Source organism: Macaca mulatta, chromosome 15 (genome assembly GCF_049350105.2).
Source record: "Macaca mulatta isolate MMU2019108-1 chromosome 15, T2T-MMU8v2.0, whole genome shotgun sequence".
Classification (NCBI taxonomy): Eukaryota; Metazoa; Chordata; class Mammalia; order Primates; family Cercopithecidae; genus Macaca; species Macaca mulatta.
This window is the reverse complement of record NC_133420.1, coordinates 74980358-75052446: the sequence shown is the minus strand read 5'-3', so window position 1 is coordinate 75052446 and position 72089 is coordinate 74980358.

Below are 72089 nucleotides of genomic sequence, written 5' to 3'. Positions count from 1 at the left end.
GTGGGTTTCTGCTCTGGTAAGTTGTGATTCTCTGTATTCATCAATTTGTTTCTCCAGTTTTGGGGGAAATGGTGTGACCTGTGACTTCACTTTTCTAATACACCTAAGAAGAATTTTTGATTTTTCAATTTGTTCTGAATTTATTTTCTTGTTAGGATAGAATGCTGACTTCTACATTCCTGACATGCCAGATAAGAAACTGGAGGCCTTACTAGTATTTTTTAATCTATTCATATTTTCCAGAGAAGACTCTTCCAATGTCCAGCATGGAGACTAAAAGCCTGGATCCCAATATTTTGAGATCTGAGTGATGAAAAAGGACTGAAGGATCCTGGAATACAGTATACATTTTTCACTTAACTGCCCTGCTTTCTTATCAAGTGGAATTGCATCTTCCTGTACAGAGAGCCCTTTGAGTTGCCATTTCCAGATCAGATATCAGTGTTTGCCATGATATGTGGGTAGAGGTAGTTAACTTTCTGAATACAGCAAGACTGTTCTGTCTTTTAAACAGATATTAAACCAGGTTTTCTTACTTTAGTCACTATTTCTTTACTTCAGTGTCTATATGTTCTTGATGCCCCCAATACTTGATTGGTGATTTTCCAGTGTGAATCAGGTTGATTATTGATTTTGCCCTCCAACACTTGCTTAGCACTCTGTTTCCTTAGTTCTTTCTCAACCATCTGCTTTTTAGCTTCTAACACTTTGTTTCTATTGTCTCCTTTCCTATTCTCCCCAAGTCCTCTGGGTTTATATCTTAAAAGTCCCTTTATTGTCATTTTAATGGGGTTCAGGAAAGTAGTGAAAGTTGATGTTCATTTTTAATCATTTGTCTTTACTTGGAAGGTAATTTCAAATTATGTCTTAATAATTTAACCATTATAATCAATATTTTAAATGTCATGTAGGAATATTCCAGGAATAATTATATACTAAGAACTGGTAGAAGCTAAGATGATTAAGAAGAGTAATGAGTATAATTTTATGTGGACATGATATACCTTGTTTTAAAGATTATCTACATTTGGATTGCCCAGCAGAAATGTTTTTGTTAATTTAATGTTGCCATTATCAGGACAAATGTATCATCATTCAGATATCTCCTTAAACATTGTCTATTGAAATAAATCTTTCGTTTGTTCATCAAACATGTATTGATTTCCTACTATAAGCCACATATTGTTTAAGGATTAGGGGCTAGAAATAGAGTATATCACATCTAAAATATATTAAAGACTTCTAAATGTACAATTATAATATAATGAACTAAGCAAAAATAAGATTTTTCTTCATTCCCCCAGGTGGTAGATTCTTGCTGTTACTAAATTCTTAATCTTCATTATACATTTCACATCCTGTGCATACTGCTCCTTTATTTCCTTATGTTGCCTGTTAGATACCACCCTGATTAGATTCCTTCACTCCCAAGATAATATTTTTAAAAGTCTTTCCATTGGATATACTTTACTGAAGATTTGATATCCAAGAGAGGGATTAACATGCAATGCAACACAGCAGAGCATACGACTCAAATTTATGTTAGATATACTTTTTGTTAAATGCCCCTTTGCCATTTCAATGTTAACTTCTCACTGATTGGTTCACCTCATCAGTCCCTGGACTTCAATTTTACTGCAAGACTCTTCCTTCAGTTTCTCTTTAGTTCTTCAATAATTATCTGGGTTTCTTATGTAGAACAATTCAATTTTGTTCAATAAATTCTGGGCCCATGTTTGTGTATTAGCCAGGGTAGACTGATATCATTGGTATAATAAAATAAACATTTAATATTTATAGTTTGCTGTGGGTTCAGAGAGGCTTTGCTTCATGCGGTCATTCAGGGTGCAAGAACAAAGGCACAAAAGTACTCGAAGGGTAGCCCAGGAAATTATTGGACCAAGCCTGAAAGTATCATTTATCACATCCTCTTACATTTCGCTCTACAGAACTCATTCATATATCCCCACTTAACTGCAAGAGAGGTGAAATGAAATACTCTTTGATGAACATATAGAATTCTTTCTGCCACACTTAAAAAAATACTAGGTTTATGTGTAAAATAAAAGTCTGATCTGAATTATACTTTATTTTGCAGGAATTTTAGTAAACTTCTTTTTCTTGTACATGAGTTTTTCATCTTATCCAGGCCTTCCTGTCTGAGATGATAATCCCAACCCTTAAAGGAGAAGAGGCTCCTATTAATTGCGTTTTTTGGTTTCATTTTCTGTTTATTTTAGTGACATGTACAAACCTGTTTACTGCATCTATACTTAGCCAAGTTCATACAATATGCATATATAATTTAGTATTTAAACAATTTTTACTATAATATTTGAGGAATTTTCTTCTTATGGGTTGATCTTATCTACTGTACTCTAACATGATACTAGATACTTTTAATTCTGATTTTAACCGTTAGGCTCAATGTTAGGTCAACGTCTCTAGAGCCTGTTGACTGTAGCAGAAAATCTGTCCCTACATTTTGTGAAACCCCACTTTCCTTCATTGTTCCCTTAGGATTCCCTACTCATCTTTTCCAGCTTGTCAACTACTTTCTTTATTTTTATTTCATTTCAGTTTCCAAGTTATTCCCTTTAGCTACCTTGACTTCTCACTGTTTTTTTTTTTTTTTTTTAACTTTGATTGCTCTCCATGTTTCTATAATCAACTGGGTGGTTGTTTATTACTGCTTATACATTTAGTCCCTTAAAGTGAAAAAAGTTAATGAGTACTTCAGTTCCTTCTGTTTGCTCCCCATTCCCTGACCTTCCCGTTAATTTTAGTCTCCCAGTGTGTTGTACACATTATAGTTGTATTTTGTACAACCTTACTTTTCAGCATTTTAATATGTGAAACAGTCTGACTTTGAATTCACCTTTTGTCTTTTGTAATGTGACAGTCTTTATCAAGAATTTTTGGAATCAGCCAATGCTATTCCTTAATTTATATAATAAATTAAGGATGTGTAAACTAAGTTCAGGAAGGGTTTTCTATAACTGTAGTATGGTTTGGGGAGATTATAATTCAAATAATCTAGAAAAAATAATAAAATACTTTGTTCAAATTTGGATTATTTTATATAAAATATTTTTCAAATGCAACAATTTTAATAAATAGATTAGTTTAGAGGCTAGCTACTAGTCCGTTGCTATTTCTGATGAGATAGTCTCTTTTTTGGCTAATGGGTTAATATAATGGGTGACCTTTTTAGAGTTACCAATGCAATAAAATGATCCAAACTTTTGCTTTTGAGGTAGGAGGGAATATGTTTAAAAAACAAATATTTTTGGTGGCAATTATAATTGTATAATGAATACTCTCTTTGAAGGATATGGATGGAGAACTGTTTCTTGCTTAGTAAATTTGTAGAGTAGTTAACACTTTTGTGTTCTTGAAAGGAATAAGTATTTAAGCTTTCCTGTGTCCAGTGTTCTAGGAACTGCCCCTCCCACCCAATTCAGGGATGGGTGATGAGCACATTACCAAGATATGGCTAGTTAGTTTGGCCATTTTGGTTGGTTTAGAGATAAATGTATGATCCAGGCGTGGCCTGTTAGAGCTACTATGATGCCTGAAATTTTCAGAGAAAATTACTTTCCCTCTCATGCCCCCAACCCCCTCTAGAGTTGTGGCAGGGACCATATAAGTTGGGGCGCTTATATGGGACCATATAAGACACAGGATGTTCTTGCTACCATCCCCCAGTGATCCTCTTTCTAAGGACAAAACAGGGGAAAGTGTGGGAGGGGTGTGAGGGATAAAAGGCCACCTATTGGGTACAGTGTACACTGCTCAGGTGATGGGTATACTAAAATCTCAGAAATCACCGCTAAAGGATGTATGCATGTAATGAAAAACTACCTGTTCCACAAAAACTATTGAAACAAAACAAAACAAATAAACAAAGAGAATGAGGAAAGCAGCTCCAAAAGAGAGAAATAGAAAGAAAATTTCTTGATGGCATTTTTGAAGCCCTGTATCTAGTTGTGTCTGAAGTTAGTCACCTACTGTATTTCTCAGAAAAGTAATTTATTAAGTTACATTGTAATTTCAGCAAGTTTTGCTTGAGTTTCTCTCACATACTAATAAAAGTGCCCCAACTAAACCAGGAGACTACCTAGATTATATATATTAATATGTATCTACAGATATAGTTATCTATCTATATCTATGTCTATATAGATATCTATGTATGTCTATGTCTAGATCTATATATAATGTCATAAAATAAAAATATTCATTTAGGAGGGTAAGAAAGGGCCATTCCTATATTGCTCACCATTCTATCTCTATCATATATCATGGTGACTTCACGTAGACATATATCATATTACTCCCCAATTTGATCTTGAGGTCTCTGTCTACAGAGTTGCTATAACCTCTAGCCCTGCCCTGACAAGGCTCTAGGGGATGTGGTTGTGGGTTTTTACAATGTGTCTTTCATGGGATTCTCCTTTATCTTAGCCAACAGCCTAATGCCTAAGTGTCTAACCCATGACCCCATGCCCCTCTCATAGTAAACTGTTTATGAGGGCAAATATGGCAATTTGTGGGGGTAAACTGGCAAATGGCCTTTTGGCTCTTGTCTGAGCTGTGTCCAGTTTATTCCTGACAAAACAGCTACTATCTAGGAGAGCCTTGATTAGGAGGCAAGCTAGGTCTGGGTGTGCCAGTCTGAGGAGACATGGAGGAGGTAACACAATAAAAACACATGAAATATTAATAACACAAGTGATTTATTACTCGCAGATCCACGAGAGAAGAGGGGTACTGATGAAGGTAATGGGAATGTTCCTGAAGAAATAAGCTCAGCCAGCAGGTTGGGAGTCACAGAGAGATGAATCTACGGGCTGAGGCATTTATTGGGGTCTAGGACATTACCTAACTAGGTTTCCTGTGGGGAGTGCTAATTAGTTGGTGAGGTTAGAGTAAGCAGGTACAAGTTTCATGGAACTATGCTGTGACTGATAGTGGTCACTGAAGCATATCTGCACAGTTTATGCACGTTGTGGGGCTCAGTAGGGGGAAGTTATGTTCTATAGGATGATGGTCACTAGGAGATGGTTGGATAAGGTAGATATCCAGATAAAACATATTGAGAAGATGGGAGGAGATGGAGAACTAGAAACTGTGTCAAGGGTGAATAAACCCTGTTTCTGGTATAAGCAAGTTAAACCAAGATCCAGAATTAATGCCAAGACAGGATATAATTTTAAGAATTTACTATAACATGTTTAATAAATATTCGTGAATGAACGAATAATCTAACTAGTTCAATTTATTGGGTACCTGTTTTGTGCAAAGTCCTACACACAGCTTCGCACTCTCTCCTAAGCCTATCTTAGGAGAGAGTAACATAATAAAAAGAATAAGAGACTTTGTCCTCTAGTTGATGATGTTGTGCAAACTTTGAGGTGTAACAAAAATGTAAGGTAGATTAAGAGAAGGGGCTACATGAAGTGAAAATTGTACATTAAAGAAAAACTAAGCCATGAAAGGGCACTAGAGTTAGACTACCTGAGTTTGAATCAGTGCTCTACTCTTGTGAACTGTTTAATCTTGGATACATTACTTAAACCCAGTTTCCTTATCTGTAACAAAGGAATAATATTGTTATGTTCTTGATAACTTTTCTGTGAGGATAAGTCAAGATATTCTATTTAAAATGAGTTAAATCCCTGGGAATCTGAATATTTATTGTATTGCAAATCAATACCAACTATCAAAAAAAAATCCCCACAAACATGGTTTTACATACCATATAATCCAGCAAAATTTTAATGTTGCACAGCTTAGATTTATACAATGATAGGTTTATTTTAGAGATTAGTTAAGACTTGCATCTTTGGTAAATAGGAGAGAAAAAAAAGACCTCTACGTTATACTTAAAAAACTTTTAACAAGAAAGGACTTAGCATTTAAAAACGTTGAGTGATAATTATAGTGTTGGATTTTATTAGATATTCTGCATGAGGAAAAAAGTGGATTAAAAAAGTACATTTAATTGTCTGCTAGAAGGTAGATATACAGAAGATTATTATATAGCTAGATGGAAAAGGACGTCTTGAGTCTTTACAATACTGAGAGATCATAAAATTTGATAGAATTTTATAAAGATTCATTCAGGAATAAATGCCTTTCTACGTCATAAAATGTTTTCCGTAATTACTTTTTTTCCTAATTTTAATCCTTACCTCATGGTAGAATGGCAGTTTCCTTTAGGTCTCTGGATACAAAGGAAAATGAAATCCCATTAATGGACATAAAGTAGCTTCATATATGTTTAATACTGCTGGTCCACACATTTCAGAAGCATGGGGGCACTTCCACTTGATTCAGGGGTCTTATGGAGAAAATAAAACAGCATAGTATAGTAGAGGAAAGAACATACAAACAGATTAAAGCTATGTGACCTTGGACAAATTATCTTTTTTGAGCCCAAGGTTACCTGTGAGTAGAAAGAAGATAACAATTACAGTGTCTTGTGAGGATTAAAGATAATATTTACGGAGTGATACATTTTTTGGCACATGGTAGGTGATCTAAGGTAGATAAATATGAATAAATAAAACTGTTGATACAAAATGTTAAGTAGTAACTTGCAAGATTTTGGTAAATACTGATCGAGTCTTAGCTGATGTCATCACTGATGAATAGTCGCGTTCAGCACTGTGGCTTAATATTTTCATTGCCCCCACCCGGTCCAATGATACATGAATGGAGGTTGGCCAGACAGGGATTATGGCAATGAAGCCAGTGTTCTAGGCTTTCTCTTCTTCTCAGGCTATATGCCCTTGTTATTTAGCATGTAAAGGAAGCATTAGTCTAACTTCTACCGGGAACCAGCATTCTCAGTCTTAGCATTCTCTCTTCAATTTTCTTGTCCTTGTTTCTACAATATTTTCTGGCTTCCTCTCCTGACTCTGCCCAGTTTTCCTTTCTTGTTAGTTTACTGAAAAGCTCCTTTACCTTTGCACAACTAGGTTCCTCAGGGGCATCCTCAATCTACTTCACACTATGGAAGGTCACAGCCTTCCTTGAGAGCTGCAAAATACATATTGGGACGTTAAAAGTAGTTACTTACTGGTTTTAAGGACTTTTTATTCTTTTAGATTTAAACTGATCAAATCCCCAGATTTACATTTTAGCATATATGAGTTTATCCATTGGTCCAAGATTATCCTTAGAAGGCCACAACGTTTTTTTCTTTGTCTCTTTCCGTTCTTTTTGAGAAAAAGATTACTGTATAAGTGGTTTATTTACAAGAGTTTGAAACTTTTTTTTTAAACGTTAGTCAGATACTTCTTTTCTGTTTTTTTCTTTCTTTTTTTTTTCTTTCTTTTCCCATAAGAAACTTTTCAAAGCAGTCTGGCATTTAAAAAATATAAATCATTGCTGCTATTTTTGAGGAAGAAGTAGGTCCAGAGCTCTATCTGATTTTTCATCCCTGTCATTTCCATGGCTTCTGCAATACCTCCAAGGAACTACAGGTTTCAGGAAATACATTTTAAAACCTCCATGTTAGTGAAAAAATAACTGAAATTCTTGAGACTTGATTTTTAGCATTAATTCTACCATCAAATTTGTATGCGTCACTGATAGGGTTGTTTCATCTATAAAACAAGTGGTTTAGAACAGTGGTTCTCAATTTGGGCTGCGTATTAGAATCACCTGGGGAGTGTTTTAAAAATCCTGATGCTTAGGCCTCACTCTATACCAATTAAATTAGAATCTCTGGGGCATGACCCAGGCAGCAGTATTTTTAAAAACCCTTCTAGGTGATTCTAATGTGCAACCAGGTTTTAAAACCACTAAAGAATTTGTGAGCAATAATGTTCCCCAAGTCCATGAGTCTGTGCAGCATGTTTTGCTAGATGTCGTTAACATGTACACAGAGTCTAGTATAAAGTGAGGATGAGGGATGAAGGTGGACATAAAGATGGAATCTGGAAAATAGTTTTTTGTTTTTGTTTTTTTTTTAAATCCTAGTCGCTCTGTGTTTTGAGCAAACACTTTGTTATATCCCTGATGGGAATGATTTTAACTTCCTATAAAATGAAGTTCTCAAATGGGAAATCATATTTAAATGCAATGTTATTTTTACACCAATAATATCAGTTGTTAATATAATTAGCCAAGAATTATGCCTAAATATTTTATTCATAAAACAAATAGGAAAGACAGGTTGACTACAGAAATATAAGATATGGTTAATATTCCTCAGTTGATGATACAGATTTAAGGCATATTGAAGTAACATGTTGATAACAATGAAAATCTTTGATACTTACACAGTGTAGGTTACAATTCCCTGCATCAAAAAGGTTAAAAACAAAACCCAGAATTACTGCTGTGTGCATATTGTCCATTATTAAAAACTATTGTTTCACAGGTTTCAAATTAGGAAATAAGAATTTACAGCATTGGTAAGCAATTGATCTTGGAAGATATAAAAATTGGATGACAATATTCATGCAACAATCTGCAAATGTCAAATGAATTTATTATGATTGGATGAATTATAGTGAATACTAAATAGTTTTAAAATGATAACAGAATAAAATGATTGATATTAGGTATTTTAGATGCATAACTAAACAGAAATGTCTTTTCATTTTATTACCAAGGCCACTTACATATTTTTTCTCATATTTGTGCAGCTAATAAGTATTCAAGATTCATGTGCTTTAGTCTCCAATTTTTAACAGGGTAGTTCTTTTCTGAAAGTTGGTAACCTTTACATAAAAGAAAAAGTGCAGTTATCACTTGGGGCAGGACAATATATTAACAATTTTACTACCTATTCTTTAGGCTTTTTTTTTCTGGAATAGATTTACCAACAATGGAACAAAAAAAAAAAAATTACACATTTTCTGGAGAGAAAGGTCAGTCAGTCTTTTGTGTTTTTGTATTCTGGTCTCCTTACCCTAGAGAAAAATTCACACTAGCCTTTTCATGTGGAAGTGTCCTGAGGGGTTAGATAATATGTCCCAATAATGACAGGCTAGGAGAAAGTGTATAGAGGCAATTTTGACAATGTAGAATTGAGCCAGCAGCAGCATTGACCACTTCTGAGTGAACCATGTTAACAAGGACGATGAGTTCTTTTACCAATGATCATGAGTGACTGCTGGTTGAGAGCATCCTCACTTCCCTCTTTTTTTCCAGACTGTAGATTCTGATATCCTGGTACGATATAAGGTTAGTAAGGAGAATGGGGCAGGTGAGGAGACGGAAATAGAGTATGTAAGAAAAGGGGGGTGGGGGAGAGCGAGAGAGAGAGTGAGTGAGAGAGAGAGAGCGAGAGTGAGCACATGTGATATGGGAGGTAGGGGGGATAGGGGAATAGAACGTAGTAGTGGAACAGAAAATGATTGATGTGGTATTTTCACCAAATTTGGCCAGTAGAGACTGGAATCTAAATATAATTTGGTTTAGATAAATTAAAGGCATATAACATTTGTCTGTACTTTCTGTGTTGTGGCACAATTCTTAGTTGTCACACACTTTTAAAAATATAAAATTGGTATAAATAATGCCCAATATTTAGTCATTAGTGAGTTCTTTTTAGTGAAAAATATCTAAAATGCTTCTGTGAAGTCTTCTTAGTTTACCATTTACATAGGGATCTCTATTGTCAACTTAAATTACTATCTATACCACTTATTTTGTGGCTCATTAATATACTTCTTTGAGACATTTCTTTGGTTGTCTGCTATCTCAGAACTCATATACTTCATTAACAGATCTAAATTTTAAACTTCTACCATGGTACGAATTGCCTAAAAAAGAGTTGAATAAGTGAATATATGAATTTTCTTCTAGAGTGAGTTGTCTAAGGGCAGGAACTAACAATACAATTTTATCCATGTGTTTTCAGCACAGCACAGTTCAGGCAAGTAGGAAGTGCTCAATACTTGATTGTCAACAAGTACTGCATGAATAGATGAATAGACTAATATGGAATGAAGACACAAATGCATATATCCACTTGCCGAGTTGATTCATTCATATATCATAAAAGATTCATTTGTTATACCCAGATATGAATTTTTAATCCAGTACAATATGTGCTTTTTAGTAATATATTGTGGTAACCAGTCTGATTAATATCAACAATAGAGGAGATTTAGATAATATCTCATAGAAAATATGAAATCTATCCTTTTTCATCCAAATCTTATATTTTATATTTGTTTATTTTCTCTCTTATGCAAAAATGAACATAATCACCCAGCCCGACATACTTAATTTCTGTCAAGCTCCAATGCCTAAGCACTGTTAGTTTTCTTTGAGAGTTTATTATGAGTTGCCCAAAAGCATCACAAGAGGCCACTATACTTTATCTTAGAAAGATCTGAGCAATGAAATCCAGAAGTTCTTTTGGTGAAGAAAATGTTAGGAACCTCTTGTAAAGTATTTCTGTGCTGGTTTAAAGAAATTATTTGACAGTTCTCCCATTGAGATGTAGGGTCTGTTTCTAACACCAAGAAAATATGACAGAAGTTATACTTGGTGACTTCTGAGACCAGGTCATGAAAGGCCATGCGTTTTCTGATTTGTTTGCTGAAACACTGAATGGTGACCTGGTAAGTCTGACTATCCTTAGACCTTCATACTGGTGAGGTAGAGTGTCTATGTGCTTGGCTGATCATCCCATCAAAGGCCAGCTGTGAAGAACCATCTTGATAAGTGGGTCCCAAGCCCCAGCTCTTCTAGCTCCCAGCTATTTGAGTCACTCCCTAAACATCAAGGAGAAGAAATAAGCTATGCTTTGTCTGAATTTCTGACCCACAGTCTCTGTGAGCATAATAAAAATGTTTGTTTTATGCCTCTAAGTTTTGGCATAATTTTTTACAGAAAAAGAGTAAATGGAATAAATTTTGTATCCTGAAGAGTATATTTTATTTTAAAAACTATAATACAATAAGTTTTGTATTTGCCATTTATGAGTAATATATAATGCTATATTTAATCTAAGAAACTCCTAATTTACTTTCTCTGCCCTTTCAAAGTTTGAAATCACTAAATGATAAATTCAGTGACTCATTTTAGCATATTGTGAGCCCATTTGAAAAGCATCTCAATGTTACTTTTTGCTCCTTTCTTCATTTTTCAGTATTTTAATTCTTACAGTGTTCTGCTTTTTACTTTCATTGTGACTTGAGGCAACCGCCATGGAGTCCGGATGTAGCCCGGGTTTCTTGAAGGCATTGTTCTTGGCTTGAGTCACTTTTTCACTGGACTGTCTTCTGGGATATGTTAATATACATGATAAAATAAAAGAATTTCATGGTCAAAAAACTGAGAAACATCATGTTTTAAATGCTCTTCTTAGAGAGTCATAATTAACATTAGCATATTTAATAATCTGAGAAGTCCTAGTATAAGGAAATCTGTTTGACTCTGTTTAATTCAGTGTTTCTGAACTCTTTTGATCATGCCTAGATCATGTGACCATACAACACTCTTACAGAATATGCTTTTTAATAGCTAATGTCTTATACTACCAGTTTAGAAAATGCTGATTGATCTAGATGGAGTAGTAATTAGAAATGTTCATAATTAGCCAAGCAGTAATAAGTAAATATTAGTAATTGGCAAATATTCAAAGAGCTTACTTTATTTTTTTCTTTCATTTATATACACTCTTTGAAATTATTAAGTGTACAAGAACATAAATGATGGCCTTAAAAACTCTAAGGAATGAATGATTGATAAATGTGAAGAATTCTAGGAGGTAATGTCAGAGAAAAAGGTATTAGCAGCAATTAAAGACTATTATAGATAATGTGGGTCAATTATGAATAGCTCTATCCCTCCTATATGGTTCCAGGGTGTTTATCAGAGTTTCCAGAAGATGCATAACAAAATGTTGGAAATATGCATATTTAATTTTATGATTATTTAAATTTGCTTTTAGTTGTATTGTTTAACTCTCTTGTAATTTTAAATAAGAGTAGAGGAGGGTGTAATCATGAGTGTAAAATAATTGAGAGCTCCAGGTCTGAGTAGAACAGAAAATTCACAGCTTTGGAGAGTGAGGTAACACCTTGGTATCCCAGTCTCATTGGGGAATGGTGTATTCTGGCCAACTAAGTCTCCAATTACTTCATTTTGACAGCAAAACTGATATTAGAGCACAGATGTGAGGGCTGAACTATAGAACTCTCTAGATTGATTTTTCAAGTGCTGTATACATTTTTAGAAAAGCAGCACTTTAACAGCTACAAATCTTTAATAGAGTTGCTAGACCATCAACTGACATGTCAACACACCTTGAAAGAAGCCTCATCAAATGCAAAGGTAAAGTTCTGTCAGATAGCGTTAGCAAAGCAAAATAAACTCATAGGAAGAAGGAAATATGTCTTCCAAATACCCAAGTGTTATAAAATAAAACACCTCAAAAGTCCTTAAGATATTTCTAATACATTATCTGGGTAAAAAGGTAAGAAATTGAAAAGGCAAGAAGGTAAATGAAAGTGCTTCTTTAAATATTTAAATAGGAAGTGATAAAAATGTAAAAGTGAAACTGTATTTATTAGTGGAGGAAAAAAAACAACTCAAGTTAATTTCAAGCTGCCATGGGATAAAAGCAAAGATGAGCAAGATAATGTGTCACTGGCTTGGGGAAATGTAAAAAAAAAAAATGTTGTTAATAGTTAAATTAAGCCAGAACTTATTAATTTCTGATGGATACTATTTATTTCAGAAAACTAGATAATTTCTGAAGAAAAGGGTTCTAGGTCAAATAAATGTGGATCAAACAATAACAGATCTTTTTACTGAGTCTTTAATATACTAATGTGTTTTTCAAATCATTCTAACAGACATTATATAGTGTTCCCCAAATTTACTTGGCTATGGAAATTTTTGTTTGTTTGTTTGTTAAGACTTATCCTCTTTTGGGACTCAGGTCCAAGGAGCAAACTTTGGGAAACACCGATCTAGCCCTTTTGTTTGATAAAGCTATTGTTGACCTTGCTATGAGACTAGCTGACAGGTGGCCTGTAGGCACCTCATGGCTCCTGCCGTTAGAACTCATGGCTCTAATTAGTGAATTTAGTTTAGGTGGAACTTGTGCCCTTCCCTGGCTTAAATCACCACATTAATTTTTCCATCTATAAGATAGGGATTATTATCTTTTGTAGAGGGTAAAATGAGATGAAGAAAGGTGATAAGCCTCTCAAAGTCACACAACATGAACACTACCATGTCAGAATTTGAACTTTCAACTTCTTTCTCCCATTCTGCTAAGTATTGCCTTCCAGATTAAAAAAATATATAATATCTGTTTTTAGTTAAAAGAGTGAGCTGTGGCTTGGATTGAGCCCCTCTTCTTTGAATGGGACTCTGGTTTGACTAAAATTTAGAGAAGAAGTTCTGAAGCTTTTAATGAAAGGCTATATTTATCAAAATAGGGCCCAGTTATTAAATACTAAGGCTTATATCATTAAGAAAGAGGAAGGAAGAAAAACCTATTCCCAGTTTCGATGAAAAGAGAGAAGGCTTTTGAAAAATAAGGGTGGACTTTCCAAACAGAGCAGTCATGAAAAGTAGAATGCCCAAAATGAGTACAGTTTCACAAAAATGTATAAACATTTGGTTTCAGACACAGACATATTCAAAAGATGGTTACACATGTGAACGTGAACCTTGGAAGGGAGGGCTGGCTATAGGGAAACACTGGCCATCTTCGTGAATAAGAAATTTGAAAATGAAGGAACGGTTGGAGTTATATTAATGATTCTCAAATTAGTTTGTTCTCTCTCTCTCTCTCTCTCTCTCTCTCTCTCTCTGTCTCTTCTCTCACTCTTTCCCTCATTCTCATGCTTCTCTATACTTTTTCATGCTTTTACTGCTTTCTGTTTGTCTTTTATAAAGAAGTCATCTTTATGAATCCGATAGCTAATTATGGAACACCAGTGGGATTACTGAATTCTGTGATCTATTTGTAGAGTGCTAGTAGTTCCCTGGTAGGGCCTTTCTTTGCCCAAGGCCGGTAGTGGAAGTCTCTTCATATGTTTGCTTGTTTTTCCAAGATCAAGTGGCATTGCCTTATTCACTTGCCTTTCCCCATTTACCGTTTTCAGTTTCCTAAAAGGATTGTTGCATGTGGTCTATGACGATTTAGCTATTGAAAGTAGATCGGTCTGTCTGAAAACTGGCTGGTTTCCACAAGAAATGTTTACTATATATTCCTAATTTGTGGAAATTGTACTTTGAGAAGTATTGATAAGTATCCTGATACAAAGTTTGAAGGAGAGCACATAGGGGAAGAGAAGGTTGTATTTTCTAACTCAGTCTTTGTAAGGAAAGATGTAAGAGCTCTTAAAAGCATCCCCTCTTGAATTTGGTTACTGACTTTTACTGTTCATGTTCTAGCAGAGTGAGCTTTTCACCCTGGAAAACTCAGGCACTGTACAGTTTTCTAAACAAATACAGTTCAGCTCATCACTTCTCGTCCTGGGGATTATGTAGATCATTGGTAAGTGAATGAAACATCCTGTATGAGATGGCATGTTTCTCTGGTAAAGGGTGAGCATCAACTTCAATGAACATCATAGTCAGAAACAAATCCAACGCTAGTGTAAAACTTTGAAATCCTAAAGTGAAACATTCTACCTACTTAGAAATTGGATTATTAGGCCGATTTTCTTTATAGCACCTCTCACATTTTTCTTATTTGCTACTTGATTATATCTCTTCCTATCCTCTCTGCCTATTCACAGGAAGGTAAGATCCATGTTTACTGTTGCATTGCCAGTGTCTAAAATAGTGCTGGGCACATAGTAGATTTTCAATAAATGTTTGCTATATGAATGTCTCAAGGGATTAATAAATAAACACATCTTCATTTTAAGGGAAATAAATTGAATCAGGTGAGGTTAAATGGTTTACCAAAAAGTGTTGTAACAAACTCATAGATAGACTAGAAGTAGAATCCTGTATCCTAATTCTGAAACCAGCAAAATTTACCTCTGTGTCTTTTATTTTATCTGTTGTAATTGTTCATGTTTACTAAAAAGGCATTTGGAATTTTAGACTAATTATATGCCAGGCCTAAGATAAGTTCTGTCTGATGGTGAATCGTTGTTTTAATATTGTCTGTAACCTGTTGACATTATAGTTTTTGAATTGTCTGAGATTTTTTTTCTCACATTTTAGTGCACTGAATAAGTCTTATAAACATGAAACTAAACTTACTTTAAAAAATCTCCTGTTACATAGAAATCTAGTAACATTCTTTTATTAGATGAATAAAACAATTGCAATACTAATTTAAGAAATCAATTCATAGTATTCTTATGAATTATTTTTGGTTATAAATTTTTAAATTATAAATTTTATTTGTGTACTAATATTTTGCTCAGATAGTTATATTTTATTTTAAAGGGATTAATTTTACATTCTGTTACACTTTAGTAATAAAAAAGTAATTGTTTTTGGTAGACCAAACTGTGTTTAAATTTTTCTCACCCGCCCTTCTTTCTTTTCTTCCTTTTTCCTGTCCTCCTTCCATGACTCAGCAATTCTCTACTTGTTGGAGTGTCTAGCAATGCCCTGTTCTTCACCTGTGTGCTGGTTACACAGGAATTAGCTTTATAATTACTAGTATAATTGCTAGTATTACTAGTATATTATACTAGTAATTATAAACCATGTAACTGTGTGTTTCATGTACTGATCTGCATACATATTTAATAAAAATTTAAAAAATTAAAAGCAAAGTTATATTAGTGCATATGTTTTCATCTACAATGGATGTAAATTTAATGAAACATTTGTTTGTATCATTATTTCTGATTCTCAGAAATTTATAAAAGTTCCAGAGTATGAAACTTTCTATTTATGTTACAATTTATTTATGAACAAGACTCTAATAGACAATGCATATAAGTGATTTATTCCACTTAATTTTTTTTTTTTTTATCAGACGTGCATTGAATTATATAAAGAACATAAAGGATGAGAATTGCCTGTTTTACTTTTTGACTCTTCTGGCATAAGTAATCAAGTCAATTTTAGTAAAATTTCTAAAGGACAAAGTAATTTCAAATACTTTCAAGTACTTTTCTTCTATTGTCTGTAGAGTAGACATAGAGGTATGTAATTAAAAACTTTATATAGCCTCTAGTAGATAAAACATATCTTTGATAAACTTTTGCTTTTATAACCTTTAGAACAGATATGTTTATCACGTATTTGTCAACAGAATATAATTTTGTTGAGGTCATTCTGCCAACAGAAAAGAAAAAGCATGCCTCTCCCTACCACCCCCTAATTTAATTATAGATTTATTGCTTTATGGGTATAGATATTCATGGGTTCCAAATTCAAATATGAACAGATACATTTTGTAGAAAAAACTAATACTTTAAATGATGAAATTTAAAAACCCATCATAACATCATTACATTACATATCCAGTGCAAAGATAATATACTATATATACTTACTTTATTTCCTATCTGATAGGGTATTTTTGCACAAATGTAATTCTACCTGTAAATACAATACTGATTTATAGTTATTGGAACTTGAGACTATAGAAGGTTTTCCCCCAATTTTTTAAAAATTAATTCTTGTAAAAAGGGAAAGTAAGGCCCATAAATAAGTTTAAAAAGTTTTGACTCAGAATGTAATCTTTTGATCATGTATACAAAAGTAGATGTTTATTTCTTTTGTTGTAGAATAAACTTTATTTTAAAAAGAGAAAATAAAAAAAGGATAAAATAAACCAAAAGGCAGATATAGTTTCTAATGAATTAGTCTTAGAAGTAAATCAGCCCATTGGGAATGAACTTCTGCTTTTGAAAATGCAACACAGAGAAACATATTAAACTCTGATTTTTGATGATAGAAGCAAGGGGATAAAATTTATATACAGATTGAATTCTGGTTGTATTTCTGGGACTGCATTTGTGCATGCTGCTTTGAGACCCACATCAACTCTTTATCTTTCTCCTTAACAGATGAGTATTGAAATGAGAAGCCCAACAGCTACTAAACCCTGGGCCAAGTGTTCTTTCCACTCCACCAAACTCTCTCTTATTGTTCTATTGCTGAGCCTCTGCCTTTGGATTGGTACAGATATTTAACTTGAGAGAGAAGACAAGGATAACACATTAAATAATAATTGTTGGGAAATTTATTGTTTAAGCTACCTGATGTTTATTGATATCTGAAATTTGCAACACTCCCTGTCAGGTTAGAGATATAAGTGAAGTGTGAAGCTTGCCATATCCTGAGGACAATACCTTGCATGTGCTTATTTGCTGATGGAATGAATGGTAATTTTATGAATGAATGAATGTATGAATGAATTAAGGATAGAAAAAAATTGTAAATAACTATTACAAGTTGAACTAAATGGAACACTTAAGAGTAGGCCAACCCTACACTTGTGGAAGGATAAGAAGAAAGACAGCTAACATATAGTTGGGAGGAACACAGGAGAATTTACGAGAATAGCAGATCAAATGTAAGATGCATTTTGAAGGATTACAATCAAGACATATTTCATGGAGGAGTTGGCACTTGAGGTAAGTATAACAATAGTTTAAATTTCTTTTTTTGCTGTTCTTTCTACAAATTGCAATGAGAACATTCACTCTTCTTTAATTTTGATTCTTTTATTTGAAAACTGGGTTAATTCAAATAAAATTATCCTTCCTTAGCAAAGGAATGTCACCTTCATTATTAATGCAATTTAGTATTAATCGAATGTCACCTTCATTATTAATGCAATTTAGTATTATAAGACGTTCACACTTTATACAGAATAGTGCATGGCATGTTGTAAGGGGTTAATGTTTATTATTCAACTGACTGTATATCAAGTTATAATCACAGAAAGCTTTAAACGAAGAGCTTCTACTTTTCTGGTTGCTGCCTTGATCAGCTTTCCTTTTTCTTCCCCCTAAGGCTCTGTCTTTGGACTTCCATTCTATACCTGAACTAACTATTGGTAGTCTCATCCAGTCTCATGGCTTTAAATATCATCTATATGATGACTATTTGCAACTGTACAGTTCTAGCCTGTAACTCTACCTTGGACTCCAAACTCCTATATGCACTACTTAAATGACATCTGTTGTTAGTATTTAATAGTTACTTCAAACATAATACATCTAAAATGAAATTCTTTAGTTTGCTCCTAACAGTTTCCCCACCTTATGTAATGCCACCTGAATTTCTCCAGTTGCTCAAACCAAAGACATTGGAGTCATCATTGTTTCTTTTATACCCACGTCCAATTCATTAGCAAATCCATTGCCCCTGTTTTCAAAATATGTTCAGAATCTGACCATTTCTCTTAAGGTCCATTGCTACCAACTCTTCATTGAGGGACATTATGTTGGTAGCTTGAAATCAGCCATCATGAGAGTATATCCACCTCAGAAATTGGCAAACACTACACATTGGGGATTATTTTCTGAGAGACTGGGTTTTAACCCATTTAAAACACCTTTGGTTGTTGGGTAATGTGTAGAAAGATGAGGAATATGATTTGATATTGTGGATAACTAACCCATTCAGCTGCAGGCTATAGCCAGGTACTTTCCTGTATGAAGGTCAGGGATTTTATTTAGCCAGTCATGGTAAAGGAAATTATGGAAGGTGAACAAACCAGGAGAATCTGCATTGTAGAAGGAAATTCAAATAGTCATGAGACAGGAAGGAGGAAAAGAAGGATTGGTAGCCATTATTAGAGGCAGCCATTACATTCATGAATCTTTTCCAGTTGGTAATTGAATGAACAAAGGTCTAGGGTTCACATTCCTGAAAATGGAGGCAAGGTAACGGCTAGATGATCACAAGACTTCGGCCACATAGATTAAAGATAAGGACAGGGTTCCATTCCTAACATTGTGAAGAATGTTAGTCAGGGATGGAATATTATCTGGAAAATGGTGTCTTGGCAAGATTAATAACTTAATGCCCATTAATATGGTTTATCACACTTTAATATTTTTATTTCAATAGTTTCACACTTTAATTTTTGTTCAACCCTGAAAACAGTGGTTCTGAGGTTTATGCATCAGTATTACCTGGACTTGTTAAAACAGATTACTGGGTTCCATCCCAGAGTTTTTGATTCAGTATGTCTGTGTCAAGGCTTGAGAATATATATGTCTAAGAAAATCTCCAAAGATATTGGTGATGTAGATCTGAGTGTCTCAATTTGAGAACCACTTATCTAGAAAAAAAGCAAGGAGCAGGCAGGGATGGTGGAGACTGCCTCTTGTTTTTGATGCCTCTTGCTAATGATTGCTGTGCCCAACTTCCCTAATATGGTTCTGAGCAAGTCAGCTATAGCCCCAAATGTACTGTCTCAAAGGTTCTGCAGTTAGCCAGACCCTTACTCTTTGGAAGGCAGTTTAGTTTCCTTGATGGTATTATTCCTTGTTCTTTGGGTGGCTTATTCCTACTGGTGGCATGTAGTACTCTTCTTGAAAAGAGTTCTCATTCATCAGTACTTAATTAAATTTTCAGAACAATTATGATCCTAGTGATATTTTATTGTCCTTGATTAGCTAGTTCCTCAATCCAATACTGAGTTTAGTCACATGATACAGAATAAATTGGAAAATACAGAGTTCCATTGATAACAAAGGTGCCAGTTCTCATCCTCAGCCCAAAGGATATTGCAGGCATAGAAAACAAGACTGATTTTAGGCTCTGTTGGTTAGGAAATTGAGCTGATGAATAGATTTTCTTTAGAAAATTAGATAAGTGGTTCTCAAAGTGAGATACTCAGATCTGCAACATCAGTGTCTCTTGAGATCTTGTTAGATGTGCACATTCTCAAGATTTGCCAAAGACATACTAAATCGAAAACTCTAGGATGGAACACAGTAACACCTACATGTCCTGAGAGAGAGAGTGTGTGTGTGCATGTATGTGTGTAAGAATTGTTAGGGGGAACAGAGAGAAAGCTAGAAAAAGAAGTAGAAGTGTGCAGCTGAATCTGTAGGTAGAAGAAAGTATCAGAAACTAGCTGGGAAGAATTAGAAAAGTAGGGGTTGCTGCAATATTATATTTGTTCCTTATAAGATCATAGTCATCTGATAAGTAGCAAAAATGTATTAAAATCTTCTGTGCATATGATATACTAATGATATAGTAATACAGCTCACTTGCTAATTACACATATTTTAAAAATTTATTCATTAAAAAAATCACTCTAGGGCCTCTACAAGTATCTTACTCCACAAATGAAAGATGAATTGCTTGAACTTGTAAGCTTTTGTTTTGATAAAGGCATGTTTTACATATCATTTACTTTTTACATTTCTTTTAAAAGTATTTTAACATTATAAATTTTCACTAATTTATACTGATTTTTTCAATTAATCCAAATTGTGGAAGCTTTCTTTCTTCACTAATCCTTCAGTCCTCCAAGCTCTGTTAGTTGAGATGATAATTAGAAGTTTAGTGAAAAAATGTTCACACAAGAAGAAGTGTAAAGGTTAAGATGTTTGCATCACTACTTGGAGCATGTCTACCTTTCATTTTTAGCTCTTGACTTTCCAGTTTATTATGTTAAGTAGATTTAAACTCCATCAGTGGTTCCTTATCTTAACTGCATATTAAAAGCATCTTTTGAAAATAGTAATTTCTCACTCCCACCTCTAGATATTTGTCTAGGATGTGTGTCGTAGTCCTTTTGTGCTGCTATCAAAGTGACAAAATACCAGAGACTGAGTAGCTTATAAACCACATAAATTCCTCAGTTCTAACAGCTGGGAAGTCCAAGATTGAGGTGCCAACAGATGCTCTTCCTAATGAAGGCCCACTTCCTGATTCATAGATCACACCTTCTTGCTGTATTCTCACATGGTGAAAGGGACAAGGTAGCTCTCTGGGACCTCTTTTATAAGGGCGCTAGTCATGTTCATGAGGGTTTTGTCCTCATAACCTAATTGCCTACCAATAGCTCCACCTTGTAATACTATCACATTGGTGATTATGAATTTTGGAGGGACACAAACATTCAGACCACAGTAATGGACTAGAAATTGAACTTAAAAAGCTTTCTAGGTGGTTTCAATGTGCAACCACCTTGAGGATGACTGCACAAGAGAAAAACAAAATTCATGATAACTTAGAATAACTGAATGAACACATTTTGACAAGTTTTTAAATCCAGCAGCCAAACCTGGTTATTCTGTAGTGATTTACAATTCACTTCATCTTTTAAGTATAAAAATGTTTAAACTCACCCTGATCTTGTGACATGAGCAAGGGAGATGATACTGTATTCATTTTACAGAAGAGGAGGCTAAGAATTTATATTAATTTTGTAAATTTAATTAGGTACTTAAGTAATTTTCTGAAAATTTATTATTTATTAGCAACATATGTATTGCTAAGCGCTGGACTGGGAGATTTACATTTCATAACATGAAGATGATACATTCAATTCTCATAGCATTAGGATGCTTTCCTTTTTATACACAAACTTGACCCTCAATGGATACAACCATAGCTTATGTTTTCCTCTTTTTTTGTAACCAGTATTAGCTTTAAAACATTTCAGGCACAGTTCGCATTTGTCATCCTTGTTTATTTTGACTTATTCATCACATTCAGGATGTTTACAGTACTTTCCTAACTTTGGGGCCATTATTAAGCTTAGAAGTGACATTAACCTTCCCAGAGAGAATTGTCGACACAGGAAAGCTGACAGCCTGATCTTCTAATATGAAATCACAGGTTTGAAAGGTGAGGAGATTGACCTTGAAATCTTCCCTTTGCCGCCTACTGGACTCTGAGCAGTCAAAGTCATTCTGACTGAAGGGCAAGCTGGGCCATTTGCTCTTTGCCTTTTATTACACTTTTTGTGGCAGACCAAACCTCCATTAGAAGACTGTTGAAAAATGCCGTAAGCACAGCTGCAAGAAAGATTTCTTTGTGCTCGCACATCAGCACAGTAGCTTCTGGGCTTATTTGAATGCCATGGTGAGCGCTTTTATAAGGCAGCCTCACATCTTTAGAACAAACATGTGGTGGAGTTGGGATTTGAACTCAAATTTACTGACTGCCAGACTTGTGCTCAGATCAGCAGGTTCTACAACTACCCAGCTGTTTGTTCTTGTAGAATTGGGCTGAGCAGCAAAGAAAGAGAGAGCATAGCTTATGAAATAACATGATTGGTTTACCAAGGGCAAATATGTGGATCAGGAGCTTGATGCTTCTGTCAGTAATAAATGAATAAGAGAAGACTCATCAGTGGCCATCTTAGTAAATACATTAATGAAAGAATGGAAATGTGGAAAGAATGTAGTGGAATCCTTATTCAAGCAGATTTTTTCCAGATGGTCAAATGGTAGGACAAGAGGTTTTCGGAAGCTACAGCTGAGAACTTTAGAACACTGAATACTAAATAACTTTAGAACTTTAGGAATACTACTTGGAGAGAAATGAAAACTATTTCCCAAAGGAGAATTCTTGTAGCCTGTACCTTTGTTCCATTCACTCCTTCCAGCATGGGCAGGTGCTTGCAGAAAGGACTGAGACTGGCTTTATCTGGCTTTTATTAATCTCTATCTACTGAAAGTAAAACCAGATATCATTAGTTAAAAATGGGTTCCAATTCAACAGATTCACTTATAGTATGGGCATCATTATCCTCTCCCATTTTATCAGTGTTGAGTATCATTTATACAATTGTTAGTAATCTTACAACCATAAAACATGAAATTAATTAAACAAAAACCACTTCTTTAGAGCATTAATAAAAACCAACTGCACTTTAAAAAATAAGTTTTCTGCTCTATCCATGTTGCTGTAAAGGACGTGATCTTGTTCGTTTTTACGGCCGTGTAGTATTCCATGGTGTATAGGTACCACATTTTCTTTATCCAGTGTCTCATTGATGGGCACGTGGGTTGATTCCATGTCTTCGCTATTGTGAATAATGCTGCAATGAACGTACACATGCATGTATCTTTATAATAGAATGATTTATATTCCTTTGGGTATATACCAAGTAGTGGGATTGATGGATCAAATGGTATTTCTGTTTCTAGATCTTTGAGGAATCACCACACTGTCTTTTATAATGGTTGAACTACTTTACATTCCCACCAATGGTATAAAACCATTCCTTTTTCTCCCCAGCCTCGCCAGCATCACCGTTATCCTCAGCAAGCTAACCCAAGAAGCAGAAACCAAACGCTGCGTGTTTTCACTTATAAGTAGGAGATGAACAATTGAATGATGAGAGCACATAGACATGTGGTGGGGAACAACACACAGTGGGGACTGTTGTGGGGGCGAAGCAAGGAAGAGCATCAGGAAGAATAGCTAATGGAAGCTGGGCTTAATACCTAGGTGATGGGTTGGCCTGTGCAGCAAACCACCGTGGCACATGTTTACCTATGTCACAAACCTACACATCCTGCATATGTATCCTGAAACTTAAAAGCCAATGAAAAAAATTAAAATAATAAAACAAAGCCTGTTACAATTAACACTACATATTCAATCATTTGAAGCCTCCATTATGTCAGGGTACAAGAGATTTAGTTTTTGACAGGATCGTCTCCCCAAAATTTGGGGATTTCTTAGAGGATGCTTATGCATTATACAGATCTGTTCTTGGTGTAATGTTCCATTCCGCTCATGAACCAAACGTCTTCTACAAGTCTCCTTGTACAATTTCTAGGTGAGAGATTTCCCTTAGGCTAGTATGTTATTCACATGTAGAAACATACTTTCCATTAATTTATTTCAGTGATAGCTGATATGAAGCTGAAATTTAAGTAAAAGGCCAATGAAATATTAGGGATAACATAAGAAAAGTGTTACAGCTTCTATATAATATATACATGCATGTGTGTATATGTTGAGTTTGTGGATGTGTATATACATACTTCATTTCTCCTCTAGTATTTCAGTTCTAGCTCCTTTATGCCATTCTTTCATCCAGATACCTGCTCTGAGGGAATCCATGTTGGTAATAAGGATAACACTCTGAAGTGGGGAAGAGAAAGGAACAGATGGCTACAAAACAAAAAGAACTGCACTATTTAAAAGCAGCCCCTCCCACAGACTAGTGTTCCTTTAAGGTACACAGTCACACTGCTTTTTGAAAGAGAACAGTTTCCTCAGTGGCAACTGAAGCCGTTGTTTGGATAGAAATGTGTGTTTTTAACATGATTTGGCATATATTGGTAAGATGCCAGTAGAATTGTGGAATACTGCGGCTGGAAACCATTGTAGAGGGCTTGCAGTGCAAACTTTCTCTAAATGGATGAGAGAACAGAGGCATAGAAAGCTACAAGCCCTATTTTAGACAACTGAGATACTTAGTAGCTCAAAGACGACTAGAAGCCTGAGAACCACTAAGTCAGGGTTATTGATGGCTTTCTCATCCTCTCTAAAATGTGTGACCAAATTTGGGCATTGTTGATTTTTTGTAAAATGGTACACCAAAGCAGATCCTGTTGGTAAATAGCATAAAACCCAGGGACATCCATAAAGAAAATAATAAAGTAATGCTCTTTGATTTCTCTTTCATTCCTCTTCCTTCCCTTCTTTCACATTTGATCTCAGCCCTTGTGGTACAGGAGCCTATGCTCACTTTCAGGCCCCCGTTCTATACATAGTCTGACTAGCGTCTTAGACTCAAGCTTACTGTTTTGGCTGTATCTTAAGATCATAACTTTCCCATTGCTCTTGATACAAAAATACTGTATTTGTTTTTTGTAAATTTATTCTGACATTCTGTACTCTTCTCAAGATAGTGTGAAAATGTCTAAGTCATTAAAGACAAGCAAATATTTAATGAATTATCTTCCAGGGGCACAGTGTTATAATCTACCAGTGTGTCTTAAACCTTAATCTGCATGTAAGTCACTCAAAGGCTTTATTAAAATGCAGATTCTGATTCAGCAAGTCTAGGTGGGCTCTGGGATTCTGCATTTCTAAGTTGTTTCTCAGGTGATGCTGATGCTGCTGGTACATTGACCATACTCTGAATAATAAGGCAATTGCTATAATAGTTAAAATACTTGCATTTCAACAGAGGGGATCAATATTTTGAACTAAAAATGACAACATGGGAATTTCAAGCAGAAGTGTTCCTGACAACCTTTGTATCCCTACATATTGTCAGGTGGTTATTTTATCTCTGTATCAGATCCATTTGGGAAAGCCCTTTTGAGCTCATATGGAAGAGTCCAGAAGATTGGACAAAGTTTTCTTTACTGATGACAAATTTCAACCATAAGCAGGTGATTTATTCTCACTCTTCTAGTACTTTCCTCTTTTTCTCCTTCCTTTACAAATAAATGTTTAGAGCTTTCCATGTACAAGATTCTGGTTTTATCTGCCTTCCAAAGGAAAAACTTTAGAAATATTTATTGAATGTTCATTATTTCTTGGTTGGTAGGAACAGTGGGTTCTAATTTTAATTTGGGAGGAGATTAGTTTTCTTTCTCTTTATCCCTCTAGCCCCCATGGCAATCTCCTTTTCTACCACATATCTTGATTTTATTTTTCTTTTTTCTCTGTAATTGTGTTTTCAAAACCAGATTCAGCACTTTTCTCCTTCCTCCAATGTTTTAGAATGTGCCTGCCAATATGGCTTAATTTTGCCCCAACATCTATTATGGTGCTTTGTGTATTAATATGCACAAGTAAGTCTCAATAAATGAATGCACAGTAACTGTTCATGGTATTTAATTGGCTTGGTTCTTTAGGGCAGCTCTTCCCCATGCTGGTTTTCAGTGACATAAGGAAAATACCTGTGGGTTGTTTGCCCCTCCTAGGTGCTCCTGATGCAGGTATTCTCTGTTATTCATAGATTTATGTACTTTTCAATTAGGATAGCAACACTTTTATTCCCATGCAAATAATACCCCCTTAATCCTACAAGTCCTACATGTGAAGTTGCAAATATCATCTCCTTGGCATGCCTAATGTAGAATAATCTTATGCACTTGTTTTTCCTCATTTGTGCATTGTGTTTGGATACAACTAGGAAAAATGAGTAAGTGGTTCTGATGGATAATTCTTTCTAAATTGGAGCCTCTTCTTTGAAGTCATGGAGAGGATGTGGATAATAAAATTGCCAGGCCAGAATAGAGATCTTTTGTGTGCTTCTAATCTAAGTGAAAGATAGCATTCACTCTTTATAAATCTTTTATTCCCGCTTAATACTTATTGAGCAGCACTATGTACCAGGCATAGTTAGCAGTAGCATCCCTTCCTTCCTGGAATCAAATTCTGTTTGTGCATGTGTGTATGCATGTATGTACGCACATGTGTGTTTTATAAACTTAATTAAATTTAGAACATAGTTCCTGTCAGTGATAAAAATAGTGAAACTATAGGAAGCAGGTTAAGAGGATAAAGGGGAGAAGGGTTAGTATGGGCCTAAAATGTTAGCTTTCAGGAAAGGTTTGTACAAGAAGACATTTGAGCAGAGACCTGAGGTGAAGTAAGGGGTGAGACATATGGGCACTGGAAGAAAAGGTTCCAGACATGGGGAGCAGCAAATGCAAAACTCCTGGGTTGAGAATGATTCTGGAAAGCTGGATGAAAAGCAGAAGGGTTATGTGGCAGATGGAGTAAGTGAGGTGAGTGAGGAGATGAGTTCAGACAGGAGGCTGGCCTGTACCTATAAGTGGCTGCTCAGTAAAAATCATGATACTCTTTTGTTTTACAATTTCAGTGGCTTTTATTGCTCTTAAGATGAAGATGTGAAAGCTTGCATGGCCTGACCTCTACTTAATTCTCAAGCCTCATCAGGCATGCCGTACTCTCCCAGTTCTCTGTTCAAGCCACCACACTCTCCTGTGGCCTTTTTTGATTCTTCTCTTTCACTATTCTCCTCACCACAGGGCCTTTGTATGTGCCAGTCCCACAGCCTGGAGAACTCTTCACCTACACCCGCAACGTTTGCTCTTTGGCATCTCAGCTTCATTACCAATTCCTTAGAGAAGACTTCCATGGCCTTCCTATAATCTCTGTTAGGTACACTCATGATATCATGCACCCTTTCTTCATGACACTTACCAACATTTCAATTTTGCTTTTCTTTGTGTGGTTATTTAATTACTGTCTTTTCCTGCTGCCAAACTATAAGAGGCTCAATGCTAGAAACCATGAGCATTTTTTCCACCACATTATCTTTAACACCTTGTATGGTATCTGTCACACAGTAGTTTCTCAGTAAATATTTCAACAGTTGATTACAAAAAATTACCTCACTTTTTTCCTGCTTTACTTTCACCTTTTATTTCCTTCTTTTTTTTCTCTCCATTCTCCTTCCTTCTTCCTCATTTCTTCTCTCATCTTACTTTCTGAAGACTCTTTTACCGCTGAATTTGAGATTCCATATGGAAGTGAACATTTCCTAATAACTAAAGGATGATGATAGAAAGGAGTTGGTGGCATTTAATAGCATGCTGCCATTCTATCTGAAATCAAAGATACCCTTCATAAGAGAGCATGACTGTTATATCTTCCTTAAAATGAAGACCTACATCAAACACTGTGGCAGGGGTACTTTTCCATTTCATTTCTTTTGTTCTGTTTGTGGCTTTGCTGAATCCATCTATCATTAGCATTTATAATTTAGCGTTGTCTTCTGGCACAGTGTGATGTGATCTGTATTGCTGACAGATCTGTCTCAATCTTGGTCTTGGTCTTTCAGCTGTCTGGTTTCTGGGATTTTGCTTATCTAAGCATTTCATTTGTCACACTACCTGCCATTGTCACCACGTTTGTCTTTATCCTCAGTCATTAGTTTCCTATGCTCTGTCTTAATCCCATTACAGGGCTTGTTCTTGCTATTTTTATTTGTCACGGTATCTATTTTAGTAACAGATGTAGTTGTCAGAACATCTCCTTTGCTCCTATTATTGGTGTCACTTGTGCATTCAGTATTAGACTTTGTCTTGTGTGCTATCCTGGGTCTTTCTACATACACTTCTTAGTCCACTTCATTGTTTTAATCATATCAGATCTCTTTTTTTTCTCCCAGGAATGCATAATTGTGATTCATTTACTTCTTCTTGCCGATTCTGAATATGGTTGAGTTGCTTTGTCTCTGACGCAAGCATTTTCGGAAGTCTAGATTAATGGTGCAACAGAAGTGAATGCAAATTTATAAGTGTTTGCTCTCAACGTGAGTACATTCAGTCAGAGAATAGCAACAGTGTGTGCTTTTGATTATGTGAGGATAGTATGTTCACTTATAGAGGGTTGATTTTTACTATGTTCTCTTCATATTTGTTTTTTAATATAGTCTACTGGATGAGAGGTTTCTTTTTTTTTTCTCAGTTTAAAGTTAGTGTATTTCTATTGTCAACAACATTTTGAAGAAGAATACACTTTATCTTTCCTACACTTGGGTGATGGATTAACGAAGAAAGCAAAAGAAGTTTCTTCTAAAACAAACTGATTGCTTGAAGAAAAAGCTAACTAAGCTGTGGTTTAACCAAAAAATAAATAAAAGATGAGGAAAAGCATGAAAGGGTGCAGATAATAAAAAACAAATAGGACTTGGCTTGATAATGATATACACAATATTAGCCTCGGAAGTAACCATTTAACATTTACAACTGATTCTTGCATAACTTAAAATAACAGAGTACACAAGGGAGCTTCAGCTTACTAAAAGATAGAAGAAATTCTCTTGCTAGGGAATTGTAGACACTCTCTCAGAGGAACTAGCTATAACTTATCTAAGGTTTTGATCCAACCCATAATTGGTGGAAGAAAAGAGAATGTATAAGGAAGTCTAACCCTAGGAATCCCGTAATTGCATAAAATATTTTATGTCCAATCAACTGATTTGGAACCATATCATTCTAAGATTCATATTCTCCCTCTACCCTGTGATTTTAACAATTGCTTTTAAGTTGTTGAGTTTTAAATATTTGAACTGTTAGTTTGATTCTTCTAAACTGAGGAAATCAGAATATTAGTTGCTTGGAAGAAAAAACAGAATTTTCATTATGGAGACCCAGGAATCAAGGAATCCAAGACAGAGTAGACAGTTGAAACACTGTGTCACTCGCACTGGTCAGTATATGCCTCCTATTTCTAATTTTTACAGGATTTAAACTGCCAGTGAAGGTCTTTTCACCACGAAAGTGTAGGAAAATAGGCTTTTTAGGGGATAGAGAGATGTTCGTTGGAGTTTGGGGTTTTTGTGACTAAATGACAGCCAGCAATGCAAATTTGAAAGACATCTGTAAGGCTCTTCAAATGAAAAGAAGAGCAGCTTCCATATTTATCCTGTGAAGGAATAAAACACAAGATCAGTAGCTATTTATGCTGGAGAATATTTCATAAATACATGTAAATATCCATGCAAAAATCTGCTTGCATATACCTTATGGCATCTTCTCACTTTATACCTCTGTGGTATTGGTATATAGCTCTAAGATTTTTCATGGCATCATGATTGTTTGAATATCTTCTACCACCCTTGTTATGAACTCCTTGGGTCAATTCACTATTTATTAAGCCAGTGCTTTGTGGATTCTTAGTTTTTAATATATACTTTTTAATAAATGCATGCCATTTTATAATCTATGCCAGATAATTAAGTAGTAAGGTTACATGCTGTACATCATATTCCAACTTAATTTATAGCCTTAGAATAGGGCAGTGAAAAAAAGGTCCTTGTTGAAATATTTTCAGGTAGGTATACAATCACTGTGTGTGTATGTAAAATACTCAAAGAGGTAGGTAACTGTGATAAAAAAAAAAAAGGAGGTATCTACAAAATACTAAACATATGCTCCACATTGTATAAAACACCATATGACACGTATGACATCTAATTTACTCATCATAAAAACCTAGTGCAGTAGGTATTTGTAGTAGATACTTTTTTGCTGAGCTGCTGACTCAAAGTAATCTCCCCTTTTCTGGGAAAAAAAACTTGATGACTATATTTCTAAGCTGAACTTTAAATTTCTGACCATACCTTGTTGATCCATGGTTTGGATATGATCCAAGCAGAGATTAATCAGATTTAATCTTCCAAGATATGGAAATTTGGGAAAGAGACAGAGAGACTAGGGATTTTTGGAGCTGAGTCATATTAATGACAGTCAATGGGGAGGTCACCTGTATTCATTCACTCAACAATATATATCAAATACCTTGTGTGTTCCAGGCACCAAGCAGGGCCTGGGAATTAAATGACAGTAAAAGTAGACATAATCCCTGTTCTCAAGGAATTTATAGGTTACTAGAGGGGAAAACTGTAATAAAACACTCATAAAATTAATTAAAACTATAAACTGACATAAATGAAAAAATGGAACATAGTTCTATGATAATAACAATATAATATAAAACAGGGAAATATTGGGAAGTAGTAAAATTTACTTTTTTTTCTACATTAATTGTTTAGAAAACACATTACGTAAGTGGAAGGGATAGATATGGTTGAGAGAAGACATTTCATGGAGAGGAAACCATGTCAGAAGCCCTAGAATGTGAGAGGGCAGCATGGTGCAGTATTCCAGTGTGCCTGAATCCTGAGAGCTGGGAAAGAGCGGAAAGTTAGCATGGAGAGTCTTGATTGCCTGCTAGTTTGTTATGGCAGGAGCAACAGAGTGGAAAAAGAAGTGAATGGGTTTGAGAAATATTTAAAAAATAAATGTAATATAATTTGGTGATAAGATTTATCACCAGAAATAGAGAGAGAGAGAGAGAGAGATAGAGAGAGAGAGAGAGAGAGAAAGAAAGAGGTGTCAAGTATGAGACCAAGAATGATTTCTAGATATTTGGCTTTCAAAGGTAGGGATAGATAAGTTCACCAAGTTAAATCACTTAGAGTGAATTGATTGGTGTTGAACAATGTAGGATTTTATGTACCCATTTGAGGCAGTTGCGATGGTCATGGATTTTGTTTCTAGCATATGTAAAGGATTACTTATGTTATTGATGTTTAATGTTTGATAACAGATAACTTGCCTAGAAAAAGATGGTGGTAAGGATTTCTTAATTTTCCAGATATTCTTGGGAAGAAATTCATGAATTGTGAAGGCACTCAAAGTGAGTCAGATTGCCATCTGGTGACTATTTACAGAAATAGCAGACACATGCTCCCTGGGGACATACTTATAACTAACATTTATTGAGAAATTATTAATGCCTGGAACATGTGCTATGCATTTATATGTAGCATCATATTTAATAACAGATTGTAACATACTGAAATTTAAAGGGTGATATAAGGTAATTATATATAAAGTATATAATTGAATGGTACATGAATAATTTAAATGAGAAAAGTATCGAGATGACAATGGGATGATGAACTCCACCTCTCCTCTCTCTGCTTCTGTCCCCCACTGACATAGGTACATGCACATTCACATCAACTATTTTTTCAGGAGAAAATTTGGAATTAATTCTGCTAGAGAATTTGGTTTCTTCCCTCCTAAAGAAAAAAGAGCCATCGATAGCTCTTGAGTTAAGCTCTTTTTAATGTAAGCCAGGTTTAGGAAAAAGTCAACTTTTTTTGCACAATTCATCCATTTATCTATTCAACAATTACAGTTATAGATTGAGCACCTATTATGGTGAGGTTCTGTTGTATTGAAGATTCAACAGTAAAAAAAAGGTATGAAAACTCCTATCATTATGAAGTTTCCCAGTGATGGGAGACAGAAAATGACAAATAAAATGTATAATATGCCACATAGAGTTAAAGTGCTGAGAGAACAAAAAAACAGATAAAGGGGATAATTACAGAGGAGAGGTATAGGAATGTTGATATTTTAAGTGAATGTTAGATTCCATGTAACAAAAACTTCAAGGTGATAAAGAAATAGACCCTATGGACATTTTGAGGTAGAGTGTCCACAAACAAGGGACAGCAAGTGGAAAGTCCCTGAGATTGGAATGTGCCCAGATTATTTAAGTAAAAGAGGACTATGTGGCCGTGGTAGAGTTAGAAAGGGCTGTCTGAAAGGAGAGGAAGTTGAGGATACTAGGAGGGAGAGTTCATATTTGGTCTTGGAGTTCACTTTAAGGACTTTGATTTTTCTGCAAAATGAAATGAGATCCTGCTCAGCAGAAATTTACCCTTTTCTTGATATGAGAATCAGATTTTGTTTGTTGAAGAGAATTTCACATCTATTTTAGAGAGATGTGCTTGCTTCTCAGATGAACCAACAAGAGATCTACTCTATCTTCTTGCTGGTGGAAAATTGGGAGTTGGAGTGTTCACCTTCTTGCCCATTGGCACCACCACATTTCATCTCTTCCGTCTCCAGAGCCAAACACAGCTCACAAGGGGTTGAATTGTGAGTCTCATTGGAGTTTATGCTTAAAGAGGGATAGGATGTTGGACTAAGAGACTCAGAAGGTAAGGTTGCATGTAGAAAAGAAAATGAAAAGGGGTGGGCATTGTGGCTCATGCCTGTAATCCCAGCACTTTGGGAGGCTGAGGTGGGTGGTTGACTTGAGGTCAGGAGTTTGAGACCAGCCTGGCAAATATGATGAAACTGTCTTTATTAAAAATACAACAGTTAGCCAAGTGTGGTGGCATACACCTGTAGTCCCAGCTACTTGAGAGGCTGAGGCAGCAGTGAACTGAGGTCATGCTACTGCACTTCATCCTGGGTGACAGAGCAAGACTCTGTCTCAAAAAAAAAAAAAAAAAAAAGTATTGAAGCAAAAAGGAAACAGAGTGTCTATAGAGGACGCCTTTCTTTTCAAGATCTAAGTGTAGAAGGGCCCTCACTTGTGTGATTCAGGGGGTTATGTTAAATACTAAACTTCCTCCCAGGATGGACTATAATTCTGAGCACTCAGCCAAGAAACTCATATCCATCCATGGTGGTCTTGTGTGTTTTATATGTGAGAAACTGCCAAACAGTGGGGCCCAGGAAGACAGACTGTTCTCTTCAAGCATCTTATAGATACTCGAGCAGAGATAGGACTATTGTGGGTTGGCTTGTGTACCACCCCACAAACCCAAAATAAGTATGTTGAGGTCCTAGCCCCTGGAACACGTGAGTCTGACCTTACTTGCAAATAGGATCTTTGCACATGTGATAAAGATAAGGTCATACTGGATTAGGGTAGGCCCTGAATCCAATAACTGATATTTTTATAAGAAGGCCATATAAATACACAGAGACACAAAGACACACAGAGGAGAACACCAAGTGAAGATGGAGAAAGAGTTTAGTGATTCATCTATAAGCCAAGGACCACCCAGGACTGCTGGTGACTATCAGAAGCTAGGAGAGAGCATGGAACAGATTTTCCCTTAGAGCCTCTGAGAGGAATCAGCACTGCTGACAGCTTGATTCCAGACTTCTAGCCTCTGTAATATGAGAGAATAAATTTCTGTTGTTTTAAGGTACTCAATTTGTGGTACTTTGCTATGACATCCCTAGGAAACTATTACAAAGACCAAAGGGATTTCAAACCCACAATGTGGATATTTATCTGAGAGATACAGAGAACTATGAACCGAAACAATGGGATATAAAATCCTTAAGCATGAGAGAAAATGGAATTCCTGATTGTACTCCATGGGCTGAAAATCAACAACCTTTAAGGTAGAAAATGAAGCCTCAGTACACTGAAATGTTTAGATTGACATTAGCCAAGAGTATTTCCTGTCTGATGTACTGCCAGATGTATCAGTATTTATAAACTGAAAGACAGAGGGCTGGATATGGTTCATAAATGTAGCTACTCTTGAAATAATACACAATACTATTGGGTCAGAAATTCTGCAACAATTGGCAGAAGCTTGGTGTTGGTCTGTCCACTCCTGAGTGTAGATCATACACAATTTCCAGCTATCCTGGGTCCCCAGTGGTTGCATATGCCCTTAGACTTGATTCACTCTCTTTTGTGTTATGAGACTCTTCTAGGTAAGTTTTGATAACCAGTAAACATGAATCTCATTTAATTTATTTTACTTTTTAAAACAACCCTGGAAGCAAGTACTCTATTTTCTGTAATTTGTGAGGAAATTCAGAGGGCCAAAGACTAAGTAGCACAGCAGAGATGGCAGAAACGGAAAAGAAAGGGCAGAATTTGTAAGCATGGAGAGGACAAGGAAGGACATTCTGAGCAGAGGGGACAATGTTCAAGTAAAGTCACAGAGGAGAGAATTGACTGTCTTTGAGGAGGCCCCAGCTGTAGCAAACAGAATCTGTTGGGAAGTGAATCTTGAACTAAAATGTGGAGGACTTTGAATACTATGTGAAGAATTTGGACTGAAATTGTGGGCAATGAGAAGCCAGAAGTCTGTGTGGCAGTTGTGTATATGTATGCTTGTATGTATTTGTGAATGTGCATTCAATTGTGTGATATGAAAGAGGGAAAAGAGTGAACTGAAACAAAGATTAGAATTTCACTTTAAGGATTACTTTGGCAGCCATATATAGAATAGCTTGAGAAAAGTATAATTTATGAGGCTTTCGAAGCATGAGAAAAGAGGGGAGAATGATATTATCTCAGCAATTGCTTACTGGAGCAGTTAGAGAGACAATCTACATGAATGACTGGTTTTATTTACATTTGTGTGTGTGTGTGTGTGTGTGTAATATACACAGTAATGAAACAGATTATTTTCTAAATTTGGTGGACAAAAGCAGCTGAGTTGTACAAGTGTTAGACTGGGTTTTGAAGAAATTCCACCTGTAATATATAGGTTTCCAATCTAGCCTCTCTCTTTTAATTGTAACAAGTCAGCTGCCAAGGGACTTTCCAGACACCATTGCTTACCATTAGTTTTTGTTTGGCCTTGGTAGTAAAGCATTAACCAAAAATATGGAAACATATTTTGAGAAGAACTAGTCTCCCCTTAATGTGATCTCAGTGAGGTGGTGTGTTTATTAGTCCGTTTTCATACTGGTATAGAAAACTGCCCGAGACAGGGTAATTTGTAAAGTAAAGAGGTTAACTGATTCAGTTCAGCGTGGCTGGGGAGGCCTCAGGAAACTTATACTCACGGTGGGAGGTGAAGGGGAAGCAAGGTACCTTCTTCACAAGGCGGCAGGAAGGAGAATTGCTGAGCAAAGGGGAAGAGCCCCTTATAAAACCATCAGATCTCGTGAGAACTCAATCACTATCACAAGAACAGCAGGGGGGAAACCACCCCTATGATTCAGTTATCTCTACCCAGTCTCTCCCTTGACCCAAGTGTTATGAGAATTATGGGGATTACAATTCAGATGAGATTTGGGTGGGGAAAGAAAGCCTAATCATGTAAGTGTGTTAATTCAATGGGCAGTTACCTTCTACCAGTCCCACTAATCACTTTAACAAACAAAATATGGCAAGATAATTTTTGAAGTGTATTCAAAACTGGTATTGCAGTTTCGCTTAGCATTCTGCTATAGAGTACTAGGAAAGTAACAAGAAATTGAAATTATGTGTATTAATTTTTTATAAAAAATAAATTTCTGTTTTATTTTATTTATATTTTCCCAGCTTTATTGAGGTATAATTGACAGCTAAATATTGTATTTGTTTAAGGTGCACAACATCATGTTTTGATATATGTAAACATTGTGAAGTGATTACCTCGATCAGACTAATTAACATATCTATTACCTTACATGTTATCTTTTGTCTTTTTAATAATAGTCAATCTAACAGGTGTGAGGTGATATCTCATTGTGGTTTTAATTTGCATTTCCCTGATGATTAATGATGTTGAGCAGCTTTTTATATACCTTTGCCATTTGTATGTCTTCTTTAGAAAAAGTCTATTGCGGTCCTTTGCCTTTTTTTAAATAATTATTTTCCAATTTGGATGCCCATTTTGTTGTTGTTGTTGTTGTCCAATTTCTCTGGCTAGGATTTCTAGTACTGTGTTGAATACAAGTGGTGAGAGTTGACCTCTTTGTCTTATTTCTGATTTTAGAGAAGAAAAATTCAGTCCTTCACCACTGAGTACAATTGTTAGCTATATACCTGACTTACAGAGTACTTATTATGTTAAGGTACATTCTTTCTACTCTTAACTTATTAGGAGTTTTTACCTTGAAAGGATTTTGTATTATGTCAAATTCTTTTTCATCCTCTATTGGGATGGTCATATGTTTTTATATTTCATTGTGTTAATGTGGTGTTTCACATTTATTGATTTACATATATTAAATCTTCCTTGCATGATAAACATGGATGAAAAAATCCTAAATGAAATACTATCAAATGGAATTCAGTGGCACATTAAAAGTATTGTATATCATAATTAAGTCAAATTTATCCCTTCATGTGACTTAATATTTTCTTTATATATTTTAGGGTTTTGATATTAGATGCATATATATTTCTACTTGCTATATCCTCTTGACACATTAACCCCTTTATTATCGTATAATCTTTTTTTGTCTCTCGTGGCAATTTTTTTTTACTTAAAGCTATATTGTCTGATATCAGAATAGCCACTCCTGCTCTTCTTCAGTTATCATTTGAATTGCATGTCTCTTTCCAACCCTTCACTTACATTCTATGTGTGTCCTTAAAGCTAAAGTGAATCTCTTCTAGGAAGCATATTTTTGGATCTTATTTTCTAATGTATTCAACAACTCCATATTTTCTGATTGTAGAATTTAATCCACCTACATTTAAAATAATTATTGGTAGGTAAGAAGTTACTCTTGCTGTTTTAAAAATTGTTTCATGACTGTTTTGTAGTACTCTTTTTGCTTTCTTCCTCTCTTGCTATTCAGTTTTGTGATTTGACCATTTTTTTTGGTAGTGGTGTGCTTTGATTAATTTCTCTTTATATTGTGCATATTTTTTTATACTTTTTTAACTTTTGGTTACCATGGGGTTTACATGGAACATTTACAAAAATAGAGCAATCAGTTTTAAGCTGATATCTTAATTTTGCTTTCATACAAAAACTCTTCCTTTTTACTTTTTCCCCCTGTCCAATTTATGTCATTGATATCACAACTTACAACTTTTTATATTCTGGATCTTATTATTGTAGCTATAGTTACGTTTACTACTTTTGCCTTTCAACTTTCACAATATAGTTAAAATTAATTTATGCACCACTATTACAGTAGTAGAGTATTCTGTATTTGATTATTTACTTACATTTTTCTGAGTTTTATATTTCATATCTGTTAATGCTGCCTATTCATGTCTTTTTATTTCAGGTTAAAGAACTTCTTTTAGCATGTTTTGTAGGGCAGGTTTAGTGGTGTCAGTTCATTCGGGCTATTATAACAAGACTACCATAAACCAGGTGCCTTATAAGCCACAGAATTTTATTTCTTATAGATTTAGAAGTGAGGAAGCACAAGATCAAGGTGACAGCACATTTGGCGTTTAGTGTGGTCTTGCTTTCCACTTCACTGAAGGCATCTTCTTACTATGTTCTTACTTGGTGGAAGGGGCAAACAAGCTCCCTTGGGCCTTTTTTATTAGTATAAAAGAACTAATGTCATCCTTCAAGGCTCTGATCTCATGACCTAATTGTTTCCCAAAGTCCCTAATTTTTAATAACACTCCATTGGAGATTAGTTTTCAACATACAAATTTTCAAGCCATATGAACATTAGACCATAGCAAGTGGTGATAAACTTCAATGATAAACTTTATTTCTGAAGGACAGCTCTGCCTTGTATAGTATTCTTAGTTGGTAGTTTTTCTGCTGTAGCACTTTGAATGTATCATTGCTCTCTGCCTACAGAGTTTCTGCTGGGAAATTCACACAGATCTCAGGAAGGTCTCACTTGTATGTAATGAGTGACTTTTCTGTTGCTGCTTTCAAAATTCCTTAACATTTTTTTGGACTTTTGGCAATTTGAGTATAATATGTCTCACTGTAGATCTCTTTAAATTCAACCTATTTGAGGTCCACTTGGCTTCATGAATGTGGATGTCTATTTTGCTCCCCAGATTTGGAAATTTTTAGCCATTATTCTCTTAAATAAGCTTTCTCCTTATTTCCCTCTCTCTTCTCCTTCTGAGACTCTGAAGATGTGTATATGGGTTGCTCGATGGAGTTGCATGAGTCCCTTAGACTTTCTTCACTATTTTTCATTCTTTTTTCTTCTCTGACTGGATAATTCCAAATGACTTGTCTTCACAATCACTGATTTTCTCATATGGGTGATCAAGACTGGTATTGAATTCCTCTAGTAAATTTTTCAGTGAAAGTTTTGTATTATTTAGTTATGGTATATCTGGTTAGTTTTTTTTTTTTTTTTAAAAGACATTTCTATATGTTTTTGCACTCATTTTGTTCACATATTGTTTTCCTGATTTCACATAGTTTTACATCTCTGTTCTCTTGTAACTCATTAAGCTTTTTAAAGATGATTAATTGGAATTCTTAGTCAGGAAATTCACAGATATCCATCTCTTTTGGGTTGTTTATTGGAAATTTGTCTTAATTTTTTATTATGTTGTATTTTATAGATTCTTCACGTTCTTTGAAGGTTTGCTTTGTTGTTTGCACATTTGACAAAGCAGCTCCTCTCCCAGTCTTTATGAACTGGTCTTGACTGTGAGAGACCTTCACTTATCAGGTGTACTTTATATGAATCAAGATGGAGACTAACTCCTTCAAGAGTACACTGTAAGGCTGGGGACAGGGTCCCTTTCACAATCTTTCCCCACTCCTGGAAGAAAAGCCTTAGTACCAATCTCACAGAGAAGTGCCAACTATAAAAGGATGTCCATCCCTTTTCTTTGTTCCTAGCTATCCCAGGGGATCAAGCTCTGTTGGCTATTTTGTGATCAATATGAGGCAAGATAGTAACTGGCACTATAGAGGGTGCTCTGAAATGTTGGGGCTAAGCCCCCTTTACTTTGTTTCTTTCCTCCTGGAGGAAAAAACTCAGTTTTGGACCTATTCTAATTCTTACAGTGCAGTTCCAGCTATACGGAAATGCTTTCCTCTTTATTTGTTCCAAGCTGTCCCAGATTACCAAGCTTTGCCAGTTGTTCAATGCTTCATATGAAGTGAGATAGAAACTAGCCCCATGGAGTGTGCTTTGAGATACCAGGAGGACAGTTGTCCAGGTGCACATTCTAATTTCACTTTCCCCATGTGGGAAAAATAATGGGCTCAGGTAATGTTCTTGGCACTGAGATAAGCCAGTTTAGGGGAGGGTTAATGCAGGTAAAATGAAATTGTTCTTCCTATCTATAAATGTGACTGTTTTCCAATTATGTTCCTCTCAGGTACTTCTGCTTACCTGGATTCTGAATTGGACTTCAAGGTGTTTGTTACCAATATCATTGTTATATTGGTATTTCTGTAGAGGAAGGGAGTTAGGGCTTTCTACTCTGTCATCTTGCTGATGTCATTCACCCAAACATTTGATTTCAGAACAGTTTTAGACTTACAGAAAACATGTAAGAATAGTGCAGATAGTTCCCAACTACCTTGCACTTAGGTGCCCCTGTTACTAACATCTCATATTCCTATGGCATATTTGCTACAATTAGTGAACCAATGTTAATATACTATTATTAATAGTATATATTATATTAGTATATATTATATATATACTAATAGTATATATTATATAATATATTATAATATACTAAAGTCCATTATTCAGATATTCTTAGTTTTTATTGCATGTCCTTTTTCTGTTCCAGGATTCCTTCTGGGAAAATGCATTATATTTAGTCATCATGTTTTCTTATACTCCTTTTGATTGTGACAGTTTCTCAGAAATTCCTTATTTCTGATGACCTTGACAGTTTTGAAGAGTACTGGTAAAATATTTTATAGAATGTCTCTTAACTGGGGTTTTTCTAATAGTTAGGCTAGGGTTATGTGTTTTGAGGAGGAAGATCACAAAGGTAAAGTGTCATTGTCATGGCATCTATTTATAGTAATATTCTAAAAAGCTCATTGCTTTTTTTCTCTTCATTGCATGCCATTTTTATGTTGGTTTTTTTTTTATTGCTTCAAAACAAAGGTATTTATGCAATTACTAAAACTCTGAATGGTTTTTTTTTTTTACTGCTTCACAGTGTGGATGAATAATTGATAAATACTTTGAGTGAAGCCTGAATGGTGTCCTACTGAAACACACGTGGAATCCCTGGCAAAGAATGGCCTCTACGATTTTTGAAATCTTAAGAAGTTAGGGGTCTAAAAGCTGCCTTTTCAAAGCTATAAGCAGTTAGGAGCTTTCAGCACTGAAGCCTGCAATTGATCCTGAGTGGAAAGTACCACAAGCCAATACCTCCATTTCAGAGGTTGAGCTGTGAGGTTGAGCATGGAAATGTGCTATTTATGAGTTTAATCCTCAGGATTCTTTCTTTTTTTTTTTCTTTTTTGGTGGAGAAGAAAAAAAGAAGGCTTGTTGGCTTTTTATGTATTTAGAGTGCACTCTTCCATATGCAAACCATGACTTGTCCCAATAGAGTTACGGATGATTTTCATTTGTCCCAAATTAGTGGAAGATGAGTACAGATAATGAGTATATCATTTTAGTGGAAGATGATGAGAACTGAAGTTTCAACTCACTCATGCTGCAGTGAAAACTATAGTAAAGGAATTGGACTATCAATGCACTACATACAGATTATAATCGTGAATAATGAATATTTTAGAGCAGAGTGATGATGGACTATGGTTTAGATATTATGATTTTGAAGACATAAACTTCACCCGTAACTAAGTAGTGGGTTGGTAGAAGGTGAATAATATATTTATCTTTAATCATGAATTTATGAGAAGTCAGATTCCTCATATCCTATTCTCCAAACTCAGGATTCCATTAAAGGCTAATAAAAGAGTTTGAGTATTGCCAGCCAGGATTCCTGTCTTTAGCAGTCATTCCTGATGCTCACTAGTGACCATTGGCTGGCCCAGTGAGAAAGGGTAGCTCTTGAATGGTGTTGAGGTCAAACGGTGTGTTATGAAATTCCTACTGTCTTTGTGTATTTTGAAGGGTTGGTTTCTGAGATTAAATTTAACAAAACACTCTTAGTGGTGGTGGATTAGTTGGTTTCAGTATAAGAAACAAGGGGTAGGATAACTCTCACTAAAGGAATTAGAGGACTGTGAACTGCTACATACAACATACAGATCTCTAAGTTATCCTTGAGCTATACTTTTTTTTTTTTTTTTTCCAACAGAGTCTTGCTCTGTCGTCCAGGCTGGAGTGCAGTGGCAATCTTGGCTTACTGCAGCCTCTGCCTCCCAGGTTCAAGCAATTCTCTTGCCTCAGCCTCCTGAGTAGCTGGGACTACAGGCACATGCCACCATGCCAGGCTAATTTTTTTGTATTTTAGTAGAGACAGAGTTTCACCGTGTTGCCCAGGCTGGTCTCGAACTCCTGAGCTCAGGCAATCTGCCCACCTCGGCCTCCCAAAGTACTAGGATTACAGGTGTGAGCCACTGCACCCAGCCAAGCTGTACTTTTGTTGTTGTTGTTAAAGCTTCAAACCTTCAATATTCATTAAGAGTTACAGTTTGGTTTCAGCCATTCTGTGGAAAATTAAGGAAAGGGCTTGTCCCATAACTTATAAAAGAATGGAAGGAACCACTTTTTGACCATTTGGACCAGTGATTCTCAATGGGAGTGATTTTTGTCCCCTAGTAAACATCTGGAAAGGTATAAGAGATATTTCTGGTTGTCACAATTTGGGATGGGGAAAAAAGGACTACCAGCATCAGGTGGATAGAGGCCTGAAATATTGCTAAACATTCTACAGGGCAAAGACAGCCTTTCACAATACAGAATTATCTGGTCCAAAATGTCAATAGTGCTGAGGTTGAAGAACTCAACATTTTATATGTTTTCAGGGGATTCCTGTGTGGGCTTGGGAAAGCTTGAAGTCAATTGTCATTTATCTATTTAAAGGGATATATTTTATCATTAGTCTGCAAATTCCAGTTGCAAAGTAGAGGCCCTGCACATTTGTGCATATACACACACACCAGAGATAAACTCTCTTGCAATTATCTTCTCTATCATTGATAGGGCAATGACCTATGAAAATTATGTTATGTCTAATAGTCCCTCATTGTTATGTACAATACACCCAGCAAAGTTCAAGTTAAGGTTGTGATCACAAAGAAAAGAGCTATCATTCCTTTAGGGTGTTGTCTGAAGTTAATGCTTTGCTTTGTTTTGAAGCTTACTTTTAAAAAATTACTTATCAAGTTATATCTTTATATTGCATTAAGTCTGGATGGTTTGTGTTGTTATTATACGTGTTGAATTTTAGTGACTGACTGCAGAATACAATGACGCCATCTCGGAATCTTCTATAAATTGGCAATAAATATTCTTGAAACAGAAAAAAACATTCTCTACAATAAGACCTTCTAATGAAACTCATTCTTCCACCCTGATCAACATCAGAAGTAAGTTTTTTCTTTACATGGATGGTTACTGGAATTGTAGATGTTAGTCTACTGCTATTAATTATTTAATCAGTTTTACCTATCAATAAGTCTGTTCACTTTATGGTCCAATTTTAAGTGTATTAAAATAGAAATACAACCTTATGTTCTGCATCAAGTTATGTGATGATAGTAACAGCAACATTAGGGAAGTCATCTTACAATTATTTAAAATTCAAAAAGAAATTTTAGAACCAATACAGATCTCTCTCTTTTTTTCTCCCTGGCCTGAGATAGCATTTTCAGAAAAAAAAAGTAGTCGCAAATGCTATGACTGTTAAAGTAGTTTGGTAGGCCATATTGCCACTCTCCTGGTGGTAAAGAAGCTGCTGTCATGTGACAGGTCTCCCATGGATAACCATTACCTCCTGTCAATGAGAAATGTGAAGATTAAAAACAGTGTCACCAAACACCGACATCATCCTGTATTTTTTATTTAAGAGCTGCTGAAAGATTTCCTGCTGGCTGACCAAATATGTGAACAGCTGGCTCCTGACCATAATCTGTCACTTGCAGCACATTTCAGACTGCCCATTTAAGAGCAACATAACATCCTTGGGACCTTCAAGCTAGTCAAAGGGGCAGAAGAACTTAAAAGGAAGCACAAAGCTGGCCGAAACTATGAGTTGCCCGAAGACCAGTAAGTGGTTTTTGAGTATTAAGTATGATAGGCAAAGGCAAATACTTGAGACATTCAAACTTTTTTCTAGTCGTGGGTTATAAATCCTGAGATTGGAGTTGGTCATTGGGAATGTAAACTCCTATGGGTGACTAAAGGGAATTATGTGATTGCTTTGTATTCAATTTTCAAAAACAGTGTCCTAGATATGCTTGCTTATTTATCTGTCTAAGAACCTATGATATCTTTAAGACATTTATAAATAAAAAAGGGAATGATTGTTTCATTCTTTTCTTATGACCCCAAATTAATCCTACTGTCCTCGATCAATCAGCGATCAGAGTGCCAGCTTGGCTGATATCCCTATAATGGAAAGTCTCATTTGAATTGATTGATCAGCTGGATAACTTAGATAAAATGCAGTCTGCTTTTATTCATCTTCCTGTTTAATAATGAGCTGTCTGGAACTTTCACTTCTTTGATATATGTTGGATTCTAATAAAAAGCAATCAGCTGCAGAATTTGCTCAATTCTGTGCTCTTGATTCCCTGATAACACCTAAGTTTTCTTGCTTATCATTATGCTGTTAAACTACTCTCTGTTGAATCAAGAAGGATATAAGCTCTTCATAAAGTGAAATTGTCCAAACTGTTGAGATTTCATTCACAGCCAAAATAGGAGTGATCTTCTTTGGCTTCTTTCCCAAAGTCAACCTAGAAAATTGCCATCTACCTGGCACCCAAAATGAGACTGGAAGGGTAGATAAGAGCTCATTTATGAAAGGCCTTATTTTGCCAAGATACAATCCTTGGATCCTGTTCTATGTGACAGGGAGCCAGATGAAGGTTTTAAGAGGGGAGTGATATAATTCATTTCTTGGAGTAAAAAATTATAGTGATAAAACCAGAAAACAGCTATTTGAAATAGTCAATTAAGGATTCCTCAGTGATTGAAAACACATTGTATCTGGAATCCCATCCCCCAATTTGTCAGCAGAATGAATATATTACCATTTGAATCATATTATACACTTTCTTCCATCAATAAATAATATTTGAATACAGAGCAGAAAAATACATGGGATGACAAATCTTATCGAGGGCTTGCATGAAATAAACAAAGTAACTTTTCATATTTCACTGTATTCCACATCTATTTAGTTCACTCTCACTGATGGAAAAAAATCTGCTTTGTAGAAGGATGTTAAGGAATACAGAAAGGATGAGTGAGAAATAAAAAATTTGATATGATAAAGAAGTAAAGACTCTTATAGATCCATATTACATATATGTTTGTGGCTTACAATGAAGAGTTCTGAGACAATTAAAGTACCTGAACATTTGAAAATTTTAATAATTTTCCATATTTATCTTGCTCCTCCAACAAGATTGTAGGATTCTTAAAGGCAAGGCCATGTTTTTGTATACGTTTATCTCTCACTGTGTGTAGCATCGTGCATGATACACAGAAGATATTCCGTGATAACTTGGTGATTGACAAATTCTTCTTTATTTGTGATTTTTTTTTTGGCACTAACTGTGAACTAGATGCTATGGAGGACTGAAAATGATATAAAATATAACCACTGCCTCTTAGGTGTTAAACTTCTCCCAAATGGAGTAGAACTGAGAGAGGCATATGTACTTTAAAGTCACATAGCATAGTAGTAATATCTGTCTCTCTTTTCTCTATAAAGAAAATATGAGAAATATTCACAATAGCAAATATTTTTGAGAGATCATTGTGAACCTAGTGAAATATTATTTATGCCATATGCAGTGCATGCTTACATTTCATTTAAAAATATAGCACATCAGTGTGCCCACTTAATATTTGAGGAAAGAATTCATAATAATATATGCCCCAAATTGGAATTTCTGTAAGAATTTGATTATCTTCAAAATAAACGGGATGTATTTTTTTATGTTGGCATGTTGCCATTATACCTTATTCCTCTATCAAGTCAACTCAATTCATTGAAATATCCCAAAGGAACAGTTGAAAATAAGCTTCTAGGGGATTGGATGCAATTTTTCTGAAACAGAAGTTTCCACATTTACCATCCAGCAAGAAAAGGCAAGAACTCTTTGGGCAACTGCTCTCTTTGCTGTTGATGCAAGCTAAGACCTGCTTTGTTGAGTAAATCTTGGGAGGATTTCAGATCGTTTTTCAAACTATGCTGGAATTTTTTATTCCTTTCCTAACTATATTGGATTGTGTAATGATAACTTTTAAATGAATCGTTATAATACAGGGACATGTCCTACAAATTTAATAATGGTCACTATGAACAGCAGTATGCAATAAGGTTTCCTCAGCAGGGACATATTCTTTCGGAAAGGAAAATTTAATTATCTAGCTTGACTACTGTGTAATTCAAACCCTAGCTATTGCAGCTCTTTTATACTACACAATGGTCTTAGTGGCAGACAGAAGAACGATGGTTACCACCCCATAGGCAAACTCAGAAAGCTGAACTGCCCAGTGCTTTGCTTTTGCTAAATTTTTGAACTAATATACAGCTCTTTAGGCATTCCTCCCTCATAAACCATGTATGAGAGAAGAAAGCCATGGGGATTTTAATTATGTGTTAATTGTATGCCATTTTCTTTTTCTTGCATTTCATCTTCCATCTTTTGGTAAAGTGAGGGAGTCAGAAATGGAAAATATCATGGAGTCAAACAACTTTGCATGAAGGGAAATACAGGATGACTACAAAAACTCCCTACCAATACCCCTGAAGCAATTACAAAAGTACTTTGGGTGCCTAGAAAAAAAATACTATATAAATTCATGGTTGTTGTTATTACCATGCAGGTATACTGTAGTGTGGTTAGCCTGTTGAAAGGGTAGTGATTCCATGGAAGATGATGAGATGGAAATAGGAAGGTTGGGAAAAATATTACTGGAATAATAGGGAGTGTCCAGTAGATTTATTTTAAGATATACTATTTTTGTTGACCTTCCTCAGTTGATGATAGCAGGAATAGAATGAAGACCTTAAGATGGGTTTGCCCAATCAATTGAAAACTAGTTTGCCTGGCTTTTTGAAATCCTTAGTTGCTTATAGTAAAGGATGTGCATGAGTCTGTTATTTTTCTACACATGTAGTATTGAATAGTAGAAAAAGCAATAAACCCAAAGTTGAAAGATGTGGATTCTAGAACTGCTACTCAGATCCTGCTACTTCCGAGTGTGGGGCTTTAGCCCTGATAGATAACATATAAAATGGAGAGATGAAAAGGTAGTTTCTGCCTACCTTTCTAGGTGCTTACTGAGATGTCATGTTGATTCTATGAGATATAAAATTTGAGAATAACATTATATATAAAGATCTAAGAAATATGTGACAATATTGTTATTAACTAAGGAGAGAATGGTGCTGAGTGTAAAATTAAAGCCCCTTGTGACTCTCAATCCCTGTAGGATGCATACATATTCTGTGCTTTTTTGCTGAGAAGAGGAGAGAGTGCTAATTTATTTACCTTGGCATTTTCTTGTGCACAAATGTCACCCCTCTCCATCCACAAAATATGCTTGCTGGCATTTCTTGTAAATTGCTTCTTATTCTAGCTGCTGAAGTGAGACCAAAGGAGATATATATATATATATATATATATATATATATATACACATACATACATACATACACACACATACACACACACACATACACACACACACACACACATATATATATATCAGTTTAGACTATTTTTGATATTTTTAGTGTTATATAATCATTGTACTTTTCAGTATAAAGTAGGTGACAAAGCAGGAAGTAGTTTAACACTCTTGGTCCCAGGATCTGAGAAAGCTGCTTCTAAGCCTTTTGATTGAGACAATCTTCACGGCCAATCCACAATGTTAATCTGATTGTGCCTTTTCCTGCTTAAAACCTTTCATTAGAAATTATCACCTTTAGAGAAAAAAATGTGCATTATTTACATTGCATAATGCTCACAATTAGAATGTTCACCTACTAGGCTTACCTCCTGCTTTTTACATCTTAGGCTTCATTAATTTTTTTTTTTGTAGTTCTGTAAGAAAGTGTTGCCATTTCATTTATGCCTTAGCACATGTTCTTTTCTTTGGTAGATGCACTCTTGCTGCTTTGCCCTCATGGAAAATACTTGTTTTTTTAAGGGCAAGTTCAAGAGTCACCTACTCTGTGAAGGTCTATGAAGTACACCTACTCTATGAAGTACACCTACTCTGTGATGAACTCTACTGTGCTACTCCCAGGCAGAGAGGTTATTTGTCTCTTCTCTACTACAGTAAACCTCATACATGCTTCTGTGATAACTATTTCTTTGGCTGAAAAAGAATTTCCTAAGTCTGAGGATGCAACTAGGAGCAAGTCTTTTCCTTTAATTGAAGAGAGAAAGAACAGAGACTCAAACCATAAGAGCAAAACAGCAAGCTACTTCCACCTCCCATCTCCTTACATGCAGAGGAAAGGAAGGGTACGTGCAGATATTGAACAGAGTGCTGTTCAGGCAAGACAGGGACAGCTCTTCTATTAGCATATTCTTGCAGGTACAACAGCAATAGCAATGACATAACTGTGTGTCACACTGTTAAGTTGCTGTAGGGAGAGGGCTCTTTCCTCTCTGGGACTGAGTATAATTGTGACTCTTGTTGGAATCAGAGAGGGATTCCAGAGATGGGCCATATGTGCATGTAGGTAAACCAGGGATTCTGTTAATATATATCTATATATCTCTCTATATATCTATATCTATAATCTATCACCTATCTATCAATCATCTATCTAAACTTCATGTGAATGAAGCATATCATTTGTGCCTAAATTCAAATTATTTTACTGTAATTCAATAATTTTTATTTCATTAATATGTACACTCAGTAGGCTTCAATTATTGTGGATTACAGACCATCTGGTGAACAAAGGAAAAATCCCCTTAAAGTAACATTTTCTGGTCTTGAAGGGGAATTTTCCCAGAAACAGCTACCAATAAAATGGCACAGCTTCATTTTCAGCTAGACTGAATGTACCCTTTAGTCTAGTTCTTAAACTGCATTTTCATGTAGTGCCACCCCTGATGACAATGCTAATTTTCTGGTCAAGGATGTTTTATTTGATTCAAGAGTTGGGTTTCTTTCAAATCCCAGAGGACTAGGGAATACTTGTGGGAAATCATTTTAATGTATCAAAAGTCTTGCACTTCACTGTTGTGAAGAAGGCCAGGCTTGAGCAGGGTTAAATATTCTGCAATCTAGTTGAATCATCTCAAAACTGAAGCACTCTGAGAGAATGCACACTCCTTTCATGACCTCTCAGCTTTTATATTTCATCTTGGCAACAAAGAGTTTTACTGAGAATGAATACGCAGTTACACGCCTCCTGAGTTTCTGTGGTAAAACTGAAGATGTGAGTATATCCAATTGTTTAAAATAATGATGGATTTGTACATTAAGCAATGACAAGCCCCAAATGGTTTTATTTTCCTGTGAATTATTCAGGTTAAATCTTTCAATTTCACCTCCTTGAGAAGGTACACTGGAAAAAGCCCTCCCATAATTTAACCTTGAGTGCTGAGAGCAATTTAAGTTTCCCTTCTGCAACCAGTTACGTTTCTGGTTGAAAACAATATAGCTGTCTGTTGCTGCTTCACAGAGGTATATGATTTTGTACAAAGGATTCCTCTAATTGACTCAAACCCTGATTACATGACCCTTAGCCTAGAAGTGCACACTAAAGACCACACATGTTGGCAAGAGAGTAAGATAATGACTCTGCCTTAGGCCTTTTCTTCTCTGTAGGCATACTTTTCGAGTAATCTTATCTGTTTTCATAATTTTAATTACCACCCAATGAAGATGACTCCCAGATAACACTGGCACCTAGGTGTCTCTCTAGCGTCAGACTCTTAATATCTATTCTCTTGATATTTCCACCTAGCTATACTACTGGAATCCAATCTTAATGTGTTCGAAACTGTGCTCACTATCTTCCTATGATGCTCTTCCAGTGAGCTCTCTCTGCTGGGTTTCTTTCTTCTGTCAGTAAACAGGACCAGCAGCCGGCTACTTGCCTAGCCAGTCATGAAGAGAAATCATCCCTCTTCCAAATATTCCATGCCATTATCAGTTCCCTCCCAGCCTAACTCTTGCTTTGCCTGAATTAGTCATTATTTTTTCCATCTTCTTTGCCCTAGTTTTTTCAGGCCCCCACTGCATAGAAGGTGCTCAGTGAATAAATGAGTCCAGATATTTTTCCATTATTAGAGGCTTTAAGCTAATTGCTAATTTGCAAGTATTGGGTTTTCTTTTCTTTTGCTTTTTTCCCCAAGGTTTGGTATTGGTCATAGGTCCTAACTTGTGTGCCTTTCTAATGTGATCTTACTCTAGATCATGCTTCTTGGGTTTACTGGGAAAATAGGCTGCCCTCCTAACAAAATTCTACAGTTATTTGCAATTCTACAGTTGTTTGACTTTTAAAAAGTCAGTCATGTGATCAATGCCATCACCTCTAAGCTTGAATTTTTTTTTTTTTTTGTAATAAAGTTCTGTTTTCATTTTTTGGCAAATATAGGCATTTAAGTTCATCTTTTATTTTCCACAATTAATGCTCTGAATTGTGTAACAGAAGAATATAGCAAATAGTGGTTTTATAGTTTTGTGTGGCAGTAAACTGTACCCTGTCTTGATCTTTGCCCCAGTTAACCTCTTTTCTATTAATATGTATCACCTAGTCTTTAAATAGACAGGCTTTCTAATCCCCAGATGGCAAAAAAGAACCCATTTATCTCACATAGTTATGTACCTACTACTTTTGTAACAACAGAATTGATTCTCTGATAGAATGATTGTATACTGTGACTATGTTTAGCTTCAGGTCCAGACTTCTACCAAGAGCAAGAAAAGTTTTCTGTTGTTCATTGAAACAAGTGGAGAATTGGTTATAAGAGTAAAGTATCTTATTTTTGGTTTCCAATCTACAAAGAAGAGATTTTCATTCAAGGCAAAAGAAAATGATCAATGCTAAGGGAAACAAATCCACGACAAGTTAAGTTCAAACTAAGCTCTAATGCAGCGCTTTATCAGCTCATATGTCTGTTAGTTTTAAAGTGATGCAAGAATATGAAGTTCTAAATTGTCTTTGCTAATGTGCTAATATACTTACTTGTTCTATTCCTAGTATTTTTTATTTTTAAAGCTGCATATTCTCATTAACTCATAGAATCTCAGATTTATTTTCCTTATTTTATATTATAAAGAGCAAAATTTATTAAAATATGTCATATTAGTAACATTTGTTATTAAATACTATCCATAAAAATAGAATAATTTATAGAAATGTGAAATTCTTTGTGTATATTATCTATATTTACCCCGTCTACTTTTTCTTGCAGTGATTTTTGGTACAATTTCAAGTTCTTTTGAGTTTCTCTACAACCTCATAATAACAATACAATTTTTAACCCAATCTTTCCATACCCATTGTCAGATTAAGCTAGTATTTTTATTGCTACTCCTTAAAGTTGTTTTACTATAAAAATACTAATGACTATTTCAAATAAATAGCAACCTAACATAAATTTGAAGTATCAAAACTGTGCTCTTGAAATGAAGCCTGACTATTTGCAGTTACAAAGAGGTTACTGCAAAAGTTGCTAGTAATCAAAAAAGAAGTAAATTTATATAGTTGTTATTCCCAGACATAAGTTTTTCTTCTATTCTTTTCTGGGCATATTTGCAAATGCCAAATTATTCTCAGTCTTTATCATTTATGTCACCAAGAATATTCAGAATGTCTTATTTCACATCACACACACACACACACACACACACATGTGACACACGAAAGATAACATTTTTGGGTAAACAAAATTAACATATGTTGATGATTCATGTTGGCATAAGTAAGTATTGGATAGATTTAGGTGGAAATATATGTCTTTCTAATTCAAATATCTAAAAATATTTTAAATGTTTTAAAAATTGAAGATTGTTTTTAAAAAGATAGTGACCATATATTTTAAAAACTACATTCACAGAAATGCTGCACAAAAGTACTTTAATTGCTGTGTGGTGTTCATGGCTTCTCAATGTCAAGGTCAGAAGGATTTGTTTCTGTTAGGAAGAGATTTCTAGAATCCCTCAAAATTCACTTCTGCAATATGGGTTTGATTTGGGAACAAAATTTCAGAAACAGAAGCCATTTCCTCGAAAATTTAAAAGTGTGCTTATGCTTAAACTAATATTAACAGGATGAGGGGGCGTGTGGTCTACAGAAGATAAAGTTTTTTTCGGTCAGGCAGATTCTTCCTTAAAAATTATTACAGATGTCTGATATTGCAAAGCTTTATGTATATGAGGTGGTCAATACATATTTGTTATGTATGAAAGAACTAAATAAAGCAAAACAAAATAAAGACATATGGAGTGCTTTGCACAAGCTGCTTAACTGTTCTGGTTCTCAGTGTTATCATGCATAAAAGGGAGATAATAATACGGTCTCTGACTTAAGATGGTTCCACTTAGATTTGTTGACTTTATGATGGTGTCAAAGTGATATGCTTTCAGTAGAAACAGTACTTTAAGTATCCATACAACCACTTTTTTTTCACTTTTAGTGCAACAGTCTTATGTTCTAAGACCCTCAGTGGATGCCTGAAACTGGATAGTACCACACACTATACATACTATGTTTTGTTTTTTTTTTTTTTTTCGGAGACAGAGTCTTGCTCTGTCATTCAGGCTGGAGTGCAGTGGTGCAATCTCTGCTCACTGCAACCTCCACCTCCCGGGTTCAAGCAATTCTTCTGCCTCAGCCTCCCAAGTAGCTGGGACTACATGCACATGACACCACACCTGGCTAATTTTTTTTTATTTTATTTTTAGTAGAGACAGAGTTTTGCCATGTTGGCCAGGCTGGTTTCAAACTCTTCACCTCAGATGATCTGCCTGCCTCAGTCTCCCAAAGTGATAGGATTACAAGCATGAGCCACCATGCCCGGCCACTCGGTTTTTTTTTTTTTTAATCTGACAACTGGGATGGCTACTAAGTGGCTAGTGGGCAGGTAGTATATACAGCGTGTATATACTGAACTATGGGATTATTCACATCTTGAGAGGAACTGAGCAGCACAGTTTGAAATTTGATCATGCTGTTCAGAACAGTGTGCAGTTTAAACTTATAAATTTTTTTATTTCTGGAATTTTCCATTTAATATGTTTGGACTGTGGTTAACAATGGGTACCTGAAATCATGGAAGGAGAAATCATAGATAAGGAGGGACTATAATATAGTATTTAATAAATTGCATGAACTATACAACAATTTATTATAAAATAAGTCTCGTGTTAGATGATTTTGCCCAACTGTAGATTAAGGTAAGTGCTCTGAGAATGTTTAAGCTACGTTAGGCTGAACTGATGTTCAGAGGGTTGGGTGTATTAAATGAATTTTTGAATCATATTTTCAGTTTATGATGGGTTTATTGAATCATAAGTCCATTGTAAGTCAAGGAACAGCTATAGAACTTATCTTAGAAGATTATTGTGATGATTATATTGGATAATGCAGGCAACATAACTTTGTACCGTGCCAAGCACATAGTAAATGCTCAATAAACATTAATTGTTATGATGAGTTTCCTTATAACAAAGACAATAATTTTATAAATTTCATTGGTGCTTTCATTCATAGTATAATGGGGAAATAATACTTTATTGAATAGTTCAGTGCTTGTTAGCAAAGATTTTCTTTAGAGATAAGACCAGAAAATTTTCATTTGCTTTTACAGATTTCTCCATGATTTTAGTTAATATTGGTTGCCAAACTGGCAACTTTGAGTGTTAATATATTAAGAATGTAATTGGATTATTTGTAACTCAAAGGACAAATGCTTGAGGGGATGGACACTGCATTCTCCATGATATGCTTATTTCACATTGCATGCATGTATCAAAACAGCTCATGTGCCCCTAAAATATATACATGTATACTATGCACCCACAAAATTTTAAAAATTAATTTTAAAATTTAAAAAATAGCTACTACTTTGTAGCCATATCATTAGTATGTGAAGAAGCTACATTGTTGGGTGGATTTCACTTAAAATTGCCTTGAAACTCATGTACATTACCCATGGTGGTGCATCCTTAAATTTCCTAAATAATTTCCTTTACGGACTTTAACCTAGCTCACCTTTCTAAACAACTGGGAATATATAAAATAAAATGAGCATACTACACCAGATTCTAAACTTATTATAATTAAGTTTATATTGCACATGACAAACATGAAATCAGTCTTTTCATAGGCAACTCCAAATTCCCTGCCTTCAAATTGTCAGTATGTTGAGTCCCTTCAACTCAACCATGTATTTGGAAAGTCAGGACTATGTCATGAGTCAGCACTTGAATCTCAACTAGGATGCTTATCTCTTATCTTTCAATAACTTATATCTCATGTAGTCTATGATTGTTTCAAAATAAAATTATAGTCCAAGTATAAGAATCTGACAAACTTCTCTTGTTGGCTAAGAAATTGGAAAAATAAAAGTAACGTGGTACATTTTCCATAGTTAATTTTTATAAGAATTTGAGATGTCTTATCTCATTTCTGAAGTTTAAATATATATTATAAAAAGAAATAGTGGTGATTGTGGATAATAGTAATTATCACGTATCAGCAAAATAAAAAGTTGATTACCCCATGTGTGTCCACTAACATTTTGTTTACTTAGCTAGCTAGAGAATAAGTTCTAATCCTGCTTAGGATTACTCTTTTCATTCAGCTCTCTAATGACCATCTCTTTCTATGGTGTAATTTTCTATGGTATAATTATGGTATAATTTTCTATGATGGCCATGCTACATTTATATTCCTGTATTATTTGAATTTTATTAAATTCTCTCTTTCAATAAATATATATTGCATTCTCTCTATAGACCCTATAGATACAGACCACACACACATATATAATATATAAAAATATAGACCTTATATAGAGAGATCATATGTGTAGACCATATCTACACACACACACACACACATACTCTCTCTCTCACAAACACACATTATATATATGTATATAAAGGGAGAGAGACAGAATGTAAATAGCATGCCATTAGTGTAATGACTGGATGTTTGATTACTGAGCAACACTAAATCTAGTTTGACATAGTTTCCCAATTGAACCCTTTCCACTATTACCTTTTTAATTCTCTTCTATTTTCTGCTACTCTGTTCAAGTAAAACACGGAAATTAGTTTGCCAATATATAGTTGAAAGGTATTTAGAAAGCTCAGAAACAAGTATCACCATCAGAATTCCAGCAGTATACTTTATGTTCACCCAGAAAGAAAACAAAAGCAAAGAAAAAAAAGAGTATCCAAATTAGAAATATACCTTAATTGAATCCTGCAGAAGTATTATGGAGTTTGAGTTATTTTGTTGAGAAGAATGAAGCCCACACTTACATTGAGTTCCAGATTTGGAGGAAAAGTTCTAGCCCACTGCTTTTCGGCACTTGAATCGACTTAAAGGGAATTTGTCTGCTGTGCTTGATGGTTTGGCTGATTCCAGAAGCTGCTGAATGTTCTGGGCTCAATGGAGTAGAACATCATAGGCTAAAACTGATTCATGATCCACTTAGTGGAGAAGGAAAACGTTTTTTACCTGGGGGAGTTATAATTTCCTCTAACATTGTGTCCTGGGGTGTGGCTTGAAATAATTTCACAAAACATTCCCAAGTGGAAACATTTTTCTCATGTTTCCAGGATAGTGGGTGATGTCTGTGTGTGAAAAGCTAGTGCCACAGATAAACTGTTAAGTTTTGGTTTATCATCACAACTTCATTCTTTGTTTTCTGTTAACACTTATTTAAAATGTTCTGAAATACGACTTATCTGTCTGGAAAAATCTCTCCCTTTTCTCCAAGTTATTGAACTAGAAGTGAATTTAGGAAGTCTACAAAAGTGCCTTTGACGGCCGGGCGCAGTGACTCACGCCTGTAATCCTAGCACTTTGGGAGGCCGAGGCAGGTGGACTGCCTGAGCTCAGGAGTTCGAGACCAGCCTGGGCAACATGGTGAAACCCCGTCTCTGCTAAAATACGAAAGAAATTAGCCGGGCGTGGCAGCGTGCGCCTGTAGTCCCAGCTACTCGGGAGGCTGAGGCAGGAGAATTGCTTGAACTGGGGAGCCGGAGGTTGCAGTGAGCGGAGATCGCACCATTGTACTCCAGCACTCCAGCCTGAGCGACAGAGTAGACTCCGACTCTACAAAAAAGAAATAAAATAATAAAAATAACATTAATAATAATAAATGCCTTTGACTTTTATAGAATAGAATATTTTGCAAAATGCTTTCATGTGTGCTATCTTATTTGATAGGATGGAGGTCCCATGAAAGAGAACCAACCAATGGCATGGCTTCTAAATTACAGATGAGAAAACTGAGACCCCCAAAAGTGACTTGTCTTCATTGGCCCAGCTCTTCCCTGTACCAAGCTGAGCTCTCTGACCTTAAGTTTTAGACTCTTTCTGTGAGAATTCAATGCCTCTGGCATTTATATTCCTTCTTTCATCTAAAATATTTTTCTGCTCCTATGTATTTTAGCTACCCATCTTGACTTGATGATCCAAATGAAAATAATTATAAGGAAGGCAAACTTTCTTAATTGTTTTCTACATATGTTGAAGATTTCTTATATGTTCATTTCCATAGATTGATTATATTTCACCTTTTAAATTCCTTTTCTGTGTTTAGAGAAAAATTGCAGTGTATGAAAGTCACTGAGAGATAATTATCAGCTTGTAATTGATGGTAACTGCTTGGAATTTTCCAGGGAGTATGTGGATTATGTCTGGTCATCACATTAAAATCTGTCTCATGGGGTTGCATCATGCTATTTGAAAAACAGTGTGAGAAATAGAAAGAAACTATTAAGAATTTCAATGTAAAATGACCCAAGTGGTTTACTATAGATCCTGTCTGATATTTTTCATTTTTAATATGAAGACTGGGATTTGTGATTTAAATTTTATATGGTAAAACTCTTTCTGCTGAAAATATAAGCTTTATTTTGCCTATTCTTTATTGTTATGCTTCCCCTTTTTTTATTAGAGAGTTATAATAATGAGAATGCAAAGAATCTTTCTCCAGAAGAACTTTTTGATGAATACCAGCAATTTCATTCTTCTGTCCTTGTTCATAGTTTGCATGATCACAAATTATCTTTTGTTTTCTAGTTAACATATTTATACTTTGTGTGTTTTTTCCACTTCTCCACCCCAAAACTAACTCTCCATTTAGATCCTCATGGATGTGGCTTTGATTTTGTTTCCTTAATAGTCAGTGTGACAGAATTTTCTGAATTCTTGGTCTGCAAAGAATCAGAGTATACTAGTGAGGATAGTAAAATTAAAATTTATTAGACATACCATAGTGCAGTGAAATATAACACAGTATCAAGGAAGTAAATGAAATCCTCAGATAGTCTGCATTTCTCCAGCTTAGAGATTTCATTTCTCCCTAGGCAGAATTTTTAAAATCAATTTTATTGTGGATATAATGGACACATGAAGAAATACACAAACTAAATAATATTGGTATATAAAGTACATTTATGTGACCACTACCTAGGTAAAGAAATAGAACATTGCAGGAATCCCAGAAAATCTTTGCATTACCCATCCCAACTCTGCTGATGTTATCCACATCCTAGCATTCCTTTAAAGTTTACCTCACTTTTGTGGTCTGTAGTAAATGCTGTCAGTCTTCTATTTTGCCTCTTCACATCTCCTTTACTAAATGCTGTGGGGTTTGCATGGCAAAAACCCACAGTTGCCCAGTTATCTGGAGAATTGCCCTTGGCCAAATGGGAATCACTACCAGGCATGCCATGCCTCCTCTCTCCCTGCAGTCTCAGTATTGACTGTAGCACAAAAGGCCAGTTGCTTAACTCAAGGTGGGATGAACTGTGTGATGCTCCAATGTTTCACCTTGGAATTGAAACAAAGCTGTTTTCTAAATGAGACCTTATGCTTGCAGGCTTTATTGCCTCTCTCTTGATACCACTCCTCCACGAAATGAATCAATTGAGTAAGAATCCATCTCAGGCTCTGATTTTAAGATCACACAAGATTGTCAATATAGTAGATAGGGATTTGGGGAACTATCTTACAAGTCTGTCCATACACATCCTTAGCCAATTCAGACTAGTTTTGCCTATTGAATACACACTGAATTTTATATATTTGAGATCATACTCTGTGTTTGTTTTGTCTGTTTTTATTTTTTTCTCCTCATTCTTTTTCATGTGTATACCCAATTTTCTAAATATCACTTGCATTTCTAAGATTTGTCTGCATTGCTGCAGGTGGTTGCAACTTATTCATTTTTATTTCTGTGTAATAAAAAGCAATAAATTATTGTTCATTCTACATTTGGACATCTTGTTGGTTTTGATTGTTTCCATTTGTTTTGTGATTGAAAACTATACTTTTATGAAGATAATTATATTTTTATCCTGATGCACATAACCTCACTTTTGTATGAGGCAGTGCTTCTTAAAGTTTAGCAAGCATAAGAATCACTTGATGGGCTTGTTAAAACCTAGATTTCTAAGACCCAATTCTGGAGTTTCTGTCCCAGAATGTCTGTTATGGGATTTGCATTCTAACATGTTCTTAGGTGATACTGATGCTGCTGGTCTGGGGTCCTCACTTGGGGGAAACACTACTCTAGAGTATATTCATAGTTGTGAAACTGTTAGCTCAAGAGTCTGCATATGTTCAGTTTAGTAGATAATACCTACAATTTGCCAGAGTTATACCACATCATGTATACCTACAGCAACATAAAACAATTCCTATTGCTCTTTGTCGTGGCTAGCAGTAATTTTCAAATTTCTAAATTTATAGTAAAATTATATTGATATCACAGTGGTTTAAATTCATATATCCATGATTATAAAAAGGCTGAGTATCCATTTTATGGCTTGCTTTTTCACACTTAGTGGCATATTTTCAAAAAGTGTAATCCTTAATTTTAGTATATCCAAACTTTTTTGTTTCTTTCATATTCTGAACCATGATCTACGTAAAATTGATTTTTGCATGTGTTATAAAGTTGAGAATCAATTTCTTTTTGTTTATATACATACTTCATTGCCCCAACATCATTTATCAAAAAGTGTTTTCTCTGTTATAGTCAGGTGCCATGTATATGTGAGGTCTTTTCTTGGTTCTTTAGTCTGAGGATTTGTCTGCTCTCTTTCTCTGCCATTCTATCCCATGATCTTAATTAGTTCAGCTTCATTTTAACACTTATGGTAGTTAATATAGTAGTACAGTTGTATTTCTGGTAAACTTAACAGTTTTTCCTCATGCAGTGACTATTTCTGTAATAATTCTGTTTGCCTTCATATATATTTTGTTTAATATTACTGTGCTTATATTTGTTTTTTTCTGGTGTTTATTTTATCTTTTATTTTGTATCATTTTACATCCAAGATTTATGTAACCTCCAGTTTCAAATGTGTGCAGTTGACCTGTGAACAACACAGGTTTGAATTACAAAAGTCCACTTATACATAGATTTTTTTTTCAACCAAATATAGATAAAAAATACAGTATTAGCCCAATGTGAAACCCATGTACATGGAAGGCTAACTTTTCACATATGTGGGTTATGCAGGGCTGACGGTAAAACTTGATGATGTGCATATTTATGTATAAGCAGGTGGTCCTGGAACAAATCCCCTATATACAGAGTGACAATTGTGTAAGAGATTTGTAGCTATTCTTTTTTAAAATCAGTATATGAATCATTGATTTTTAACTGGAACACTTGGTTGATTTACATTTAATAAAATTACTGAAAAATTTGGGTTTAAATTGATTATATGATGATGTAAATTGATTATATGTTTATAATCACTTATGTGATTAGCAGTTATTTTGCCTATTCTATATAATGTTTTTCTTTGTTGCTATATACAAACACACACACATACACACATTTGTCATCACACAGAGAAATATTTATTTAAGAGTTTGGAAGTTACAACCTTTTTCCCTATTCATGAGTGTTACTCTAGAGATAATATAGGCACGCTTGATTTACAAGAGGTTAATAATTATCTTTATCTGAGTTATTCTTTCCAAAAATGCCAGGATCTTAGAACACTTTTGGTTCAATTACCCATTTTAATATATATGCTATTATTCTGTGTTTTAATTCTCTCTTTATATCAAGCCTCACAGGACATTTTTGCTTTTGTTTTCTATACTCAAAGTTTATTTATATTTACCAAATGTGTATTATTTTCTTTGCTTATCATGCCTTCCTGTATTTCTGAGCTTAAGTCTCCACGAAAGTAGTGAGAATGGTTGTTTTGTTGTCTATACCTGATAATTCCAATAACTGAATTCCCATTGTGACTCTTTCTGTTGTCTGTTGTTCCTCCTGGTTGAGCTTGTCTTGTTTTGCGTCTCATCTTCTTTCTTTGTCAGATGTTGTATTAAAAAATTACTTCTGGAAATAATTTAAGACCTAGAATGGTGGTGTTTTTTTGTGCGCAAGATATAATAGGAGCCAAAGCAGCAACAGAATTCACTCGAAAGGGATTAATTAGGTTAAGGGACTATTTATAAACTGCTGTTGGGTAAGAAATCAACAAGGGGAGTTGAGTCACCCACTCAAGTGGAGAGGCTACCCACCTGTGAAGTTTTAGTTATAGACAGATACAACCCACTGTCAGAACTGCCGCACCAAAGCAGGAATGGGGTGTGGCACAAATACCCCAATTTCTCTATCCTGCCACCCTCAGATCTCCTCATTATGCTTCCCTGTATCCAAAACCACCCAGAAGCCAGAGGACAAGGGAGGCTGGATGATGTAGTGAATTAGGGGTCAGTGAACCTAAAGCAAAGAACAGAGAAGAGAAGGGCAGAAATATATAGAGTAAGTACCGTGGATATGTTTTTCTTCTAAGCTCCTTGCTAAGGCCAAGGCTTGAGTTTCTCTGGGACACCTAAGTAACCCATTGGGATATAGTCCAATAACTCATTGTCTGGGTGGAGCCCTCTAGCTCAGGACCCAGAGAGGTGGTGACTCACCAGAGTGTGCCATCTTGGTGGGCACACTACTCCACCTGCTGCTCACTGAGTCCACTGAAAGCAAAGCATGACCTTTCAGCTGCCTCCAGTCCATCTGTAAAATTTCCAGGGCAGAAACAGTGCTCGTCTCTAATGTTCTCTTATCTCCACTTGATTACTCATTCTCTTTGCTTTTACTAGGATTTTGTAGAGGGATCTAATGATTTGGTCTGCAGCAGGAGGATTGAACAGGGATTGGCAAATGATAGCCCATGGACCAAATCTAGCCCAATGTTTTTATAAATAAAGTGTTATTGAAAAAAAGCCACAACTATTTATTAACATACCGTCTATGGCTACATTCATGAACAAACACAAGGCTGAGTCATTGTGACAGAGATGGTCTTGTCCAAAAGTCTTAATATTTATTATCTAGCCCTTTAAGGAAAAAGTTTGCTGAATCCTGGTATACATTCCCACCATTATTAGAAGCCAGCTGTCCCTCCTATAAGAATATTTAAGATATATATAATTTACTCATGTGAAGCATCTTCATCTGTAATAGCTAATTAAATTTTAGTGGTAAACTTGACTGGGTTGAGTTTCTTTTCCTTATTATTACAGATCTATCTAATCATGGTGATATTAATGAGATGTTCAGTGTTCAAACTGAAGTTAATTGGAAGGAAAGTAAGTAAGAAAGAAGTAGTCTAGGTTACTGGGAAAAAACTAATCAAACTGCCACTGATAGAGATAAATGTAAAACTATAACTTTAACGTGATTAAAAATCTGATTAAGTGACTTAATTAAATGTGCACACAAATAAATATGGGCTCATAACCATTTCAATACTATTTTGATAACATCTAGCACCTACTATATGGCTGATATTGTGCTAGGGATTTTTAAGTGCATCATCCTAATCAAATTCCAGTCTTCATTGAGTTTGTTATAATCCTTCTCGTTTTACAGATGGGTAGACTGACTTCCAGAAAGTTTAAGCAACTTGAGTGTGATCTCGAGCTTGCAGGTAGCCGTCTGGGATTTGGATAGACTTTAGAGTAAAAGCATCAGAAGGACAGGAAGAGGCCAATTAATGTACTTCCTTAGACAGTTTGGCTGTGTAGCACTGATAGATTTTGTTCATGTTAAACACAGTAACAATTCCATCACTGACTTTTTGTTTCAGTTGTATACCAGGAAAAAAATCAAATGGCATAGGCAGAAATATTTCCTTCTAAGAAACAGTGGGAGGCATCTGATTGATTCGGACTAAGGGATACTGACAACTCAACAGTAGCCAGCTGAAATTGCCTTTCTGACTGAAGTGTTTAAGCCTGGCCTAGAGCACTGCAGTCAGCTTGCATCTGCTGTATGAATCCTTTGCTATGCTTCAGAATCAATGCAAGTCTTTGAGGTATATTGTGACTCTGTTATGTATTTGTTATGTTCATGAATATCAAAGGAGTGGAGGACAAGTCTGGAGGCTTCAAACAAACTACAGATAAGCTCTGGGACCATCTAATTGCGTTTTTAAAAGTGGTATTTTATATGTATTCTTTATAAAACTTTTTTTTTTCTAAATTTCTAAGAGGTCATTTATTCCTTAGCCTGAACTTAACAACTGGAAAGTTTTTTGTCTCTTAAATTCAATTGATTTTTAAGTTTGTATTCCTTTCTAATGTCCTCAGTTGCTTTCCAAGCAAGATATTTGTACTTCGGACTTATCTAACTTTGACAAAGATTTGCCCAGAGTCTGAGACCAAGTAGGAACTAATTTAGCCCCAGAAGGAGGACTTCATTTTGACTGAATGTTAAGTGATAGAAAATGGGGTTGTTGCAGAAGTCTTACAGGCTTAACCTTAGTAGCTGTAAGCATTGCAATAGATTTAAAATATTTTTGCTTTTATAAGTAATTAAGTAAAAAAAGCATAATTAAATTCTAAGTAATGTCATACCAGTAGGTATGTGTATATATTGTAATTTGTCTGAAGTGAAAAATAAGCCAAGTGTGTTACCAAACCACTAGAATATTTCCAATGTTACAGTATCTCATCTTTCCTTCCTCATTTTCTGCTCCAGCATCCCAGGTTTCTACTTCTCAATATATTAGTCATTAAAATAGAGAAATATAGGGAAGGAGACTATAGAAAAGGCAGAAATGTCTCTGTAACAAGGGAAAAGTTTACTTTTTTAACAAGTGAAACTATCAAATCCATCACCGGTAATCAATTCCTTTGGAGATTCAAATATGTGATCTCAACATCATGTAGCAGGAGAGGTTGACCTCTGTTTTTAATAATGTATCTTTTAACAAACATACAGTAAATATACTGTCTCTGGAAGGACTAATGTGCATAAAAGTATTGTCTAACACAGTTTAAAAATAGAAAAATATTTTTAGTGCGTTGTTTTCACATGTCTTCTGCAGGACAAATACAAAACAAGGAGACCTCTAGAGTATTTTTGATATGGCAATGAAACTGCCTTACATGTTCTTAACGGTGGAGGAAAAAATTGGAACAGAGAACATTAGCACACTTAACTTTGTTTACAATAATCTGTTCAGTTTTCAAACCCTCTTCCAGTTAATAACTACCCTAGCACACACAGATGCCCCTACCCAAGGGTAGCTACTATCCTGACAATTCCATTGTCATGTATTAGTTTTGCCTAATTTGGAAACGTATACACATGGAATCATACAGCATATATCAACTCTTTTGTGTCAGTCTTCTTCCATGAGATTCATTCATGTCATCATATTTTTAGCACATTCATTCTCATGTATTTGTAATATTTATTGTGTGCCTATACTATACAGTATTAACTTTACTGTTGAAGAATATTTGGTTTGTAGGGCCATCCCTAGGATATGTTATTTGTATTTTGGAAGGGTCCCTATTGGTATAAACAATTTGATTGAAATATATTATTAAAATTTATAGGCCCATACAAATATAGAAATGTATCAATAACCATTTGGAATAGTAAGTAGACAAGAGGTGCTTATCTATTTGTTTACTATCCAATCAGTAGTCATAGAGATTCTTCATAATGTCCAGGTATCTTTCTGTTCAAGTCAAGTAAACACCTTTACTGTCAAAAGCCCTGCTCCTGGCTAATTTCCTTGTTTCTACTCTTAGGACAAGGTATCTCATTATCATGATATAGCATCATCTGTTGTACATCTGTGAATATTGGCTTCTAATGACACTCTCAAAGATTGTGACTTTGCTTCATCGAGTATGGCCACATATACCAGTCTTACCCATAGTATGCAGGAAAATGCCAACAATAATTTATTTTCTATTCATGCTAAATTTAGTATTCAGAATTTTATTGAATAAACATATAACAATGCATCTTCTAACCATGTCTGCTCTTGAAATCTTTTGACCATAATCACTGCAATACTAAAATGTGATACCTTTCAGTGTTGATAATACCCTTGCCTTCCATCTCTCACCAGTAGAAATGATAGGCCAGTATCTATCAGCAGAACAAAAGGTGGTTCCACTCCCACAAGGAAAGTCCCTGCCTTGGTCAGCAAAGCTTAAAGCCATCCCCAGGAGCATTATGTTGCTCCATCTCTCAGAAGCAGGAAAAAGCATAGATCAAGAGGACCCATTGGCATTGCAGAGCATCGGTGTAGAGGAGATAGCAATGGCCAGCCCCAAAGAACTGGCTAACATGGGAGGTACAGTCTGTGGAGAGGGTGAGGGATTGCACCGGGTGCTCATGCAGAATATTTGCTGCCAACTCCACCATTCTTAGGTACTATAGGCTGGAGGTGGCACTAAGGTAAGAGCATGGACGGATGAGAGTGGGTGCAAGGGCCTACAAAGGTGGCTTAAGTTCAAGGGTTGGTAGTGATTTTGTAGTAACCTAGCTCTCTGTGTCTACCTTGTGTCACCTAAAATCAGTGTATTAGCACCATTCTGGTGACTTAATCTTATATAATACTGTAGAAAAAACATTTTGGCAGGCAAGGAGACATAGACCTTCTTGGGATATCTGGTTGATCCCCACGAGTGGTGTAGAGGGTTGGAAAGCACCCAGAAGGAGGGAAACAGGAAGCAGAACCCATGTAAGTCCTAGTCTTGGCTCAGGTGCCCCACCCTGGTGATCCTGCCAGTGCCAGTTGATCCCACTTATGGAAAGGTGATAGAAAATTTCAAGGGAGACACTCCATAGCATGGGTCTCTTTGAGGCATTGCTAGGTACAGCCCTATTTCCCAGGGTCTAAGGGCAGTACTGTTGGGTTGTCTTTAGTTTTATCTGTTATGAGTAGTGCTACTATTAACATTCTTAGGTATATCTTTTGGTGCACATGTGATCTGATTCCTGTTGGCCTTATACCTAGGTTAGAGTTACTTGATTAGACATAATGTACATGTTCACATGTAGTAGACGCTGGCAGTTATCTAGGGGTTTGTATCAAGTCATATTCTCAGTAACATGAGCATACTAATTCTTCACATTTTTGTCAACATTTGGTGAGGTCATGATCATTATTACAAAAAAAATAGCTCTTCTGATAGATTCAGTGGTACTTAATTGTGGTTTTCATTCACTTTTTCCTGGTGAATAATGATGTAGAATACATTTTCATATGCTTGTCATCTTGATATCCTTGTTGACAAAGTACATGTTCAAGTCATTTTTCAATTTCTGAGTCTACTCAATACACTTTTTTTTCAATAGAAAAAGCAAGTCTTTTTCTAACTGATTTGTAGAAATCTTTTCCTTACTGGTTTGTAGAAGTTCTCATTATATATCCTTAGTCTAGACTTTTGTTTGTATTGTACATATCTATAACCTGTGCAAGGCTTGCTTTTTCATTCTCTTAATGATGTCTTTGAGTCACAAAACTTTTCAATTTTAATGAAGTCTAATTTATCAACATTTTTCTTTATTTTAGTACTTTTTCCTACTTGAATAATCTTTGTTTAACCCAAGGGTATGCATATATTCTGTTTTGTTTTCTTCTAGATGTTTTATCATTTTAATTATTTTTGTTGTTTTAGCATCATTTACTGAAAAAAAATTCTTTCCCTGGCAGCATTATTTTGGCATATGTATAGAAACGCAAGTGATTGCATAAGTGTAAGTATGATTCTGGAATCTCTTTTTTGTTACAATAAACCTTTTTTTTTTTTTTTTAATACCTTGTGCCAGTACCATAATGTTTTACTTACTGTAGCTACATAAGAAGCCTTAATTCTTAGAAGTGTATGCCCTCCCAATTTATTTTTTTTCTTAAATATTTCTTCACTACTCTTGGCCTTTCTGATGTCTTTATAACTGTGTACATCACCAGGATTTCATCTAGGATAAAATTCCTTCTGTCTAAATAACTCCTGTTAGTTTTCGTTTTACTGTGTGTACTCTGGCTATTTTATTCTGGCTATTCTCAGATTTATCTGTCTAAAAATATCTTTATATTGCCGTAATTTATGAAGGATATTTTTGTTAGATATCGAATTCTAGATTGGCAATGTTTTAAAAAATAGTTTCAATTTTTTTTTCAAAAATTTGGTTTTGTTTTGTTTTTTGCCCTCATCATTTCTGATGAAAAGTTAGCTCTTGGTTTTATTATTTGTCATTTGAAGGTAATCTTATTTTTTGTTCCATTTTATTTTCACTTCTAGATGCTTTTCTAAACAAAAATTTTATATTAGAGTATTTTTAGATTTACAAAAATATTGAAAACTTATACAGGTAATTTCTATATATTCTGCACCAAGTTTCACCTACTATGAACATTTTATATTAGTATGGCACATAGCTTACAATTTGTGAACCTATATTGATACATTACTATTAACTGAAATCCACATTTTATGTAGATTTGCTTATTAAATCTGTCTATTGAATCTTAGTTTTAGTTATTATCGTTCAGTTCTAGAACATGTATTTGATTCCTTTTATGGGTTCTCATTCTCAGGTGAATTTACCACCTTACACCCATTTTCTTGATATTTTATGATAGTTATTTGTAAGTCTCTGTATCTTCAGTCTGTGTTACCTGTTGCTCTGTTTCTATTTTTTGTTTGTTTGTTTTTGATCATATGATCCTAGTCCTGGTGTGTCTTGATTGCATACTAGACATTGTATCTGAGTACTTAGATGATGATATCTTTATCCAAAAAAAGGATTACATTTTATCTCACAGACGGAGCAAGGGCCAATCATCTTACTAGAGTCAAATCTTGGTAACAGCCTTTGTTAAGGCAGTTTGTCTCTCTTCTTTTCTCTTTTTTTCTTTTCTTTTCCTTCCTCCTTCCTCCTTCCTCTTTCCTCCTTCCTTCCTCCTCTCCTCTCCTCTCCTCTCCTCTCCTCTCCTCTCCTCTCCTCTTCTTACTTTTTTGACAGGCTCTGGCTCTGTCACCCAGGCTGGAGTGCAGTGATATGACCTTGACTCACTGCAACCTCTGCTTCCCAGGCTCAAGTCATTCTCCCACCTCAGCATCCTGAGTAGCTGGGACTACAGGTGCACACCACCACACCCAGCTAATTTTTGTATTTTTTGTAAAGTCGGGTCTCACTTTGTTGCCCAGGCTGGTCTTGAACTCTTGAGCTCAAGCAATCTGCTTGTTGTGGCCTCCCAAAATGTTGGGATTAGAGATGTGAATAACTGCGCCCAGCCTGTCCTTATTTTTATGGTGTAGCCCTTTAAGGACTGATTTTAAATCCTGCATTGTTCCCCAGAAACCTTCACCTTGGCAGACCCTGACCTTACCACCTCATCTTCCTAGCACCACAAGACTTGACATATCTGGTCAGCTTTTCAGATTTCTAGTCTTCCTTTCTACTTGTGTTCTTGGTGTCTTGCATATACAGCTTAAGCGTCAGCTAATGTCTCATGGGAACATTTTACATACAATTTCTAACCTACTTCTATGTAGTTCCTTTCTCTCTGGGATCTTGGCCCTGCATGCCTTGGCATCTCCAGACTCTAACTTCTGCCTCCTCAACCTAGTTAAACCGCCTCCAGATCCCAGTATGGCTTTCTGCCTCTATTCCTTATGCTGCAAATTGGCAAATGCTCCTGGGAAAAAGCAGAGGTAAATTAAAGTTTAACCACAGTGAGCTTACTTTCTGTCTGTGATATTGATCTTTTAAGTTCTATACTCTTTGTGTGATTTGATATCTTCAAGCAGATTTTTTTTTTATCTATTCAAAATAAAATCAGCTTTTATTGTTGATCTTAGAGGAAAGGTTAATCTGATGCATGATTGTCAATCATACTACAGGTGCAATGAAGTCATAATTATTCTTAAACTAATATTTTGACTATTGCATGTCTGGAAGTTTATTGGTCTTAGTTGGCATCTAGTCTCAACTTGTTTCCATCTTTTGCCTCCTCTTTTCCTTCTTTCTTCTATTTTTTGTATTTTGTCATTTTTCTCATCCTTTGGCAATAACAAATTTCTCTGCTTGCCTTATGAAGAGTACTGTTGCTCTTTTTTTGAAGCTTTGAACTCTGTTGTCATCCTAACTGGCAGGATCTGCTTAACACTCCAAGCTCTTAATTTTCCAAGTGCAGACAGTTCCCTTTTTAAGAGAAATTCTAATCTAGTTGCTAAGAAAAATTTCTCCCACTACTTGCATCCAATTTCTATAAGTGTATATATCAGTTTTTATATACATAATGCGTAATTTCAAAGAGAAATTGAAGTAGCTTCACAGAAGGAAGTCGAAGTTTTTAACCAAAGTGTATTTTTGTATTTATCTTGCTGTCAATTTGAAGAGTAATATTTTATATATTCCAGTATGTTTTAAGATCTTAAAAAAAAGTTTAAAACTTTAAACTTTCCTTGAAGCTTCTTAAAATCTAAGGATATACTCATTGACTTATGATGGGGTTATGCTCTGATAAACTCATTATACATTGAAAATATTGTAAATAAAATGCATTTAATATATTTCACCTACCACACATGATGTTTTAGTCTAGTCTACCTTAAATGTGCTCAGAACACTTATTAGCTTGCAGCTGAACAAAATCATCTAACATAAAGTCTATTTTTATAATAAAGTGTTGAATATTCATGGAGTTCATTTAATACTGTACTGTAAGTGAAAAACAGAATGATTTATGGCTATTTGAAGTACAGTTCCTACTGAATGCATATCACTCTTACACCATCAAAAAGTCGAAAAATTGTAAGTTGAGTCATTGAATGTGAGGACCATCTGTAGACCTACTATCTATCTATCTATCTATCTATCTATCTATCTATCTATGTCTACATTTGTGGATAGGATGCCCTTTAAGTGTTATACACACACACACACACACACACACACACACACACACACACACGTAGTTATATAAATATTTTTTTAATTTCAAAATTAAATTGCAAATGAAGCATTGATACTATGAATATTGCCCTCATAAGCCTAAAATTTCTTCCATTTTATTTCTTTATAGCCTAGTGCTCTGGATTCACTTTGATAACTTATCATTTAAGCTGAATTTTAATGTATATATGCTGTTCACTCATTCAACAAATATTTATTGAGTGATAAGTCAGTGCCAGGCATTGTGCTAAGTGCTAAGCATACTGTGGTGAGCAAAATACACAGGGTCCCTGTCCTCATGAAACCTACAGTTCTATGGGAAGACTAGATATTAATAAAATGACATAAAAATACAAATTATTTAAAAGTAAATGGACAGCCTCTATAAAAGCATGTATTCAGGGAACCAATATTGGCCAGGCATTGCTAAACAAAACCTTCATGTTGTGTTATTAAAATTTTACCAAAGATTACACATGTTATATGCCATTTCCCTGAATAATCAGCAAGGTAAATGATTTTCTGAAAATCATTAAAGATTTGTTTTGAATGTGGTACAGAATTACCACATTCATGGACATTGAATGTGGTACAGCTGAATTAAAGATTTGTTTTGAATGTGGTACAGAATTTCTAATCACCACAAGACCATCACATTAATAAAATTCCAGGGCATAGCAGGTATCCCACACACCTACATATGGTATGGATAGGATGCCCTTTAAGTATTATTCTATTTAATGGCACATGTGGGTAGTGTAAGGGTAAAGAAAAAGAGAGTTATCTGTTATATAATACTAGGTAAATTTAGATGTTCAGTGTACCATTGTAAAATTTCATTAATGCTCCAAGTTGGTGCTGATAGGTGGAAGGATGGATGTGCTAGTATTTATAGGACAGATCACACTTAATTCTAGTATTTGGGCATAAAGTTCAATATATGTGTGAAACTGATGAAGATTGAATACCTCAGAAGAGAGTAGCAGCCAAACATGATTGTCACTCAAAGTGTTTCTAATTTTGTTCTTGCAGCCTTGCCAAGGGAACAATATAAACAAGGGAATGGAGGCATAAATGTGTATAGCATTCTTGGCGAATGACAGGCACAACAAAATACAGAGAAATGTAGAATGAGTTGGAAAAAATTGATTATACCCACATCATGCATTGAAGGATGTCTGATGTTGGAGCAAAGGGAAAGCCCCCCCCTACTTCTGCCCTCTGAAGTTTTGCTAAAATGAACAAACAATAGAGAGATTAACAAGAGAAAAGGTATAAGTTTATTGTGCATAAGCACAGGAACCACACAAAATATGACTGCATTAGTCTGTTCTTACGCTGCTAATAAAGACATACCTGCAACTGGGTAATTTATAAAGAAAAAGATGTTTAATGGACTCACAGTTCCACATGGCTGGGGAGGCCTCACAATCATGGTGGAGGGCAATGGAGGAGCAAAGGCATGTCTTACATGGCAGGAGGCAAGAGAACTTGTGTATGGGAACTCCTCTTTATAAAACCATCAGCTCTTGTAAGACTTATTCACTATCATGACAACAGCATGAGAAAGACCTGCCCCCATGATTCAATAACCTCCCACTGGGTCCCTCCCACAACATGTGGGATTTATATGAGCTACAATTCAAGAAGAGATTTGGGTGGGGACACAGCTAAACCATATCATCCCATCCCTGGCCCCTCTCAAATCTCATGTCCTCACATTGCAAAACCAATCATGCCTTCCCAACAACCCCCAAAGTCTTAACTCATTTCAGCATTAACTCACAGGCCCACAGCCCAAAGTCTCATGTGAGACAAGGCAATTCCCTTCTGCCTGTGAGTCTGTAAAATCAAAAGCAAGTTAGTTACTTCATAGGTACAATGGAGGTATGTGCATTGGGTAAGTACACCTGTTTCAAATGAGAGAAATTGGTCAAAATAAAGGGGCTAAATGCCCCATGCAAATCTGAAATCCAGCAGGGCCATGAAATCTTAAAGCTCCAAAATGATCTCCTTGACTCCATGTCTCACATTCAGGTCATGCTGATGCAAGAGGTGGGCTCCCATGGCCTTGGGAAGCTTCCCCGGGAGGCTTTGCAGGGTACAGCCCCTCTCCTGACTGATTTCATGTGCTGGCTTTGAGTGTCTGTGGCTTTTCCAGGTGCATGGTGCAAGCTGTCAGTAGATCTACCATTCTGAAATCTGAAGGATGGTGGCCCTCTTCTCACAGCTCCACTAGGCAGTGCCCCAGTGGGGACTCTGTGGGGAGGCTTTCATATTGCCTTAGCAGAGGTTTTTCATGAGGGCTCCACCCCTGCAGCATACCTCTGCCTGGACATCCAGGTGTTTCCATACATCCTCTGAAATCTAGGCAGAGGTTCCTAAACCTCATTTCTTGACTTCTTTGCAGCTGTAGGCCTAGCACCACGTGTAAACCATCAAAGCTTGTGGCTTGTGCCCTCTGAAGCAATGGTCTGAGCTCTACATTGGACCCTTTTAGCCATGGCTAGGATGTAGGCTACCAAGTTCCGAGACTGCACAAAGCATCAAGGCCTTGGACCAGGACTACAAAACCATTATTTTTCTCCCCAGCTTCTAGGCTTGTGATAGAAGGGGCTGCTGTGAAGACCCCTGACGTGCCCTAGAGACATTTTCCCCATTGTCTTGGTGATTAACATTTGGATCCTCATTACTTATGCCTATTTCTGCAGCTGGCTTGAATTTCTCCTCAGAAAATGGGTTTTTCTTTTCTGTCACTTTGTCAGCCTGCAAATTTTCTGAACTTTTATGCTCTGCTTCTCTTCTAAATATAAGTTCCAATTCCAAACCATATATTTGTAAATACATAAAACTGAATGCTTTTAACAGCACCCAAGTCACTTCTTGAACGCTTTGCTGCTTAGAAATTTTTTCCACCAGATGTCCTAAATCATCTCGCTCAAGTTCAAAGATCCACAAGTATCTAGGGCAAGGGCAAAATGCCAGCAGTCCCTTTGCTAAAACTTAGCAAGAATCACCTTTATTCCAGTTTCAAACAAGTTCCTCATCTCCATCTGAGATGAGCAGCATTTGGTCAAAGCCATTTGACAAATATCTAGGCAGTTCCAAATTTTCCCACTTTTTCTGTCTTCTTCTGAGCCCTCCAAACTGTTCCAACCTCTGCCTGTTATCCATTTCCAAAGTTGCTTCCACATTTTCAGGTATCTTTACAGCAGCACCCCACTCTACCAGTACCAATTTACTGTGTTAGTCTGCTCTCACACTGCTAATAAAGATACACCTGAGACTGGGTAACTTATGAAGGAAAGAGATTTAAGTGACTCACAGTTCCACGTGACTGGGGAGGGCTCATAATCATGGTGGAAGGCAAAGGAGGAGCAAAGTCACATCTTACATGGTGACAGGCAAGAGAGCTTGTGTAGGGGAACTCCTCTTTGTAAAACCATCAGATCTCATGATAAGACTTATTTGCTATTGTGAGAATAGCATGGAAAAGACCCATGCCCATGATTCAATTACCTCCCACCAGATCCCTCTCATGACATGTGGGAATTATGGGAGCTACAATTCAAGATGAGATTTGGGTAGGAACACAGCCAAACCATATCATTGAGACTCAAAGAAAAGCCAGAGGGCTGAAGCTTAAATAGCACCCTCTTTATTAAGGGAGAGACATATAAGGGAATGTAGCCAATTTTGAGGAGTAGTAAATTAT